Source organism: Hevea brasiliensis, chromosome 18 (assembly GCF_030052815.1).
Source record: "Hevea brasiliensis isolate MT/VB/25A 57/8 chromosome 18, ASM3005281v1, whole genome shotgun sequence".
Taxonomy (NCBI): Eukaryota; Viridiplantae; Streptophyta; class Magnoliopsida; order Malpighiales; family Euphorbiaceae; genus Hevea; species Hevea brasiliensis.
The window spans coordinates 37,088,145-37,142,590 of record NC_079510.1 but is presented as its reverse complement, the minus strand read 5'-3'; the positions used below and the strand labels follow the sequence as shown (position 1 = coordinate 37,142,590).

The following is a 54,446-nucleotide window of genomic DNA, read 5'->3' as shown; positions in this document are numbered from 1 at the left end:
AATTGCTGTGTACATTCTTAATCAAGTTCCTAGTAAATCAGTGCCTAAGACTCCCTATGAGTTAATTTTTGGTAAGAAGCCCAGTTTGAAACATTTTCATGTATGGGGTTGTAAGGCAGAGGTAAGGCCATATAACCCTTAGATCAGAAAGCTAGATGCTAAATCTGTTAGTTGTTTCTTTATTGGCTATTGTACAAGTTCTAGAGGTAGTAGATTTTACTGTCCAACTCATTCTACTAGAATGATTGAATCATATCGTGCTGTTTATTTTGAGGATGAGATGGATAGTGGGAGTCAAATACCTCGTGTTGTCAATCTTAGAGATGAGACTGTTGTCTTTCCTGTGCCTTTGCTGCCTTCCTCAGTAGATTTTAATCCTCCTGAGGGCAATGATGAAGTCCAGAATCCTGTTGATGTCAATTTAGAACCACCAGTTGTAGATGCTAAGGGGCTTAATGCAGTTGATGAAGTTGTACCTTTGAGGAGATCTCAAAGGATTTATAGACCTGTAATATCAAATGATTATATGGTCTATTTACAGGAACACGAGTTTGATGGTGATGATATTTCTGATCCTATTTCTTATCAGGAGGCTATATGTGGTCCTAATTATTCAGAATCGATGAGAGCCATGCAGGATGAACTATCTTCTATATATCATAATCAAGTCTGGGATCTTGTTGAATTACCAGATGATTGTAAAGCTATAGGTTGTAAATGGGTCTTTAAGACCAAACGTGGAGTCAAAGGTGAAATAGAAAGGTATAAAGTCAGACTAGTAGCAAAAAATTATAATCATAGGGAAAGTATAGATTATACAGAAACTTTTTCCCCAGTGTCCACTAAAGATGCCTTTCGTGTGGTTATGGCTGTAGTTGCTCATTATGACTTAAAACTTCACCAAATGGATGTTAAAACAGCTTTCTTAAATAGAGACTTGTATGAAGATGTGTATATGGTTCAACCTAATGGTTTCATAGAAGCTGGTAAAGAACACTTAGTGTGCAAGTTGAAAAGATCCATTTACGGGTTGAAATAGGCTTCTAGACAATGGTATCTGAAGTTTGATCAAGTTTTGACTTCTCTTGGTTTTGAGGAGAATGCTTCAAATCAATGCATCTTTCAGAAGGTAAGTGGGAGCCATTTCATTATTCTAGTATTGTATGTTAATGACATTCTTCTTGCCAGTAATAGCATGAATCTCTTGAACGAGACAAAATGCATGCTTTCTAGTCACTTTGATATGAAAGATCTTGGTGAGGCCACATATGTTCTGGTATTCAAATTCACCATAACAGGTCTCGAGGCATATTGGATTTGTCTCAAGGAACTTATATTGATCGAGTTCTTAAGAGATTTAATATGCACAATTGCTTATCTTTTATTGCACCTGTTCTTTCAGGTGAGAAACTCTCTAAAGCTCAGTGTCCTCAGGATGACAAAGAAAGGATTGAAATGAAAAAAATTCCATATAGTTCTGTAGTTGGGAGCTTGATGTATGCTCAAGTATGCACTCGTCCTAATATAGCATTTGCTATTAGTGTCCTTGGTAGATACTTGAGTAATCCTGGATGGAGTCACTAGAAAGCTGCAGAGAAAATTATGAGATATTTGCAGGGTACTAAGAATTATATGTTGACTTACAAAAGATCTAGCAGTCTGGAAGTCATTGGGTACTCTAATTCAGACTTTACAGGCTGTGTAGATGATAGAAAAATTTACTTCTGGTTACATCTTCATGATGTCTGGAGGAGCTGTTTCTTGGAAAAGTGCCAAACAGACACTTACCGCTACCTCCACTATGGAAGCAGATTATGTTACTTGTTATGAGGCCACTTGTCAAGTTATTTGGTTAAAGAAATTGATTTCTGGTATGCTTGTTGTTGAGAGCATCTCAAGGCCCTTGAACATTTATTGCGACAATGCTACTACTGTTTGCTTCTCTCAAAATCACAGGAATTCTAGTCGAACTAAACATTTTGATGTCAAATTCCTGTTTGTTCAAGAGAAGATTCATGAATCATAGACTCGGATTGAATATATTACTACGGACCGAATGATTGCGGATCCGTTAACCAAAGCTTTACCTATTAGTGTTTTTCAAAAGTATGTTGCGTATATGGGTGTAGTGAAAACTTTTGATTATGCTTTGATTTAGTGGGAGTCTGTTTTATGTTACATTTGGGTTAGCATTTGTATGGAATGCTTAGACCATTGTTTTTGGACATATCTTGTCACATATTCCATTTAAATTCAGTTTTTGTTTTTTGAGATTTTGTTGGCACATATATATAATATTGTTTTCCCTATCGAATTCAATGTTATTTTGTTTGCCATTACATTAACTGGATTTTATAGGTTAAATTGCTTAGTTGTTATTGGATATTGTTTTGTATTTTATTAATCTGTACTTTTAGTTTAATAAATTGATTACTGCTATCCAAGTGGGAGATTGTTGGATTATTTATTTATATCTAGATGTGGATTAGCATTAATCAATTGTTAGGCTTATTGACAGATTAAATAATGATATCAAATAATAAGTTTAGTAATTGACAATATCCAAATGGATTGGATCATATGATTGGGCAAGCCTATAATGGGTCAGGCTGTCCATAAGTCCACTAAGGAAGAGGCCCCCAACTCTTAGTCCTATATATATATATATATATATATATATATATATATTCTGATAACCCCATTTAACATCAGATAGAATTCATATAGAATTTGAAGGCTGTGGATATTGAGAGTTGTGAACCTACCCTTTCGCTTCCGTTCTTCATTGTTCATAGAAAATCATGGATACAAGCGTATTTCCAGGTACACATATTCTCTAATCATGTAATCTATAACGATTTAATTTATATATAATTTATTTCTAACAAGGGAGTGATTGAAAGCTTACTAAGATGGAAATTATGATTGAAGAAAGGCGCCATGGAGATGAATTAGGATTTTTAACCCAGGAGATAGCATTAATTGACTCTGAATCAAGACAAATCCTGTCAATGTTAAGGGCAATCTCAGGTTTGGAAGCTAATAAGTGATCTTGCAATTGCTTTTAATTCTGCAGCATTACTTTCATTAATACCCACCAGACAGACGAAGATGCAAAGAAAATGGCCTTGAGAGTCTCGCAACAGCCCGCCAATAGCGCTAATGCCAAGCTTAATTAATTCTTACATTTGATACAGAGAGACCAAAGATCACATTTTTTAATCAACAAGTAAACTTATTCTTTTGCTATGTCAAAATCAAGGGTGAAAATAAAGGAGTACAGAAATCTACACAGATTTTAAAATATGTATCATTTTCATTTTTTTCTCATCATTTTCATTGTCAATTTTTTTCCTTTTCTTATTATATCTTTATTTTAAATATTATTATTTTAAAATATTCTAAATAAATATTCACACTTATTATTATTATTATTATTTTTATTATTATTATTATTTCTAAAATATTTTTTAACATAATAATATCTCAACTTCATAAACTTATTATCATTATTTTTATATTTATATTTATTGTTATTATTAATAATAATACTACTTTAAATTCAATATCTATTTTAAAAAAAATGGGACCAAAGACAATATATCTTAAAGCATATATTTATATGTCAACATTGATGTCTACATCAAACGCATACAAGTCATATTATTGAATTCATCAATTGCATGAATTAAATGGTTATATTTTTATAAAATTCAAGTGTTAAATTGGTGTAATTAAAGGTGGAGGTGTTAAGTAACTTTTCAAGCAAAGGTCAATGACTAAAAGATACTTTCAATCTTATTTATAGATAAATTAAGTGAGGTTGTTTTGTAAGGAAGTTATTGAGTGCACTCAAAGCACTAAATTTTAATGTTTCTTGCACATACATAAAATGTGAGTCTTTTCATAAATTATAAAAAGTATGTCTCACATCCATGTGAGTGAAGGAGCACATGCTCATATATTCTCTAATTTGCCTATTTTATGTTGCTAAAGGAAGAGTTTCCACCCATCATGGGTGGTTACTGTGCATACACATCTCAACTTTTAACCCTCTGTTTGAATGGGATAAGGGAAGAGTAATTAATGGAATGGTAAGGGAGAGTAAAAAGGTTACAATAAAAAAAAATGTTTGGAAGGGGTGAATTAAAGGAAATGTAAAAAGATAATGTTCTTTATAATTGGAAAGAGGTGAAAGAATGGTTTATTTGACAGATGTAAGAAATAAAATAATTTACAGCTCTTACCTTTCCCTCTTTAAGAAAAATTGAGATTTAATTGAGGGGTAAGGGATAGGGTGACAACATGTAGAGTATCAGCGAAAATCACTATACTCGAACCCGAACTAATTATTATTTTCATTACTCGAACTCATACTAAACCCAATTAAATTTTATCTTAAATTATCTGAACCCATCTCAAATTTGATTATATACTATTCGAATCTATCTCAATAAGGGTTCAGTCCGGTCAAACACTAAAAAATACCTGATCCATTGTCATTCCTAGCTAGTGGAGAGAATAAGACTTACCCTTATCCTCTAACAACTCTTTTTTTTTTTCAAACTGGAGTATGTAAGTTATTTTTCCCTATCTTTATTCATCCTCCTTCACCTACACCCCAAATATAGTGTGAAGGGAAATTATAACCTACACATGAAGAAATAAAGTTCCTTTGGAAAGTTATTGGGCCATATAATAAAAGGATCGCTGTTTTTTGTTTTACACACTCGAAGAAAAGGAGATTGAAAGTATTGTAACGACTAGTGGATAAAGTCGAGGCATGCAGCTATTTTAAGTTATTGGCAGCCATTGGTTAAAACAGTGCGTAGAGCAAAAGTGATGCGGTGCGTATAAAGCTAAGCACCAGACCTGAGAACACAACAATGGTGAAGAATGATATGGCGGAAATGTCAATTACAGCCATTAAGATAGTGTTGGATTTTTTATTTAAAATTTAAAATATATATATATATATATATAATAATTAAAAAAAAAATCTTTTTGATCTAGTAAAGTTTGCTACCTATTTTTTGGAAACTAATTTTTAATGTTACTTTCTTGCTACTTTTAAGAATTAGTGGCCTAATGTTTCTTATTAGTGGATTAAAACTGGAGATTTTTTAATTGTTTAAAAACATATTTTTTTTCAGTTCATGAACCACCCATTATCGTCGCATACTCTCCACTAAATCCCATCTAACTTTTAACCTTATTTTCTTCTATCTCCCACGAATTGATTGTTATATATTCGTTTTATATTTGTTTATTTATTACATCTTCTAGCAATCTTTTTTTTTTTACTCTACCGGAGGAAGCAATTTTTCTATCTGATGTTTTTGGGTATATCGATCAATAAATTCTGAGCATTGAGAATAATCGGTTCGGGGAACTCTTAACTATACACAAGAGCTCCAACGGATTGAAGTATCTTGCGAGAGGGACGTGGTTGATTGATTACTCGGTGAAAAAGGACCGTTTCCTCTCAAAGGGTAGCGCCAAAATTCAGCATGCTTCAATCCACAAATTCATATGCTACTCTAATCCTTTTTCTCTTAATTTTATATTGTTATCATTTGAATTTTATTGTTTATTTATGGTCCATATTTACTGTTTTTTATTTAATTGATTGTTGATTTGGTATTAATTTTCTAGAATATTTGAGAGGAAAACATTCGTGCTTGATTGTTGAAATGGATGTGTTGAAATCTTTGTCTAGCAAACCAAAAAAATTTACTGGACAAAATTTCCTTTGTTGGCAACAACAAATGAAAATTTGGCTTACTAAATTAGGATTGTTTTCTGTGATTTTGACTGGATTTAAGGATAGAGAGTCTTCCTTTCCCACTGAAAAAACTGTTGTAATTGTTTCATCCACTAGTCAGTCTACTACTGCTAAGGATGATTTAACTGATAAAGATATTTTATGTCATAGAAAAATCTTAAGTGTCTTATCTGATAATATTTATCGTATTTTCTATCATACCAAAACTACTTTTGAATTGTGGGAAGCTTTAGATTATAAATATGGCATTGAAGAAAAGGGTTTGAAAAGATGTTCAATTGAAAAATGGCTTGATTTTCAAATGGTTGATGGAAAAAGTGTTTCTGACCAAATTCATGATTTTGAAAACATTATTTTTGACATGAAAATAAAAGATGTTTCAATTGATGATTCTATTTAGGTTACATCTCTTATTAAAAAATTACCACCTTCATGGTCCGATTTTGCTAGAAGTTTGAAACTGAAACATAAAAATTTTTCTTTTGATGAATTGCTTGTCTTCTTGAGAATTGAAGATAGGCATCGTCTTACATAGCCCCAAAACCAAAAAATTTAATTTCAAGCCAAGGTACATGTTGTTAAAAATTTTCACAAATCGAAATCTAAGAATTTTAAGAAGGTTGCATCTAAAAAGAATTTTAATGGGAGTGAGGCTCAAGTCTTAGGAGAAGGCCAAATAAAACTGGAATTGTCTTCTGGAAACTTTCTTATATTAGATGGAGTCTTTCATGTTCCTTCTATTAGGAAAAAAATTAATTAGTGCATCTTTGTTAGATCAGCATGGTTTTAAACTTGTTCTTGGTTCCAATAAAGTTGTTATTAGTAAACATGGTAATTTTATTGCTAAAGGTTATTTGGTTGATGGACTTTATAAGTTGAATGTAATGCCTTCTTCTATTAATGCAATTTCTTTTACCTCTGTTACTAATGTTGAATGTGATACTTTTTGGCATGGTAGACTTGGACATGTAAATTTTGATACTATGAAAAGAATGATGAGTTTGGATTTAATTACAAAACATGAAATTAATAAAAAAAATAAATGTCAAATTTGTGTTCAACCAAAACAACCTAGGAAACCTTTTAAATCTGTGGAAAGGGAAAGATGCTTGTTAGAATTGATTCATAGTAATATTTGTGATAGTAATAATGTTTTGACCTATGGTGGTAAGAGATATTTTGTTACATTTATTGATGATTTTTTCAAATCTTGCTATGTGTATTTAATTAATTCTAAAAGTGAATTATTTGATAAATTTAAAGTTTATAAAGCAGAAGTTGAAAATCAACTAGAAAAGAAAATAAAAATTTTACGTTCTGATAGAGGTGGTGAGTATTCTTCTAATGAAATGAATGATTTTTGTGAATTGCATGATATTATCCATCAAGTTACTACTCCATACTCACCTCAATCTAATGGAATAGCAGAAAGAAAAAATAGGACCTTAATGGATATGTTTAATGCCATGTTGCTTAGTTCTGGTTTACCTAATAATTTATGGAGTGAGGCTTTGTATTCTGCATGCCTTATTTTAAATAGAATTCCTTATAAAAAGTCTAGTAAAACACCATATGAATTATGGAATAACAAAAAAACCCTCTTGAAATATTTCAAAGTGTGGGGGTGTTTAGCTAATGTTAATATTCCTAGTACTAAGAAAAGAAAAATAGGTCCTAAAACTATTGATTGTGCTATTGTTGGATATTCTTTGAATAGTAATTCATATCATTTTCTATTATTACATTCTAATATTTCTGAAATTTCTAATAATATTATTATGGAATCCAAAGATGCATGTTTCTTTGAAAATATATTTCCTATGAAAAATGTGTTATCTAGACCTGTTAACGAGGGTCCTTCTAGTTCTAATCATAATAATGTGAGTTCATATGAACCTAGAAGAAGTAAGAGCAGTAGAAAAACTAAAGTTTTTTATACTAATTTTTTCACCTTCTTGCTTGAAGATGAACCTAAAACATATAATGATGCTATGATTTCTGTTGATACTCCATTTTTGAAAGAAGTAATTGAGGGTGAGATGGATTCTCTTACTTCTAATAAAACTTGGGTTTTATCTGATCTTCCACCTGGTTGCAAAACAATAGGGTGTAAATGGGTTTTTAGGAAAAAATTAAAGATTGATGGTTCCATAGAAAATTTAAAGCTAGGTTAGTTGTTAAAGGTTTTAAACAAGAAGAAGGAGTAGATTTCTTTGACACTTGTGCATCTGTTTCTAAAATTACTACTATTAGGCTTTTGATTGCTTTAGCTTCTATCCATAAGCTAGATATTCATCAAATGGATGTGAAGACAACTTTTTTAAATGGTGAATTAGAAGAAGAAATTTACATGGATCAACCAAAAGGTTTTGTAGTACCAGGACAAGAGAGAAAAGTGTGTAAGCTTGTAAAATCCTTGTATGTTTTGAAACAAGCCCCTAAATAGTGGCATGAAAAATTTGATAAGATTATGTTATCTGATGATTTTAATATTACTATTGTTGATAAATGTGTTTACTGTAAGAAATTTGGTGATGCTTATGTTATTCTTTGTTTGTATGTGGATGATATTTTAACTTTTGGTAGTAATATCCATGTTATCAATACAACCAAATATTTTTTATCTAGTAATTTTGATATGAAGGATCTAGGTCAAGTTGATGTAATTTTAGGTATTAAATTATTGAGAAATGGTAACAACATTGCTTTAACTCAATCTCACTATATTGAAAAAATATTGAAAATGTTTGATTATGCTAATGTGTCACCTGTATCTAGTCCTTTTGATCCAGCAGTTAAATTGAGAAAAAATACTGGAGAAAGTGTTTCACAATATAAATACTCTCAAATAATATGAGCATTATTGCATTTAGCTAATCATACCAGGCCTGATATTGCATAAGCAGTTGGTAGATTAGGTAGATATACTCATAATTCAGACTCTTTACATTGGCATACATTGGAAAGAGTATTTAAATATCTTAAAGGAACAATTGATTATGCTATTCATTATTGTGGTTTTCCTGCAGTAATGGAAGGTTATAGTGATACCAATTGGATTTCTGATTCAGAAGAAACTAAATCAACTAGTGGTTATATTTTTACCATTAGCGGTGGTGCAGTCTCATGGAAGTCTGCAAAACAAAAAATAATTTCTCGCTCTACTATGGAAGCAGAATTAGTGGCTTTAGATGCTACTAATACTGAAGCAGAGTGGCTTCAGAATTTTATGAATGACTTGCCTTTCATTGTTAAACTTTTACCTCCAATTTCAATACATTGTGACAGTCAAGCTACTATATCTAGGGCTAAAAGTAAAAATTTTAATGAAAAAAGAAGGCACCTAATGGTTAGACATAAATCTATACGTCATTTGATTTCTCATGGTGTGATTTCTTTAGACTTTGTCAAGTCTGAAAGTAATATTGCGGATCCGCTCACTAAAGGACTGGCAAGCCAGCAAATTCTTCAAACATTGAGGAGAATGGGATTGAAGCCTATAAAGTAGTTGCCACTGTGGACACCCATCTTTAGAGGTATGGTGATCCCATGAATAAAGTTCAATGGGTAAAAACGAAACTGTATGGTAACAAAGGAGAGCACATAATATTTTTATTATTGTAGAAAAATTCCGAGTTCCATTCCGATGGTGTAGTGCTCTCTACTGTGATATTTAGGAAGAATTAAATTCTAAATGAACCCAATGGCATATTTTTTTTACGGGGTAATGATCACAGATTGCTCTTGGAGGGTTCACCTAGTGAGTGTGGTGGTAGGGTCGCCACTGTGAAAATTTGGGCAATTTTCTAAAGACACTCATGAAATAGATACGTGTGCATGACTGTAAAGCGCAACACTGATAGAACCTAGATGATTTCTTATACTGTGTGTGTGGTGAATTTTAATCTGGTTCAAAAAGGATTAGTTCAAAATATTTATATTACTATATTCTTTCATATTAAAACTCACTAACACTAAGTGTAGGTTCAAACTCTGAAAATACCTAACGTCTATTACACAGTATTATATGCTCAGAATTTAATTAAATTTTAAATCATGAGGGGGAATGTTGGATTTTTGATTTAAAATTTAAAATATATATATATATATATAATAATTAAAAAAAATCTTTTTGGCCCAGTAAAGTTTGTTCCCTATTTTTTGGGAACTAATTTTTAATGTTACTTGCTTGCTACTTTTAAGGATTAGTGGCCTAATATATCTGATTAGTGGATTAAAACTGAAGATTTTTTGGTCGTTAAAAAACACATATATTTTCCAGTTCATGAACTACCCATTATCGTTGCATACTCTCCACTAAATCCTATTTGACTTTTAATCTTGTTTTCTTCTATCTCCCACGAATTGATTGTTATATATTCGTTTTATATTTATTTATTTATTACATCTTTCAGCAATCTTTATTTTTTACTCTACCGGATGAAGCAATTTTTCTGTCTGATGTTTTTGGGTATATTGACCAATAAATTTTGAGCATTGAGAATAATTAATTCGGGGAACTCTTAACTGCACACAAGAGCTCTAACGGATTGAAGTATCTTGCGAGAGAGACATGGTTGATTGATTACTCGGTGCAGACGGACCGTTTCCTTTCAAAGGGTAGCGCTAAAATTCAATATGCTTTAATCCACAAATTCACAGGCTACTCTAATCCTTTTTCTCTTGATTTTAAATTGTTATCATTTGAATTTTATTGTTTGTTTATAGTCCATATTTACTGTTTTTTATTTAATTAATTATTGATTTGGTATTATTTTTCTACAGATAGTTCTAGATATCTTCGTCCCTCATGTACCTTACATGTATATATAAAGACACAATGTAATAGATTAGATTGATTGATTCAGTTCAATGAAAAGTATTCTTTTCTCTAAAGTTTTACAGTTTTTATGTTCATCTTTCTTGATTTCTTCGGAGCTTAATGCCATTTTAGTTTTGCTTTTTAAACCGCAAACACAGTGAAAGATGAGTGCACATAGTGCAAGTGTGTGCATGTGCTACGGGTTGGACAAAAATGATACAATATCATTTAGTTTCGTATGTGAGCAGTTTATTGGATAGTAAACGTACAACGATTGGAAATTTAAAACGATACGAATGTATATGATGTCATTTACATGTAAAATAGGTGAGACGAAGGACGAAGTCAAAAAATTCAGTCAATGAATAAAAAAAATTTAATTTACCCAATTTAAAAAAAAAATATGTACGATGATGATAAACTTACAATATAATAATGCATATAAATTTTTAATATAAAATAACAATTAAGTAGAATAATTATTAATCTATTAAATATAAAATAAAATACTAAAATAATATAAAATTAAATGATTCTTTTACTTGTGAGTCTTCCTTCTTGTAGAAAATCAGTTTGTATTATCATTGTTTGTAATTTTTTACAAACGGATTTTAAATTTGTTTGGATTTACAAAATCAGTTTGTATTATCAATCCGTTTATAATTGTTAAGGAAAGTAAAAATATAATAAATTTTCAGTCCGTTTATAAATCTGTTTGTATTTAAAAAAAATAGTTAAAATATTGTAAATATTAATAATTTATCATAAAAATAATTTACAATAAATATATTGTTAAAAAAAATACTACACTAATGTTATTAAAAATAATTTACCTATAGAAATTGTAAATAATAATAATTTATCATAAATATATTATAATAAAATTACTATAAACTAATGTTATAAAAACTTGTAGAAAAAATAATATAATTTTATAAAATCACAATAATATTTTTCAAGAAGCAAATTATATTAGTTGAAAATATTAAAAATATACTATTTTATAACTAAAACAATATTATTAATAATAAGAAAAAGAAATTAATAAATAAGAGAAAAAATAATGAAAGAACAAGAAAATGAGAAAAAGATAAGAAAAAAAGTTATATCACTGTAAATTGTTTATTTAATTTATCATATAATAGCTAATTAGGCAATCTGAATTGGCTAATCGATTATATGCTCCGCCTTCTCTTTCACTCTTTCTTTCATGAATGTAGTGTAGCGTATAATCTATCTATGCAGATATAGTAAGCTAAGTTTTCCTTAAAAGCTGTTATATGGCACTTTCAAATGAGAGTTTTTCTTATTAATTATTAATTTTTTTTCTTTTAATATTATTATATTAATGTTTTATTTTTTTTAATTAATTTGTTATTTAGAAAATAATAAATTACATTTAGTATCCACTGATTTTTAACCTATTGCCATTTTTTTATAACATAAGGCCATTGAATAATCAAACTTTGAATACCAAATTAATGGTATAACTTTTTTTATTGTTAAAATTATTTAGTCATTGAATTAAATTTATTTTCTATTTTGTTCATCATTTTACCTATAAATAGTAAGCATTTTGTGCCATTTGAGAAGTACCACATTTTCTTCTATCTTTAAATGCTTTCAAATTATTCTTTTGTTTGCTCTATTTTTCATAATTTTTATTCAAATTTTATTGGTCTTAATTTTCAAAATTTATTTACATTTCTGTTGATTTATGATTTTTTTTTTATAATATTAGAAAGAGACTATTAAATTAAAAAAATAAAATTAAGTAGCACCTTCTATATAAAAAAAAAATAATGAATAATAGTAGCACGCAAATGTAAAGTTTTCAATGTTGATTTTATATATGTTTCTTTTATTTTTATTTTTAGTTTTTCATTTATCTATATACATATATATATATATATATATATATATATATATATATATATATATATATATATATATATATATATATATATATAAAAGTAATGATATATTTTAATTATATATATGTTAATTAATTTATTTTTCTTATAAAATGAATTAAAAAAGTGATAAAAAAATGCAATTTTATTAAAAATTTAAACTGGATATATAAAGATTAAAAATAAAGTATTAAGTGAGAATATTACAGGTTACATGCTTTAAATTTTAATAATCAAATTATATAAAAAATATTAAAAATAATTTTAATAAAAAATAAAATATAAAAAATTAAATTAAATATAAAAAAAATAATTTCTATCAAATTTGTACATATCACAAATATTTAACTATTTATTAACATAAAAAAGCTAATAAAATAAATGCCTATATGATGAAAAAAAAAATGGCACCACATCATTGGGAAGCCAAGGTTCCAACGGGCTTCATGGTGCGCGCAACATTTCAATAGATATACACAGTTTTATCTTTATTTTACAGAGAAGATATTATTACTCAGGCTCTATTTATTTAACGAAATATTTTTTTTATATTCTTTAAATATTTTTAAAAAATTCTCTTTTTAAAAAAAGCAAATTATTTTTTTAATTTTGATAATTTTATTAAAATTTAAAAACAAAAAATATATATATATATAATATATATATATTATTAATTTAATTATAACAAAAAAAAACATTTTTCATATACAAATTATCGTTTACAAAATAAATAAAGTTTCAAATTCATAATCTCTCAATCATAAATGAACTAACTTTACCGTTATATTAAAGCTATCGTCATTCAACAAAGAAATTTAATTATTGAAAAATAAATAATGGGGGATAAGATCTTCCACAAATATTTAATTATTTTGGTGGAGTAATTGGCAGCCTACTGACTTGGTCCCTTTTTCCTTAAGATCACTAGTGTCATATGCGTGGGAAGAGCTCATGCACTACAAGAAAAAAGAAAATTAGCAACGAAAATTCGGTTTCAAAACATTGAAAATTGATTTTTAATTTTAATTAGAAATCGATTTGAAACTAAAATAGTCAGTTTATAATTCATAGGTTTCTAAATAAATTAAAAACAGAATATGATATCCATTTCTAATTTTGAAACCAATTTAAAACAGATATTTTTGTTCTAAAATTAGATACCGAATAACTTTAGTTTTTAAATATGTTTTAAATTAGTAACTAAAATATATAAATTTCTAATAATCTAAAACGAATTTCCATTTCAAATCAGTTTCTAATCAGAACAAAAATAAAACGCTTTTTAAATCTAAAATATATTCGGTTTCTAAATAGAAACGAAATTTTTATTTCAAATCCGTTTCGAAAGAAATAGGAGTTCTACAAAAATCAAAAGTTTACGTAGATGATGTTTTCTCAGCAATCAAACAAATCCTACACACTTTTGTTAAATTTGTAGAGAAAATTTTTGAGGAGATTTTTTTGGCAATATGAGAATGGAAACGAGTTAACCTCTGTCTTTTTTAGGAGAGAGACAGAAAGAGAAAAAGAGAATGAGAGTTAGAATAGAATGAAGGGAGAGATAAATTTTTTTTTAATACGTACGCATAGTTTTTATAATATAAGAATGAACATTACAATTAATTTAGTTATTATTTATAATATTTTTATATTTATTTACATTTTTTATAATTTTAAATAATTTATTGATATAAAAAATAAATAATATAATCTAAATAAAAAATAAAATTAAATAAGCTAGCTGCTAGATAAGAAATAGTTTTAAAAAAGAAATACTATAATTTTTTGTTAGGGATGGCAACGGATAAGTTACCCGCGAAAATCACCTTACCTGAATTCGAACCCGATTAACATTATCAAAATCCAAACTCATCCCAAACCCGTTTAAAATTTATTTTCAATTAACCGAATCCGTCCTAAACCCGATTATTATTACTTTAAAAAAAACTCCAACCTGTTTAATTTTATATATTTTAATTAATATTTTATATAAAAAAATCATTTTAATTAATAATTTATATTTTAAAATTTTAATAATTTCATAAAATATTTAAATTCCATTTTATATAAAATAAAATATATGCAAATTTATAAATATTATTATAAAAATATATATTTTATATTTAATTAAGTATTTTTGTAAATGGGTTCAGGTAACGGATACCCAATATGAAAAATCAGAACTCGTCACGGGTATTATTTTTTAAATTCGAACCCGTCCCAAATCTGATTATATAATACCCAAACCAGTCTTATTAGGGTTCGATCGGATCGGATACCTGTAAAAATCCGACTCGTTGCCATCCCTATTTTTGATAGGTATATTAAATAGGTTTATTAAGATATTTGACTATCCATTAGTTATCAACTATATTTAAGAATTAAACCAAACATATTCTTGATGACTTTTTAAGTTTAATTAAATTCTTACACAATCATAACTGAATTTTAATTTTTTAGAATGAATTTTTAAATTAAAAATAATTGAATTCTTTTATTAGAATTGGTAAAAAAATAAATCGATTGAATTAAATTTTTATAAAATAATAGTTTTCAAAAATTTAATTGAATTTTTTTTTTCTTAGACAAGGGCTTAATAGACGGAGCAAAGGCGGGCAATAACAGGAAAAAGAAATCGGAAGCAATTACTACTGAGAATTTGAGATGAGCACAGCAGCATTCAGAAAAGAAAAGGTTAAATTTGCTACCCAGTCTATTGCCATGAGAAACAGAATTGATTTCATTGAATAATATATAACGTAGAGTTGCATCAGCAACCAAAAAGAGAGTCTGCAGTCTCACGACGAAAGTTTTCCTTCCAGCCAAACAAATTCCTGATTTGACTTATGCAACATATCTGCCAGAATATGAACAAACTATAACTGTTACTGATTTTAAAATTTTCAATGCATATTTATATTTAATGGAGATTTTTTTTAATCAAAAGGCAAGTACGCATGGCTTAATCCTCTATAAAAATAAATATATGCTTTAGAAGCACGTTGTAATACATTCCAAGATTTGCTTATGCAAAATTAATAATAACAATAACCACAATTTTAGCACATATATAATTAATAATCAATATATGAGAGGATGTGAATGTATGTTATTGGGTGATGCCGGATGAAAGGAGAGACAAAGAGAGCTCTCTCACCCTCCACCCACCTCTCTGACATTAGGTGGAAAAGAGACAGAGAGAACGGTGGGAAGAGATAAGACAAGAGGAGAGTGCGGGAGAGGAGGGTGGGGGAGAGCTGGATGGAGACTCTCTCCCACCTATAAGAGTAGGAGAAATTATTAGCCTAAGAGTGGCCCTCCACCCACATCTCTCCCCGCTCACCCAGCCTCACCAATAATATAAAGATACGGAGATTTGAAATCTTGACTTGGCTGGTTGTCTTTAAAATAAGCGTTAACTTAAAATTTTAAGACGACAAATATCATTAATACAGCAGGAACCAGAGGAAAATAACAAGGAATGCAGAGCAGAAAGCAGAAGTCTTGCATAGATAGGTAATGGCAATTTTTTTTTTACCAAAAGGCAAGTACACATGGCTTAATCCTGTATATAAATATATGTTTCAGAAGCATGTTGTAGCATATACGTACCAAGAGTTGCTTATACAAAACACAGTAAGAGTAGTGTACCTTGGAAATGGAAATGGCCATACTTGGATATTCAGAAATGCTAATGGCAATTCTACCATTTCTCTCTACTGTTACACTTATCCTTTGGCTATGGCGGTGGAATGGGAACTCTCTACTTATCAACTGGCCTGTAGTAGGGATGGTTCCACAGCTTTCTTGGAACTCATATCGTCTCCATGATTTTTTCACTTGTATACTCCAGCAAAGTCAGGGCACATTTCTATTCAAAGGACATTGGTTTGGTGACAAGGATTTTGTGTTCACTAGCGATTCTATGAACATCCATCACATCCTGAGCAAGAATTTTGCCAACTACCACAAGGACGAGGATTTCAGGGAGATTTTTGAACCTATGGGAGATGGGATTTTCATTTCTGACTCCGATAAGTGGAGAAATCTAAGGAGAATATTTCATTCTGTACTTAAAAGCAGGAGGTTCGAGCTTGCTGCAAAGAGTACTATGGAGCAGAAGATCTTGAATGGCCTATTCCCGATTCTAAAGAATGCTTCCATGCTAGCAAGTGAGGTTGATATGCAAGATGTGCTTAAGCGATTCATGTTTGATAATATATGCTTATTGGTTTTAGGCTTGGATCCGAATTCCCTTTCTCCAGAATTCCCTCATATTCCTTGTGCGAAGGCCTATGATGACATGTCGGAGGCTGCAATTTACAGGCACACCTTGCCAGGAAGCATTTGGAAGTTGCAAAGGTGGCTGCAGATTGGGAAAGAGAAGAAGGTTAAGAAAGCCTTGGACATCTTTGATGATTTTGCAGAGCAATGCATTACAAGAAAGCGACAGCAATTAGGACAAAGCAGCAGAAATCAGGAGGGACTAGAGGATTTCGACTTATTAACATACTTTTTGGTGAAAGATGATGATAGAAAGATCATCAAGGAGGAGAAGATGCCATTTGCACTAAATCAAACAAATTTCTAAGAGACACTGCCTCTAATCTCTTGGCGGCTGGAAGAGACACTGTAGCTGCTGGACTTGCTTGGTTTTTCTGGCTAGTTGCAACACACCCATTTGTAGAGAAAAAGATTTTGGAAGAGATGAAAGCAAATTTAAGAGAAGGAACTGGTGCTAAGTGGAAGATTTTCAGCAATGAAGAGGTAAGCAAACTAGTTTATCTCCATGCTGTTATATGCGAGACACTTCAACTGTATCCACCTGCACCTTTTGAGCACAAAGCTTCTGTTGGACCCGACATCCTTCCTAGCGGCCATCAAATGCCTGGAAATATGAAGATCATATATTCTTTATATTCAATGGGAAGGATGGAAGATATATGGGGTAAAGATTTCTTAGAATTCAAGCCAGAGAGATGGATATCAGGGAGTGGTGAAATCAAGCATGTACCGTCTTACAAGTTCATAACGTTCAATTCCGGACCCAGGACCTGTTTAGGTAAGGACTTGACGTTTCTGTTGACCCCACAAGCTCAAAGGAGCATAGATTTTGATGATACCAAAACTCAACTAGAATCAAACTAACATTGTTTTAAGTATTGTGTATCTCAAAGAAGAAGGACAAAAGGATTTTATGATGGATTGGTCCTTATGAAGAAAAGATGACATTCTAAGGATAACACAAGACGAAGCAAAAGAGATAAAAGAAGAAAATGTTACCTTCCAAGGCTGCATTGAAAATCAGATTTGAAGGTACATCTAGTATAGAAGTTAGTTTTATTTCTTAGGATTTCTTGTGAAAAGAATTGAGGAGTAAAAGTCAATGATGCTTATTTTTAATCCCTCAAAAGATTTTCTTTTTAAACATCATTATTACTGGCCTAAAAAATATTTAACTATGATTTGGTGTGAAGTTTTATAGTTTTGAAAGTTATGCAGAAAAGCTTTCCTGGTATGCTAACTGGTTTGCTACTTATTTTAGTATGCTAACTGGTTTGCTATTTTCTCAAGTACGCTAACTGTTTCAACTCTGCACAACATCGCAGAAAACGACAAAATAACGGCTATTTTCTTGAAATTCGTATCTGTAACGTTCAAATGGGTTCTGCAACGGTAAAAAACGTTCCAAAGCTATAAATACACCTTCCTTTGGCCATTTTGCACTTAATGAAAGTCCCTCTACTGTTCAAAATCTTTAAAGCTTTCATTCAAAGTGCTCAAAGTGATTTATTGCTCATCATTGGCTTATTTACTCAACTCTTCTTTATAGTTGCTGTTGTAATTGAGTGAGAGTGAGTTTTTTTTTAACACATTATTATCATTTGTGAGAGGTCATTCAAGCACCTATTGAAGCTTGGTTGTGATAAGTGTTTGGGATAACACTTGGTAGAAGTGTGAAGCTACTTGTAAAAGCTTTGTTGAGAAGATTTGTAAAGGGCTTTGTCTCTTGCCTTGAAAAGAGAAGAATAGTGGAGTGAAGACTCAAAGTGTGATCTTTGAGAGAGTGGATGTAGGCTAGTTAAAGCCGAACCACTATAAAAATTCCAGTGTTCATTTTCTCAACCCTTGCTCTTTACATTTTTGCAATTTAGCTTTATAAATGATATGCTTTTGCTGATATGAAAATTGATATCATATGCTGTTGATCTTGCTGCTATCTGAGAAAAATAGTTTACTGCAAAATCTGCTGATATCTGATATATTCTGTTGGTTATCACATTTGTCTTTGTCGGATAGGATATCCGATATCTTTATTCTAGTTCTTTGTGATAAAAGCGTATTGGTTCTTGATATATTTACTGAATGCTTATATAGTCTGTTATATCAGTATACTGATTGCATACAGCTTAACCTTGAGTCAACTTGTCAATAGAGCTATATTGTTCATTTTTCACATTAGATAATTTAGTTGAACCTAGCTGCAATTTTCAAAGGTTTTGAGCAAGAACCGAAAATTGTTTTTAAAGTCCAATTCACCCCCCTCTTGGACATATTTTGGGACATCAATTTGGTATCAGAGCTTGTCTCTCTTGCTTGAGGATTAAACCCCTTAGAGTGATCCACACACATGGCTAGTTCATCTAGAAATTCTGCTGGTATACCTGCCCCCTTAGCTGAAGGTTATTCCATCACTAGACCACCACTTTTTAATGGCACAAATTACTCCTTTTGGAAAACTAGAATGAGAAACTTCATACAATCTGTTGACATTGATGCTTGGAGAATAGTTAAAGATGGTCCTTATATTCCTTATAAAACCAGTGAAGGAACTGTACAAATTCCTAAAGCTGAAGTTGAATTTGATGATAATGATTGGAAGAAAATTTCTACAAATGCTAAGGCTATTAATATTCTTCATTGTGCTCTTGATATTAATGAGTATAACCGTGTTTCAGGATGTCAAACTGCAAAAGAAATATGGGACAAACTAGAAGTCACATATGAAGGAACTGATGTGGTAAAAGAGTCAAAGGCAAACCTCCTCATCCGAGATTATGAATTATTTGAGATGAAATCTGGTGAAACCATTGCTGAAATGAGTACCAGATTCACTGACCTTGTAAATCTACTTAAAGCTCTTGGAAAGAGATTTGAAGAACAAGAACTTGTAAAGAAAATTCTGAGGTCTCTTCCAAAGACGTGGGAAGCAAAAACTCTTTATTCAAGACACCAAGGATTTGGAAAATACACCTATGATGAGCTGATTGGTTCTCTCATTGCACATGAGATGATTTATAAGAAAGATGAGAATGAAGGTGATCAAAAGAAAAAGAAAGGGATAGCTTTCATATCCGAAAAAGTAGATGAGAAAAAGAAAAATATTGCTCTTAAAGCTGGTTCAAGTGATGATTCAAGTGCTTCAAGTGATGATGATGAAGACATGGCTATGATAGTCAAAAGATTCAAAAGAGCATTTAGAAAAGGTGGAAGCAAATACAAGAAGTTCACAAAGAAATATGCTCCAAAGACTCCAAATCATTCAAGTGAAATAGTTTGTTATGAGTGTAACAAACCAGGCCACATTAAGCCAAAATGTCCTACTTTGAAGAAGAAAAATAAGTTCGAAAGGACAAAAGCAAAAGGCAATGGCAGCAACTTGAGTGTGGTGATTCTTCATCAAATGATGAAACAAGTGACAAAGAGGCTGCAAATACTTGTATGATTGCAATTGAAGAAATAGGTGAAATCTCACACATCGAAGATAGTGAAAATGAGGTAAATCTTGAACTTTCTATTGTTGATGAATTAGAACTTGCATTTGTGAAGAAATATGATAAGTATAGAACTTTTATAAAGAAATGCAAAATGTTAGTTCAAGAAAATTGTGCTTTAAGATCAGAAAATATTTCATTGAGTATGGTTTCAAAGGAAAATGAATTTTATAAATCTCAAATGAAATTATTTAAGGAAGTTAATGATGAGCTTCAAAGATCAAAAGAAGTATGTGAACAACTTCTTGAGAAAAAGCAGAATTCTTGAAGAAAAGTTGAATCTTTGACAAGAGATTTATCTAAATTTACAAAAGGAAAAGAAACACTTGATATACTTCTTGGGAATCAAAGATTTACAAATGAAAAATCTGGAATTGGATATGATGGATTTATGAAGTATGGAAAATACAAACATTTTTTTGTTAAAGCTACATCCTTTTCTCAACCAAGTATTACATGCTTTTATTGCAATCACAATGGTCATATGATTAATGCTTGTCCTATTAGGAAAGGAACCTTTAAGGCAAAGAAAGTATGGGTGCCTAAAGGAACCCTACCTAATGTTACTAACATTCAAGGACCCAAAGTTGCTTGGGTACCTAAGAGCGATTAAGCGATTTCAGTGCGCCTAAGGAGTATGCTGGAAACAGAACATTGGTACATTGATAGTGGCTGCTCTAGGCACATGACAGGAAATAAAGGCAAGTTTTCCTCTCTTACCTTGAAAGAAGAAGGTTATGTGAAATTTGGTGATAAAAGTAAAGCTAAAATTGTTGGATGTGGAACTATTGGTAAAAATCCTTGCATTGAGAATGTTGCATTAGTTCAAGGATTAAAGTATAATCTTTTAAGTGTTAGTCAACTATGTGATAATGGTTTTAAAGTGGTTTTTACTTCTACACATTGTGAGATTCATGGAAATAATGTTATGTTTGCTGGTGCTAGAATAGATAATATTTACCTACTTGATTTAACAAGTCTTGAAGAAAATTGTGAAACATGCTTTATGACTTCACATGATAGTGCATGGTTATGGCATAGAAAATTAGGACATGCTAGCATGAGTACTCTTGCTAAACTTTCTAGAAAGAACCTTGTTAGAGGACTTCCAAAGTTAAGATTTGAAAAAGAATTTCAATGCAAAGCTTGTGCACTTGGTAAGCATACAAAATCATCTTTTAAATCAAAAAATGTTGTAACTACGTCTAGACCATTGGAATTGTTGCATCTTGATCTTTTTGGCCCAATCACACCTAGAAGTCTAGGAGGCAAGGCATATGCATTTGTAATTGTTGATGATTTTTCAAGATTCACATGGACTTTCTTTCTTGCTCATAAAGATGAAACCTTTGATATATTTGAAGCCTTTTGCAAAAGAACTCAAAATGAAAAAGGATATTGCATTACATCTTTGAGGAGTGATCATGGAAAAGAATTTGAGAATAATTTGTTTGAAAATTTCTGCTCTCAAAATGGTATTTATCATACATTTTCAGCTCCTAGAACTCCACAACAAAATGGAGTTGTTGAAAGGAAAAATAGATCTTTGCAAGAAATGGCAAGAACAATGCTGAATGAAAACAGTTTACCAAAATATTTTTAGGTCAGAAATACAAAGATGCTACATTTTAAACAGAGTTTCCATTAGAGCTATTTTAAAGAAAACTCCTTATGAACTTTGGAAAGGAAGAAAACCCAATATTGCATATTTTCATGTCTTTGGTTGCAAATGTTACATTTTGAATAACAAAGACAGCAATCTCAAGAAATTTGATGCTAAATCTTGTGAAGGAATATTTCTAGGGTATTCAACAAATAGCAAAGCATATAGGATCTTCAATAGAAAAACATTGACCATGGAAGAATCAATGCATATACTTTTTGATGATGCTAACACTTCCTTGCAAAGGAGAAATTCTTGTGATGATGAATTTGAGCAGATTCTAAATTCAAAGAATTCAAATAATGATGAGCTTGAATCAAAAGAACAAGTGGAGGATGATCAAAATGACAAAGAAGATGAACTCCCTTGCTCCACAAATGTTGAAATTCAAGATGACTCCCAACCAAATGTGGAAGAACTACAAATTGAGGAACCTCAACATCAAGATATTCCACAAGAATGGAGGTATCATAGAAATCATTCCAAAGATGACATTCTTGATAGTCCATCACAAAGAATGATGACAAGAGCTCAACTTAGAAGATACTTTGGTAATGTTGCTTTTGTTTCTCAATTTGAACCCAAAACATATGATGATGCTCAAAATGATGAAAATTGGCTTTTTGCTATGCAAGAGGAATTAAATCAATTTGAAAGAAACAAAGTTTGGACACTTGTTCCTAAACCTAAAAAGCATACTGTTATTGGAACTAAATGGGTATTTAGGAATAAGATGGATGAAAAAGGACATGTAGTTAGAAATAAAGCTAGACTAGTAGCTCAAGGATACAACCAAGAGGAAGGTATTGATTTTGATGAAACCTTTGCTCCGGTTGCTAGAATTGAAGCTATTAGAATGTTATGTGCATTTGCATGTTTTAAGAATTTCATGCTTTATCAAATGGATGTTAAAAGTGCATTTTTAAATGGATATATTGATGAAGAAGTTTATGTAGCTCAACCTCCTGGTTTTGAAGACCCTCACTTTCCAAATCATGTTTATAAGCTTACTAAAGCTCTCTATGGTTTAAAGCAAGCTCCTAGAGCATGGTATGAGAGACTTAGTAAATTCTTGCTTCAAAATGATTTTAAAAGAGGAAAAGTGGATACTACTCTTTTCATTAAGAAAATGGGAAAAGACATGCTTATTGTGCAAATTTATGTAGATGATATTATTTTTGGTGCTACTAACCATTCTCTTTGTAAGAAATTTTCCAACATGATGAAAAGTGAATTTGAAATGGGTATGATGGGTGAACTTACTTTCTTTCTTGGATTGCAAATTAAGCAAATGAAAGATGGAATTTTTATAAATCAGTCCAAGTATATAAAGGATATGCTAAAGAAGTTCAAAATGGAGGATATGAAGAGTGTTGGAACTCCCATGAGCTCAACAATTAAATTGGAGAAAGATGAAAAAGGTAAAGAGGTAGATAACAAATTTTATAGAGGTATGATTGGTTCTTTACTCTACTTGACAGCATCTAGACCAGATATTCATTTTAGTGTATGTTTATGTGCAAGATTTCAGTCATGTCCAAAAGAATCTCATTTTGTAGCAGTTAAGAGAATTTTTAAATACCTTATTGGCACTCATAATATTGGCTTGTGGTATCCAAAATGTGAATCATTTGATCTTATTGGTTATAGTGATTCAAATTTTGCTGGTAGTAGATTGGATAGAAAAAGCACTTCTGGAACTTGTCAATTTCTAGGTCATGCATTAGTTTCATGGCACAGTAAAAAGCAAACTTCTGTTGCACTTTCTACTGCAGGTTGAATATATTGCGGTGGAAGTTGTGTTGCATGATTTTGTGGATGAAACAACAGCTTGAAGACTTTGAAATTAAATTTGATCACATTCCCATAAGATGTGACAATACTAGTGCTATAAACCTATCAAAAAATCCTGTTCAACACTCTAGAAGCAAGCATATTGAAATTAGACATCATTTCATTAGGGATCATGTTCAAAATGGTGATATTCAAATCGAATTTGTCCCTTCTGAAAAACAGCTTGCTGACATTTTCACAAAGCCACTTAGTGAGGAAACTTTTTGCAAAATAAGAAGAGAACTTGGTATGATTGATGCTTTTGATTAAATTTTGATGTATTCTCATGTTTCCATATGAAAATGAAGTGATATATGTTGATTTGCAGTGTTGAAAATGCATTCTGATATTTTTGGTGTAATTTGAAAAATTCTGGATTATATCAGATATGAACAGTAATCTGCAGAATTTGCTCTCAGTGGCATACTAATCCGTTTGCTAATTTTCTTGTTTGCTAAACGCTTTACCACTGCTCCTACTTTTTCGCTGGCAAACTGGGAATCAGGTCTGATTGCTCTAAAACTCTAAAAATTTTTTTCTCGAGCGCCTATTCTGCATGTTTAAAGCTCATTTTACTTAAATACCCCTCTACTTAAAGTATTGCATCATTATGTATTTAAGGGCAAAATGGACTTTTTAACACTTTGATTTGCGCGGGATTTAATTTTTTTTTCTGAACCATCAGTCTTCTCACCGTCTCTCCTCTGCTACACGCTACCTATTCCCTGCAAAACCTACAGTTGTGTCCTTTCAAGTTTTAAAATTCAAAACCCTTCTTTCCGTCGCCTCGTTTCCCAGAACCCGAACGGCTTCGTTTTTCTTTTCACCTGCTAACCCGTTTCGGTCGCACCACTTCAAGCGTTCGTCTCCCTTCATCGTTCGTAAATACTTCCGAAAACCTTTGACAGTGAATCGATTAAATCGATTATTTACAGAAAGAAAATCCCCAAAGTTTTTCGTTTCCGTTAAATCTGCCGAAAGAAATCATTTGGCTTTGGTTATTTTTCTTTGACGATTCGCACTCTCTGTTTCAGTATATTTCAGGTATAAAGTCTAAACCTTTAATGGAATCGTGTTCCATATTCGTCTATGCCTGTGTGTTCTGCCTTCGTAATAGGTTGATATTTTGATTTGCTCTTGTCTGTTTACTCTGCTTTTTGTAATATGCTGATAATTTTTTTTATTGCTCTCAGTCGTTTGTTCTGTTCTAGCGCTCTGTTGTTAATTTTTGGGCATTAACGTTTCGTAAAATATGATACATAATATTAACTCGACAGCTATGGATTTATAAGAACTCTAATATTTTTTTGCTGTCTGTTCTATTTTGTCATTGCGCTCTGTTGTGAAAAATGAATGTTGATATGCTTAAATTGATTATATATATATATATATATTGGCTGCTCACATCACTTATTTTACAATCTCAGTTCTCTCTGTCATTTCGGCCTAATTTATTTCTAAGATTGGTTATGGCACGAGACAAAGGAAAAGGGAAAGCCAAAATCACCACATACTCATCATCAAACTCAACTGACGCAAGTATCCCTGCGTCACCACCTCCACAAAAGGATGCTCCTCTGGTAATTGGTAAGCCAAAAGAAACATCAAAGAAAAGAACCAGTGAGCCAGTCCCAGAAAAAGGATCTAAAAAGAAGAAGACTTCAAAAGCTCCAGTTGTACATATGGAGAGGGCTATTCATGAGCCAAGGTATATTCACTGGCCTGCTTTTGTTGGAGTTTCCATTCCTTTGCAATCTTTATTTGAGTATCAAAAATGGGATAAACTGTGTTCTGATACTGAAGGAGTGTATGTGGACTTAGTGCAAGAATTCTATAAAAATTTGAGGGTTGATGATTCTGAAAAAGATGAGTCCTTTAAGGTGAAAATGAAAGGGACAATTTATGAAGTGACAGTAGCTAGATTAGCTAAAGCCCTAGGAATTCCAAATAGTGGAAACAAAATCTGCTCCCACAAAGATGTTTTTGCTGTTGGTGGGTTTAACAAAAGGGATTTTGAGGGTGAAGTGTTTAAAGGAGAAGTGAAGGATAAGACAAGCATTACTCATGCTCATCAACACATTAAAATTCTGCATAGTTTTATTATTTATGTGTTGAATCCTAGAACCGGCAGTCCCAATTATTTGAGTACCCTTGACCTCTGCATAATTTGGCATATAGTGAACCAAATTGAGTTTAATCTTGCCTATTTTATGCTGAAACAAATCATGAAATGGAAGCCACCTTATAAGCTACCCTATGCTCACCTTCTAAATGGTCTATTTAGAGACTTTGGGATACCTTTGGAATCTGAGAAACTTAGAACCAATATGATCCCAATCACTAGCTTGCAAAAGGATGATGATGGTAGAAAGCTTAGATTTGAGCAAGGTGCTAGCTCCAAAGATAGTGCAAGTGGCACTTTAAATGTTGAAGGTATTTTGGAGGAAGTAAACAATTTGAGAGAATTTGTTGAAATGGAACTTGGAGAGCTACAAAAATTTAGAAGTTTTCAAACTATTCTTATGAATGCTCTAGACTCCAAGGTTGATGGATCTTTGATGCTAATGTACAAGATTGTTGAAGAGTTGTTTAAAATCAAAGTCCATTTGGGTATTTCAACCACTGAGGCTGGAGAAACCAGTAAGGTTGCTACTGGTTCTGTTCCTCTAGCTGAGAAAGTGAAAGAAAAGGAGAAAGAGAAAGAAAAAGAGGAAGAAGAAGAAACAGATGAGGAAGAGGAAGAAGAAACAGAAGAAGAAGAGAAAGAAACAGATGAAGAAGAAGAGAAAGAGGAAGAAAAGGAGGAAGAGGAAGAAGCTGAAGCAGAAAAAGATGAAGATGAATCTGATGATGAGAATGGTACTGGAGGCAGCAAAGAAGGTAGTGGGAAAGATATGAGTGACTCAGAGTCTGAAGCAGAACCTGAGACACCTGCTCCTGCAAAAGGAAAGAGCAAAACAGCTCAACAGGAACAGAAAAGCAAACAAAAAGAGGAAACTGGTAAACCCACTGGCAAAAAGACTAAAACTGGCAAAAAGTGCGGTGAGTGCGGTACTCTTGAGTTAGCGGTGGGCCTATTGTTCCTTTGACACCGGAACTGAATTGGCTGCAATTCTTCAAACTTTGAGTGACAAACTGTCAAGCCCAAAAGCTGAAAATGGGTGCTCCAAAACCAATCGGAAGAAGTTCTAGGTGAAAGGATGAACTGAATTTTAATTGAATTTTGTCTAATGATCATTCATTAGTTTGCTACTTAGTCTGCTACTTTTGGTTTTTCTGAACTTTTAATTAGTTTGCTATATCAGTTACTATTTTATCTGTTTATTCATCGCACTTAAATCGAATTCACACATGCATGATTTCTCCCATATTCTTTTGATCTTGACAAAAGGGGAGAAAAGTAATGAATGCTAATCTTGATACTTGATATAGTTTGTGATTAATGGTGCATGATATAGTTTGTGAATAGTATATTGTTGATATAATTTTATGGTGTGCATATTGTTGATATCACTTGTGAATGATATATACAATTTGTGATTAGTGTGTATATTGTGCATATTTAGTTAGTATCTTTAGTCACACTTGACTCCTTAAGAAAATGCTTATGGATGTTTTATTGAAATTATTAAGGGGGAGTTATTTGTGATTAATTGTTGATATAAGCACATACATAGGGGGAGTTATTCTCACATACACATTCATACACATACTCACACTTATTGACATTTACTTGGTGATTCAATTGAGTTTTGTCATCATCAAAAAGGGGGAGATTGTTGACCCCACAAGCTCAAAGGAGCATAGATTTTGATGATACCAAAACTCAACTAGAATCAAACTAACATTGTTTTAAGTGTTGTGTATCTCAAAGAAGAAGGACAAAAGGATTTTATGATGGATTGGTCCTTATGAAGAAAAGATGACATTCTAAGGATAACACAAGACGAAGCAAAAGAGATAAAAGAAGAAAAGGTTACCTTCCAAGGCTGCATTGAAAATCAGATTTGAAGGTACATCTAGTATAGAAGTTAGTTTTATTTCTTAGGATTTCTTGTGAAAAGAATTGAGGAGTAAAAGTCAATGATGCTTATTTTTAATCCCTCAAAAGATTTTCTTTTTAAACATCATTATTACTGGCCTAAAAAATATTTAACTATGATTTGGTGTGAAGTTTTATAGTTTTGAAAGTTATGCAGAAAAGCTTTCCTGGTATGCTAACTGGTTTGCTACTTATTTTAGTATGCTAACTGGTTTGCTATTTTCTCAAGTACGCTAACTGTTTCAACTCTGCACAACATCGCAGAAAACGACAAAATAACGGCTATTTTCTTGAAATTCGTATCTGTAACGTTCAAATGGGTTCTGCAACGGTAAAAAACGTTCCAAAGCTATAAATACACCTTCCTTTGGCCATTTTGCACTTAATGAAAGTCCCTCTACTGTTCAAAATCTTTAAAGCTTTCATTCAAAGTGCTCAAAGTGATTTATTGCTCATCATTGGCTTATTTACTCAACTCTTCTTTATAGTTGCTGTTGTAATTGAGTGAGAGTGAGTTTTTTTTTAACACATTATTATCATTTGTGAGAGGTCATTCAAGCACCTATTGAAGCTTGGTTGTGATAAGTGTTTGGGATAACACTTGGTAGAAGTGTGAAGCTACTTGTAAAAGCTTTGTTGAGAAGATTTGTAAAGGGCTTTGTCTCTTGCCTTGAAAAGAGAAGAATAGTGGAGTGAAGACTCAAAGTGTGATCTTTGAGAGAGTGGATGTAGGCTAGTTAAAGCCGAACCACTATAAAAATTCCAGTGTTCATTTTCTCAACCCTTGCTCTTTACATTTTTGCAATTTAGCTTTATAAATGATATGCTTTTGCGATATGAAAATTGATATCATATCTTTGTTGATCTTCCGCTATCCGAGAAAAATAGTTTCTTGCAAAATCTGTGATATCCGATATATTCGCTGGTTATCTGTTGTCTTTGTCGGATAGGATATCCGGTATCTTTATTCTAGTTCTTTGTGATAAAAACGTATTCGGTTCTTGATATATTTACTGAATGCTTATATAGTCTGTTATATCAGTATACTGATTGCATACAGCTTAACCTTGAGTCAACTTGTCAATAGAGCTATATTGTTCATTTTTCACATTAGATAATTTAGTTGAACCTAGCTGCAATTTTCAAAGGTTTTGAGCAAGAACCGAAAATTGTTTTTAAAGTCCAATTCACCCCCCTCTTGGACATATTTTGGGACATCAGTTTCTGCAAATGAAAACGGTTGCTTCTACTGTTTTATGGAATTTCTCTCTTCAAGTGGTTGAAAACCATCCTATTAGTCCAAGTGTTTCTATGGTACTTTTTATTAAAAAGGGTTTGAAGGTTAAGGTTTTTGAAAGATTTGGGTCTTCAAATGGAGGAAATGATGGAAATCTCATGTGACAATTTTCTCCAGAATCTATCTGCAGCTTGCATGTAAACCAGTACCAAAAATTCATATGTAAGAGCTAGTTTTTAGTTAGCTAATAAGGAGAGGCCAAATGTTTGTGGGCTAGCTACACATCGTGGATTTCCATCCCCCTTTCATGCATAAAAGTCAGTTTTCGTTGATTTTTATATATGATTCGCTGGTTCTGCCATATAAAATGTTTCTTGATTGGCTAACATGCTCTTAATTTTTATTTTTTTTGGCATATAAATCGTTCTGCTATATAATTAGACAAGCTCTTAGATGTGTTTCATTTATTTTTTTATTTTTTTTTCTTGTTCTAGTGATAAATTTCATACGCATGCAGTAGAAGAATGACTGATCGTCAGGTGTATTCTGAGCTTTATATTCTCCATAATTTTGGGAATAAAAAGCAATTTAGAGGGCCAATTAACTAATGATTCTGATGATTAAAAAATCATAATTTGGGCTGAGATAAAATTCTATAATTGATGATTGAAAAATAAAATTCCTTAAAATATATACTAGTGATGTGGCCATGAAGTTCTGGGTCACTGAATGATTGATAATGGATTTTCAAATTGTCTGAAAACAAAAGGGTGAGGTCAGTGACTTTTTGACAGTCAATCCGATACTCAAGTCAATAAGTATCTTTAAAAAGATGATGATATAGTAATATATATAATATTTATATGATATTAAGAGACAATCTGACATGACTCTTGAGATTCTTTTGATCAATCTGAACTCTTTACTTACTGTATATATCAGGATTCTCAAAGTGAATCACCTAAATGTACTTATATAATAACATTTGTCCAATAATCACATCATTCCAAGCTCATATCTGCAGCACCAATCTCACAACTAGTCTCTTAATCGAAGATGTTGAGAATAAGTTTCTTCTGTTGATTCAACAACCTGATCTCTTTAAAATCGAAAATGATCACCTAATTTGATGATAAGATTCATATTATTATTGAGATAGAACCTTAGGCTGAACTATATCAACTAAACACAAGGAGTAAGTAAAACAAGAAAATTACGCTCAAGTATAGAGCTTTTCATTAAGCATCCGGAAATGATGACCCCCTGATAATCTTGCTTGCATGTCCACATGTAAAACAGTATCAGTTTAATAATAATAATAATAATTCTCAATTTCATTCATTTCAAATATGTATATGTATGTAATTACAGAATGAGTTTGGCTCCTTTGAAGAAGCAGGACTTTCGGGTTGAGCTTCCTTTTCTCTATGAATTTGGGTGTCGTTGTTGTTAGATGGAAGATGCAGCTCGCACCTCTATTTTATTCAGGACTTGTCAGGGGTCTTGGAATTCCCTCCCAACAAAGAATTTCTGATTCAACTACTCTGTAAAACAATTATTTGTCTCCAGAAGGAAAGATTCTGAAGCTATCAACCTAATGGATAAGCTCATTAAATTCGTTGCCAAGACTCCGAGGCTAGATAGCAAAAATCAGAACACTAAACTTAATTCTACTATGTTATCAACAAAAATTGGCCTGTTACATGGATGATTAGATCGGATTGCTCTCCAAGAAGTGCATTGAAGAGCTAGATATTGGCGTTTGCTTTATCTCTGCAGAAGACATCCAGTTCGTAGAACAGCGGCTACGGGTTGGTAGAGAAGCAAAGGAAACAATCATCCAGGTGAATTCTTTTATACACTCGGGTTTATGCACTCATTTAATAAAAAATTGACATGTAATCTAAAATCACGACGGACTTGTCTAAAACCAAGGTGGAATTTGAGATTCTAATTTCTGATTGGTTGGATGTATAAATTAATTTATATAGCAGATGTAGGTAATAAATTTCTAATGGTGGTGCAGCTAAAGGATCCTAATATTAATTATAATTTTATTAATAATATATTATTTATAATTGTTACTTTTATGATTTTATAATAATATTTAACTTATTATTATTCTCTTATTAATATTAAATCATAATTATAATTTTTTATAAATAAAAAAGATTATAAATATATTTTTATTAATATTTTATTAATTAATAAATAATATAAATTTATCTATAAAAAAAAAAGAAAGGTGTTTTAGTGAAAATAAAGAAGAGCTGAATGTCCTGGTGTGACTCTGGTTAAGGTCTGTAAGTGACTCAGACGTATTCAAGGGCTAGTCATTCAGGATCCCCATATCAGATGTAGAGCGTGCATATGTGTAAGTTATATAGGAAAAAGAATTTTATTAAAATTGGCATGGTTTAATAACAGTCCATTCTTATCAATTTTGTATGTATTTATATATAGATAAAAAAAATAATAATATAAATATATATTATTAATTCAGTTATAAATGATAATTGTTCGAATATTTTTAATTTTAAATAATTTAAGTTTAATTTAATTAATATTTTTAAAGTCGATTAATAATTTAATAAGTTAAAAGCAGTTCGATTCGGTTCAATTAATTAAATGCTCCCCCTACTTTGTTGATTCCGAACTTTCTCTAGGATCTAAAAGCTGCCGTGCTTGAGTGGGATTGGGGGATCGTCAGCTGGAGGAGCAGTCCCAACTTAAGATTCAATTTCAATTGAAAACAGCTCTTCTTGGTTTTTTTTTTTTTTTTTAAATTGTTTTTATATTGTCTTTTGGTCATGGAAAATTTCAATTTGAATTGAATTTCTTAACCTTTTGAATGTTTGATTTTTAATTTTTTCCTTTCTGAGAGATTATTGCTGTTTGTTTTTCAGAAAATAAATAGAAAAGATGAAAATTTTAATTTTTTTAATTTTTTTTCTATTTTTTTAATTATCCAACTAAACATAATTTGTTGACATTGTCAGAGACAGACACATATTAAAATATTGAGAGCTAAAATTTAAATAGTTATATAATTATGGTAATTAATAAAAATTTATAAATTACTCTTTTATTAAATAATAATCAACATTAGTTGTTTTATTTTATAAGTCATACATTTATTAATTTTAAATAATCATGAAAAATTTAGTAAAGAATATCCATACTACACCCAAATCGGCGAATCCACCGATGTACTTAACTTAGGATTTAAAATGTTAATTAAAAAAATATAACACAAAAACATTAGAATACAAAATAGAAAATAAGAAGTTTAGAGGCTCCTTTCAAAATGTGATACTAACTAGTAACAAAGTCGTCCCTAGTAAAGCATGAGCGGAGACACATTAAAACTCTTCAAGAAAAAAGATTTACTAAACAAAAAATTTTATTTAATTCTTACATTTGATAAAGAGAGACCGAAAATTACATACTTTAATCAACAAGTAAACTTATTCTATAGCTATGCCAAAATCAAGGGAGCAGATAAAGGAGTACAGAATCCACACAGATTTTAAAATATGTATTTTTTTTTCTCATATTTTTCATTGTCCTTTTTTTTTCTTATTATATCTTTATTTTTATTATTTTTTATTTTAAAATATTCTAAATAGATATTCACACTTTACATATTCACACTTTACATTATTATTATTATTATTTTTATTATTATTATTATTATTTCTAAAATATTTTTTAACATAGTAATATCTCAACTTTCATAAATTTATTATCATTATCATTATTTTTTATATTTATATTTATTGTTATTATTAATAACAATACTATTCTAAATTCAATATCTATTTAAAAAAATGGGATCAAAGACAATATATATATATATATATATATATATATATATATATATATATATATATATATATATATATATATATTTACTGAATTCATCAATTGCATGAATTAAATAATTATATTTTTATAAAATTTAAGTGTTAAATTAGATGCAACTAAAGGTGGGGTGTTAAGTAACTTTTCAAATAAAGGTCAATGGCCAAAAGATACTTTCAATCTTATTTATAGATAAATCAAGCGAGGTTATTTTGTAAGGATATTATTGAGTGCACTCAAAGCACTAAATTTTAATGTTTCTTGCACTCACATAAATGTGAGTCTTTTCATAAATTATAAAAAGTATGTCTCACATCTATGTGAGTGAAGGAGCACTTGCTCCGTATATTCTCTACTTTGCCTATTTTATGTTGCTAAAGGAAGAAATTCCACCCATTATGGGTGGTTACTATGCATGCACATCTCGACTTTTAACCCTCTGATTGAATGGGATGAGGGAATAGTAATTAATGAAAAGGTAAGGGATGAAGAGTAGTTAGTTCGAACCTAAATTAATTATTATTTTTATTATCCGAACTTATGTCAAATTTGATTAAAATTTATCCTAAATTATCTAAACTCATTTCAAATCTGATTATATACTATCCGAATCTGTCTCAATAAGGGTGCAATCAGGTCAAATACTAAAAAATACTCGACCTATTACCATTTCTAATTAGCAGAGAGGATAATACTTATCCTTATCCTTTATCAACTCATTTTTTTCAAACCGGGAGTATATAAGTTATTTATCCCTATCTTTATTCATCCTCCTTCACCTACACCCAAAATATAGTGTGAAGGGAAATTACAACCCTGCACATGAACAAATAAAGTTCCTTTGGAAAGTTATTGGGCCATATGATAAAAGGATCACCGTTTTTTGTTATACACGCCCGAAGAAAAGGAGATTAAAAGTATTGTAACGGCTAACGGATAAAGTCGAGGCAAGCAGCTATTTTAAGTTATTGGCAGCCATCGGTTAAAACAGTGCGTAGAGCAAAAGTGATGCGGTGCGTATAAAGCTAAGCACAAAAAGGATCAAAGGTATGGAGATTAAACGATGTGTATAGACTAGACCTGAGCACACAACAATGGTGAAGAATGATATGGCAGGAAAGTCAATTACAGTTGTCAGGATAGTTCTAGATATCTTTCGTTCCTTATGTACTTTACATGTGTATATAGAGACGCAATGTAATAGATTAAACTGATTTATTCAGTTCAATGAAAAGTATTCCTTTCTCTAAAATTTTACAGTTTTTCTGTTCATCTTTCATGATTTCTTCAGAGTTTAATGCCATTTTAGAGTTTTGCTTTTTAAAGAATAAACACAGAGAAACATGAGTGCACATAGTGCATGTGTGTGGTTAGAAAAAAATGATACAAGATCATTTAGTTTCGCATGTGAAACCAGTTTATTGTATAGTAAATATACACCGACTAGAAATTTAAAACGATGCGAATGTATATGATGTTATTTGCATGTAAAATAGATGAGACCAAGGATGAAGCTAAGAAATTCAGTCAATAGATTAAAAAATTTTAATTTACTCAATTTAAAGAAAATTAAATTATGTACAATGATAAACTATCTATTTTGAGAAAAAAACATCTAAAGCTATCTAAAACTAATGCACCCTGTGGAGTGAAATGCAACATCGTCATAATTTTCATATTATAATAACAAAAATGCAATTTGGAGCACTCACACACCCAACACTGTCAAACAATACATATATAGGAGCTGATCCCCTATGCAGCCCTCTTAATCCAACTTCTGCCAATGAGTGTCTCTCAAGCCGGACTTTCGCTTAATAAACCAAATGCGCGGTCCCAGCGAGTGTCTCTCAAGCCGTGTCTACCCCGAAGGACTGGGTCCCAACAAGTGTCTCTCAAGCCGTGTCTACCCGTCTTATCCATATCCAATACCATACCACATGCACGCCACACACACATACTGCTCCAAATTACCGCAAACAACATCTATGGCACTTTAACAATTATGAATGCAATATAAAATGTGCCTACTATTTAACTACATAGATACATATTTATAAGTGATGCATGGGCTGTCATGACCCAGGGATGGGGTTGGGACATGCTTGTTCAACCAGCTACGCACTGGGGTGGAAACTTCGTGTCCCACATCGGAAACGGGAAGAAAAGATTTGGGCCATATATGTGGGAGCCTTCCTCACCTGGTCAGCGCGCTTTTGGGAATGAAATCTCCCAAGGGACAAATCCGTGAGGCCCATGGGCCAAAGCGGACAATACTAACTGGAGAAGGATCGGGCTGTTACAATTTGGTATCGAGCCGACTCCTCTAGTACGGTGTGTGGTGTGAGGACGCACCGTGAAGTGGTGGGCTTGTCATGACCAGGATGGGGTTGGGACATGCTTGTTCAACCAGCTACGCACCGGGTGGAAACTTCGTGTCCCACATCGGAAACGGGAAGAAAAGATTTGGGCCATATATGTGGGAGCCTTCCTCACCTGGTCAGCGCGCTTTTGGGAATGAAACCTCCTAAGGGACAAATCCGTGAGGCCCATGGGCCAAAGCGGACAATACTAACTGGAGAAGGATCGGGCTGTTACATGGGCATGCTTGAACATATAATAATATCAAAATTACAATTAAAATTAATATTTTACTCACAGACTTAACCGAAGTCACTGTGGTGGCTGGGCGGAGGAGGAAGGTTGTCCCGGCTCACCTAACAATTTTATTACAATTATTTAATACATTTGACTCAATACAAACTAAGAAAAGACCAGAGATGTCCTAAGTCATGCCGAAAATCCAGCAGAGTCTCCTCCATACCTAAGAACTACCCAACCTGCAAAATGGTTCAAATAACACTTCTAAACTCAACCCATATCTCATCATCATTATATGGCCCCTCCTGGGCCCTCCAAACCAAGCAATAATCACAACATCAGACAACTCAATTATAAGACTTCAAAACTAATATTTTTCAAAAACTATCCAAACTAACTTTAAAAATTCTATAAACCTGCCCTGCGGTTTTTAATAATATTATAAGGCTATTGCAAAAGAAATTATAATTTTTTGATCATCCACGAATATTTTATGAATTTTATTCTAAATCGGTATTAACCGAAAATGAGCAACTTGGAGTTCGGGTTTACCTATGCCAATTCTGACACCTAGGACGTGTCCAGAACGTCTGAAAATGCTAGGATTGACTGTAATATTGACCACGTTCTGAGATGGGCTGCCGGGCTGCCGGATCTGGCTAAAAATGCAGTCTCAGTGTCGATGAGCTATCCTCGATCCGATTGCACCTAAATTAATTCCAAATTTTGTTAATAATTATCATAAAATTATTTTTAAATTTTGGAAATAAAAAAAGTTCAAAAATCTCACCAAGAGATATGGACTGTCCGATTATCGCTTTTTTCAAACGGTGTCCGATCGGAGTGGGACCAGTCCTATCTCAAAGATCTCGTCATCCTGAGTCCATCAGTGATCTCAGATTTCCGATCGGACAGTAGGATCGCCAGAAAAGTGGCCGGAAAGCCACTGCCATCACTTTCTCTCTCCTCTTTCTCTCTCTTTGAAACTCATCGAAAACCTCCATGGAATGGAGCGCCGCCGGTCGGGATGGGTAGCCCGTGGTCCCAGGAGTCGAGCGTCACCCCTCCCATGCCAGTAGGCCATCGGAAACGGCTGAAAATGGCTTTGGAAGTCCTCGCCATTGCTCTCTTCCGTCACCGTTTCCTGTCCACTGGTGGTCGCCCAGTCATGCTGAAGCCGCTAGGGTGGTCACCGGCAGCGGACGTCTTGTCAGCAAGAAGAAAAAGGGGAGGGAGGAGGAGAGGGAGTCGGGGAGAAAGGAGAGTGAGGGGGGGGGGGGGGGGGGAGGTGTCCTGGGTAGCATTTTTAGGTCTCTTTTTTTTTTTTAACTTCTAATTACACTATCAGTCCCTCAACCTCTTAGAGGTTTATGATTAGGTCCAAAATTATTTTATTTATAAATTTAAAATTTTTGGGTTGTTACATTGATGGTGGATCGAGTTTCAGTCTATGGAAGATTAAAATTAAATCTTTCCTGATCCTATAAGGTCTATGGAAGGCAATCGAGGATAACTTTCCAAAAGGTACAAAAAAAGGTAGAGAAGGTTGATTTGAAGGAGAGAGCCTTGAGTGCGATTTTAATGAGCATAACTGATAATGTCCTACACAAGATTGCTGGTGAAAGCTCAGTGTCTACCGCATGAAAGAAATTAAAGGAGTTATACTCTGCCAAATAGCTGACCAACTGCCTGTATCTGAAGAAAAGGCTTTATAATCTGAGAATGAGTGAAGGTATGCCTATTAAAGAACATCTGGATGAATTTAATTCAATCATTATGGACCTAAAGAATATTGATATTGAGATTGATAGTGAGGATCAGGCCCCTTATTGTGTTATGTTCTTTGCCACCCTCCTATGAGACTTTTATTGATACTCTGTTGCTTGGGAAAGATAGTATTTCACTAGACGATGTTAGTAATTCTCTAAAATCAAAGGAGTTGAAAAAGAATTTTCTAGATGATAGAGAAAGATTTGAGGGGGAAGGTTTGGTGAGCAAGGGAAGAACACATTCAAGGGAGGGTTCTTCCAGTAGGAAGAAATCTAAGGCTAGATTTAAGTCAAGAATGAAAAAGTGCGGGGAGTAAGGTCACTACAGGAGAGACTGTCCCAAGTTAAAAAATAAAAACGAAAAGCAACCAGAAAGTTCTGCAAATGTGATTAACAGTTTTATCGATTCTGATGGTGATAACAGTGCTAGAGAAATTTTATCCATGAGTTTAGATCATGGACAAAATTCTTGGATTCTTGATACTGGTGCTACTTATAACATGTGTCCGCATAGAAACTAGTTTGCCACTTACAAACAAATGAGTGGCAAGGTGTTTCTGGGCAATGATCATACATTATTTGTGGAAGGAATTGGTAATATCAGATTGAGGATGTTTGATGGCATTTTCAGAACTATAGAGTATTGGCATGTTCCAAGACTAAAGAGGAACCTAATTTCTCTTGGGACACTTGACTCTCATGGATTTAGATACCACGCAGAGAATAGAGTTCTCAAAGTGTGTAAGAGCTCTATGGTACTCATGAAGAGCAGTTTAGTTTCAGGATTATATTTTCTTCAGGGCAGTACAGTTTTAGGGGAAGCTATAGTAGCATCCGAAAGCAATAATCAGAATCAGACTCGATTGTGGCATCTGCGTCTTGGTCATATGAGTGAAAGAGGATTATCTATGTTAAGCAAGTGAGATTTATTGAACGGGCAGAAAATAGAATCTGTGAACTTTTGTGAACACTGTGTGTTTGGCAAACAGACTAGGGTGAGTTCGATAAAAAGGCAGTGCATAAGACTAGAGGAATGGTGGATTATATCCACTCAGATCTATGGGGTCCTAACAGAATCCCTTCCAAGAGCAGTGCCAGGTACTTCATGACTTTGATTGATTATTACTCTTGCATGGTGTGGGTGTATTTTCTGAAAACAAAAGATGAGGCATTTTCAACCTTTGTAAAATGGAAGACGATGATTAAGAAACAGACAGAAAAGAAGGTCAAACGTCTTAGAACTTATAACAGGTTGGAATTTCGTAATCGTGAGTTCAATGCATTCTATAGCAATAAAGGTATAGTGAGACATCGCACTTGTGCAAGAACACCACAACAGAATAGTATTGTTGAACGCATGAACAGAACACTTTGTGATTGGTGACAAAGCATGAAGCATACTCTCACATTCAGGATTGGGAAAGGATTTCTGGGCTGAAGCAATTAATACATCCTATTTCTTGGTTAATAGATCTCCATCTACAACTATTGAGTGCAAAACTCTTTTTGAGATATGGTCCAGTTCACCTGCTGATTACTCTCAGCTGACAGTATTTGGTTGCCCTGCTTATACTCATATGAGGGATGGTAAGCTTGAGTCGAGGGCAAGAAATGCACATTTCTAGGGTATGCATCTAGAGTGAAAGCCTACAGGTTGTGGTGAAATGATCTAAAGTCTTCAAGATTAATTATCAGCAAGGATGTGACATTTAATGAGTCTGCTTCATTGGATAGTCAGAGGGAGAAGTCAATAGCAGAATCAGATCACGGTGTCAGAGAACAAGTGGAGCTTGATATTGATACTTCAACAGTTTAGTCCAGTGATTCAGAGGATGAGGTACAAGATCCTGATTAACAAGAGGATGCACCTGAGCAATAGCAACAGGAACCATATAGCATTGCAACTGGTAGAGAGAGAAGACAAATTAGACCATCGCAGAGATATGCATATGCAGATCTAGTTGCGTTTGCCTTGTCAGTTACTGAGATAGTTGATGTGCATGAACCTAGCAATTATAAAGAAGCTATTTCTTGTCCAGATGCAAATCAATGGGTTGGTGCTATGAGTGAAGAAATTGAATCTCTTTACAAGAATCAGACTTGGGAGCTTGTAACATTGCCTAAGAGATAGAAAGTGGTAGGCTGCAAATGGGTGTTCAAGAAAAAAGAAGGCACTCCAGGGGTTGAAGCATCTCAATATAAGACATGGTTGGCAGCAAAAGGCTTTACTCAGAGGGAAGGGATTTACTTTAATGAAGTGTTTTCTCTAGTTGTGAAGCACAATTCTATCAGAGTCTTACTTACTATGGTTGCTCTTTATGATCTAGAGTTTGAGCAACTAGATGTGAAGATAACATTTTTGCATGGTGAGTTGAAAGAGCAATATTTTATATGAGTCAGCCTGAGGGATTTGTCATTCCAGGTATGGAAAACCATGTTTGCTTACTTAAGAAATCTTTATATGGTTTGAAACAATCTCCTAGGAAGTGGTGCAAAAGATTTGATACATTCATGGTTCGTAATGGCTTTATTCGTAGTTCATATGATAGTTGTGTGTATCATAAGAAGCTTTCAAATGATTCCTTTGTTTATTTACTATTGTATGTGGATGACATGCTTATTGCTGCTAAAAACATGTCACAAATTAACATTCTAAAAAAACGGTTGAGTGATAAGTTTGAGATGAAGGATTTGGGTGCTGCAAAGAAGATATTGGGAATGGAAATTACCAAGGATAGAAGTGTTGGGAAGCTTTTCTTGTCTCAATAGGCATATGTTAAGAAAGTGTTTAAGCGTTTCAACATGAATAATGCTAAGTCTATGACTATTCCGTTTGCTGCCCATTTTAAGTTATCTGTAGACATGTCACAAAAAACAGATGAGGAGATGGAGCATGTGTCCAGTATTCCTTATTTAAGTGCTGTTGGTAGCATCATATATGCTATGGTTTGCACTCAACCTGATATTTCACATGCAGTTAGTATTGTGAGTAGATACATGGCGTGTCCTGGAAAAGAGCATTAGCAGGCAGTGAAATGGATTCTAAGGTATTTGAAGGGTACTACAGATGTTGGTCTGATATTTGACAAGGCTAAGATGAGTGATTCAGTTATTGGCTATGTGGATTCAGTTTTACAGGGGACTTAGACAAGAGGAGATCTTTGACGGGCTATTTGTTTATTCTCACTGAAAGTGCTATCAGTTAGAAGGCAACATTGCAAGCTACAGTTGCTTTATCTACCACAGAGGCTGAATATATGGCTTTAGCAGAGGCTGTAAAGGAAGCTTTATGGTTACAGGTTTGGTGGGTGATCTTGGGTTGATACAGAATAAGTCAACAGCATTTTGTGACAGTCAGAGTGCAATACATCTCACAAAGAATCAGATATACCATGAGCGAACTAAGCACATTAATGTTAGATAGCACTTCATTTGGGACATTGTATCTCAGGGGACTATAGTTATGCAGAAAGTTTCTATACATGATAATCCAGTAGATATGATGACCAAGGGAGTTTCAGTCAGTAAGTTTAGGCATTGCGTAGACTTGATTGGTGTTTGTAGTGCTCAGTAGTGCTCTTGTGAGGGCATATGGCAAGACAGAGTGCTTCTAGTTATTTTGTTGATGATGGAGGGAATTCAAGTCAAGGGGAAGAATTGTTATTTTTTTTTTGTGACTTGAAATTTGGATATGTTTTCATGAATCCGAATTATGACCCAATCAGAAAGTTTCACGCTGCGACCCGATTGGAATAAAAAGTGAGATCTGTAGTGGTAACGGAGGGCATGGACCAATATAAATATTGTAATATTCTACCCTTTGAGGTAGAGTTATGAAATATTCAGGAAACACACTGAGGTTAGGGTTTGAGAGCTTTGAGTGATTGTATCTTGCTCTTTTCATCATAGTGGAACTTTTTTCTTATGTCTTGCTCGTGGAAGTAGACCTTACAGTTAAATCATGTTAAATCATATGTTATTCTTCTTCTCTTTTCTATACTGTGTGATTATGTGTGTGCCTTAGATTTGCGTGCCTGACATAACAAAAATAAATTAAAACTGAAGAAACCTGATAGATGAAGTGCAGAAAATGTGAATAAGAAAAGAAGAATCCAATTTCTCGGTCCAAAAATGGAAGTGTCAGTTCCCCTTTTCTTTCTTCCCTTCTTTTTCTTCTTTCTTCTTGCTACAAAAATGAGGTAAGAGTCCTTTTTATATCCTCTGACAAAGCCCTAAAAATGGTGTGTGTGAGGTCATTGTTCATGTGAGAAAATTCCTCCTTCTACCAATTAATGAAGAAGCGCACAGGCTATGCACTAAGTTATGCAGGATCTTGTGCACATTTGGCAGGTTCCAAAGGCTTCCCATGAAGGTGCACAAGCTATGCAGGTTGGCTGTACAAGTTTCGACATGTTTGGAGACCTTCCGTGAAGGTGCACAGGGTAGGCATGAAGGTGCACAAGCTGTGTAGTCCCTTGCACAAATTTCGGCAAGTCCAAAATTACTTCTATTTCTGTATAAAAGCTACACAAGCTGTGCAGTAAGTTATGCAAATTTCAGCAATTTTTAAATTCTTCAATTTTTAAGCTTCATTTTGGCACTTTTAGACCTGGAAATCATTCCTTACTTACACAATTACTTTTTAGTTCCTCAAAAATACCATTTTATCTACAAAACAAAAGCATAATAATAAATTTGTTTAAAAATTAACAATTATGAAAAATTAACTAAATAACTAATAAAATTAACTAAAAATGATTAAAAAAATTAATAAAATAACTATGAAATTTAATCTAAATGATTATATAAATACATGTATCATCAAACAAATAAGGTTTGTCTATAATTAAAATACACTTGAATAATTAATTCTCAATTATTCAATAGATCTAGAATAATAGAATATGAATTATAAAATAAAAAATAAATTTTACCTCATAAAATTAAATTTGTCTATTAGTTTTGTTGACAAAAAATAGAAATAAAAAAAAATACAAAGTCAATCAATATAGAATGAGAAAAAAAATGAAAAGATGTGAGAGGGAAAAAGATTGCGATTATGTGAATATGTGAAGGAGGGTAGATGATAGTTATAGAAAAAAGAGTTGGTGAAAAAAAAAAAAAGAAGTAGATAGATTGTTATTTTTTTTAAGTTTTACTATTTATTTTAAAAGATTAAAATATAAGTATATAGGATGAAGTGTTCAACAAGTCTAAATAAATAAAATAATTATTAAGATTTTAGTGAAATAAAAGAAAATATTTTATTGAGGTCATGTGGATAATTTAATACAATAAAATATAAGGAAATTTTATTTTTTAAAATTGATTGGGTTAATTGACCTTATTCACACTACAAGATTTTTCCAGATTACAAGTGGATTTTTCCGTTTGTAATATAGAAAAATCCGTTTGTAAATTTATTTACAAATGGAACAAAATCAGTTTGTATAATCATTGTTTGTAATTTTTTACATATTAATTTTAAATTATTGTTTATAATATTAAAAAGACACCATTAAATTTTAAAAAAAAAATCAAATAGCACCGATTATAAAAAAAAAATAAATAATAGTAACATGTAAATATAAAATTTTTAATATTGATTTTATATATATATATATATATTATGAATAATGATATATTTTAATTATATATATATTAACTAATTTATTTTTCATAAAAAATGAATTATAAAAAGTGATAAAAAAATATAATTTTATTGAAAATCTAAACTGAACATATAAAGGTTAAAAATAAAGTATTAAGTGACAATATTATAGTTGTATCTTATAAATTTTAATAATTAAATTATATAAAAAATATTAAAAATAAATTTAATAAAAAATAAATTATGAAAAATTAAATTAAATATAAAAAATAATTTTTATCAAATTAATGCATATCACAAATATTTAACTAGTTGTTTATAGAAAGCTAAGAAAATAATTGCCTATATGATGAAAAAAAAAAAATCCATGGCACCACATCATGGTGCACCCGTCATTGAAAAGCCAACGTTCCAGCAGGCTTCATGGCGCACACAACGTGTCAATAGCTGTACACAGTTTTATCTTTATTTTACAGAGAAGATATTTATTACTCAGGCTCTATTTATTTAATGAAATATTTTTTATATTTTTTAAGTATTTAAAAAAATATTTTCTCTTTCTAAAAAAATAAATATTTTTTTTTAATTTTAATAATTTTTTTAAAATTTAAAAATATTAATATATATATAAATATATATTATTAATTTAATATTATAATAAAATAATAAAAAATATTTTTATATATATACAAATTATTTTCTACAAAACAAATAAATTTTCAAACTTATAATCTCTCGATTATAAATGAAATAACTTTACCATTGCATTAAAGCTGTCGTCATTCAACTAAGAAATTTAATTATTGAAAAGTAAATAATCTGGGGATAAGATCTTCCACCATTGTTTTGGGGAAGTAATTGGTAGTTTACTAACCAGTAGGGGGATATTTTTTAGTTCAAATTGAATAAATTAAATCGAATTATTTTAATTTAATTATTTAATTTAATTTTTAAAATAATTCAATTTGATTCGATTTTATATTATAAAAATTTCAGTTATTTCGATTCGATTCTATTTTGAAAAAAAAAATTAATTAAACTGAACCAAACTAAATAATTTTATTGATTTTTGAATTGATCTATTTTTATGAGAAATTTATGAATTATATATAATTTTTTATTTATAAATTGTTTAATTTCATTGATTAATGTTTATTAGATTCAAATCAAAATCAAAATTAAACCAAATAATTTGAAAATCAACTTTAAATTAAAAAATCAATCAAAAATCAAAACCAATCGATTTGAATCAAATCAAATCGAAATAAAGTGGTTCGATTTGATTTGATTTTTCATTAATTTCGATTCGATTCTATTTCTAAAATATGTAATTCAATTTTTATGACTTAATTCAATTCAGTTTGATTCCATTCAGTTTGAATCAAATGCTTACCCCTGCTATTGACATAGTTCCTTTTTCCTTAAGATCACTAGTGTCATATGAGTGGGAAGAACTCATGCATGGGCATTTCAAAAGAAATAGGAGTCTTACAAAAATCAAAAGTTCACGTAGATGATGTTTTCTCTGTAATCAAACAAATCCTAAACACTTTTGTTAAATTTGTGGAGAAAAAATGTTGAGGAGAATTTTTTGGGAATATGAGAATGGAAACTGAGTTAGCCTCCGTCTTTTTTAGGAGAGAGACAGAAAGGAAAAGAGGATGAGAGACAGAATAGAAATGAGGAGAGATAATTTTTTTTTTTTAAATACACACATATTTTTTATTATATAAGAATGAACATTACAATTAATTTAATTATTATTTATAATATTTTTATATTTATTTAATATTTTTATAATTTTAAATAATTTATTGATATAAAAAATAAATAATATAATTTAAATAAAAAATAAAATTAAATAAGCTAGTTGTTAGATTAGAAATAATTTTAAAAATAGAATTAATGTAAACTGCAGCTTTTGATAGGTATATTAAATAGGTTTATTAAGATATTTGAATGTCCATTAATTATCAACTGTGTCTAAAAATTAAATCAAATATATTTTTTATGACTTTTTAAGTTTAATTAATTTATCACACAATTATAATTGAATTCTATTTTTTAGAATGAATTTTTAAATTAAAAATAATTGAATTCTTTTATTAGAATTGGTAAAAAAATAAATCAATTGAATTAAATTTTTATAAAATAATAGTTTTCAAAAATTTAATTGAATTTTTTTTCCTTAGAAAAGGGTTTAATAGCCGGAGTTAAGGAGGGCAATAACAGGAAAAGGAAATCGGAAGCAATTACCATTGAGAATTTAAGATGAGCACAGCAGCATTCAGAAAAGAAAAGGCTACCCAATCTATTGCCATGAGAAACAGAATTGATTTCATTGAATGATATATAATGTAGAGCTGCATCAGCAACTAAAAAGAGAGTCTGCAGTCTCACGACGAAAGTTTTCCTTCCAGCCAAACAAATTCCTGATTTGACTTATGCAACATATCTGCCAGAATATGAACAAACTATAACTGTTGCTAATTTTAAAATTTTCAATGCATATTTATATTTAATGGTGATTTTTTTTTTAATCAAAAGGCAAGTAGGCATAGCTTAATCCCTTAGAAAAATAAATATATGTTTTAGAAGGCCGTTGTAATACATACCAAGATTTGCTTATACACAATTAATAATAACAATAACCACAATTTTAGCACACATATAATTAATAATCAATATATGAGAGGATGTGCATGTATATTATTGGGTGATGCCGGATGAAAGGAGAGACAAAGAGAGCTCCCTCACCCTCCACCCAGCCATCTGACACTAGGTGGACAAGAGACAGAGAGAGGATGGTGGGGGAGAGATGGGTGGGAGAGAGGTCCCCCATCTAGAGAGGTGGATGGAGACTCTATCCCACCCTCATGGGTGGGGGAGTGGCCCTCCACCCACATCTCTCTCCTAATGGCAATTTTTTTTTTACCATAAGGCAAGTACGCATGGCTTAATCCTGTATATAAATATATTTTTTAGAAGCATGTTGTAACATATATACACCAAGAGTTGCTTATGCAAAATATAGTAAGAGTGCAACTTGGAAAATGGAAGTGGCCATACTTGGGCATTCAGAGATGCTAGTAGCACTTCTAGCATTTCTCTCTATTGTTACACTTATCCTTTGGATATGGTGGTGGAATGGGAACTCTCTACTTATAAACTGGCCGGTAGTAGGGATGGTTCCACAGCTTTCTTGGAACGTATCTCGTATGCATGATTATCTCACTTATATTCTCCAGCAAAGTCAGGGCACATTTCTGTTCAAAGGACATTGGTTCGGTGACAAGGATTTTGTGTTCACTAGCGATTCTATGAACATCCACCATATCTTGAGCAAGAATTTCGCCAACTACCACAGAGGCGAGGATTTCAGGCAAATTTTTGAACCTATGGGAGACGGCATTTTCAGTTCTGACTCCGATAATTGGAAAACTATAAGGACACTATTTCATTCTGTACTTAAAAGTGGGAGATTCGAGCTTGCTGCAAAGAGTACTATGGTGCAGAAGATCTTGAAAGGCCTATTCCCTGTTCTAGAGAATGCTTCCATACTAGCAAATGAGGTAGACATACAAGATGTGCTTAAGCGATTCATGTTTGATAACATCTGCTTGTTGGTTTTAGGTTTCGATCCGAATTCCCTTTCCCTGGAATTCCCTCAAATTCCTTGTGCGAAGGCCTATGATGACATGTCGGAGGCTGCAATTTACAGGCACACCTTGCCAGGAAGCATTTGGAAGTTGCAAAGATGGTTGCAGATTGGGAAAGAGAAGAAGCTTAGGAAAGCTTGGGACATCTTTGATGATTTTGCAGAGCAATGCATTACAAGAAGGCGACAACAATTAGGCCAAAGCAGCAGAAATCAGAAGGAGCGAGAGGATTTCGACTTATTAACATACTTTATGCTTAAAGATGATGATTGTGAAGATCATCAACGAGGAGAAGATGTCATAATCCGTACTAAATCAAACAAATTTCTTAGAGACACTGCCTTTAATCTCTTGGCAGCTGGAAGAGACACTATAGCTGCTGGACTTGTCTGGCTTTTCTGGCTAGTTGGAACACACCCATTTGTAGAGAAGAAGATTTTGGAAGAGATGAAAGCAAATCTAAGAGCAGGAACTGGTGGTAAGTGGAAGATTTTCAGTATTGAAGAGGTACGCAAACTAGTTTATCTCCATGCTGTTGTATGCGAGACACTTAGACTGTATCCACCTGCACCTTTAGTGCACAAAGCTTCCATTGGACCAGACATTCTTCCTAGCGGCCATCCAATCCGTGGAAATATGAAGATCATATATTCTTTATATGCAATGGGAAGGATGGAAGACATATGGGGTAAAGATTTCTTAGAATTCAAGCCAGAGAGATGGATTTCAAAGAGAGGTGGAATCAAGCATGTACCGTCTTACAAGTTCATAACATTCAATGCAGGACCCAGGACTTGTTTAGGTAAGGACTTGGCTTTTTTGCAAATGAAAACGGTTGCTGCTGCTGTTTTATGGAATTTCTCTCTTCAAGTGGTTGAAAACCATCCTATTGAGCCAAGTGTTTCTGTGTTACTTTATATGAAAAAGGGTCTGAAGGTTAAAGTTTTTGAAAGATTTGCTTCCTCAATTGAAGAAAAATGAGGGAAATCTCATGTGACAATTTTCTCCAGAATCTATGAGCTTGCATGTAAGCTATTAAATATGAACTTTGCATACTCAACTCAATTCAACTCAACTTAACTAAGCCTTTATCCCAAAAATTTGGAATCGACTATATGGATTCGCTTTTTCCACTCTGAACAATTTTGGGTTAAATCTACGAGTAGCTCTTATTGATGACTTTTATTTATTGGTATACATGCAAAGTTCATATCATTAGATATGAACTTTGCATGTATACCAATAAATAAAAGTCACCAATAAGAGCTACTCGTAGATTTCTTCTAATAAAAATTCAACTTGCTGTACTTCAGACTCTTGGAAATATCTCCAAATATCTTTAATAGCCGGTGGTTAGGTCTTTAATTGATAGTGATGGTCCATGGATTGCAGTGGAGAGGGTTAATTGGCAGTTAGGTCTTTAATTGATAATGATGGTATTTATAGGGTAGTTTAAATGGCTTTGATGCTTTCTTGAAATCCAACGGTTGAGATTGCTTTGTTTTTTTTTTTTTTGTTCCTTTTGGTAGCGTGGAGGTTTATAGGAGCAGTTTGATAAAATTGCTCTTTTCATTTGTTGAATTTAACTATTTATATGAGTCTTTGGCATTACAATTGTAAACTTGTTTTTTTTCGTACCGTTTAAATAATATAATTTCATTTAACAAAATTTATTAATGAATAAATTTTTCAATTTTTTCCTTGAGAATTGACAGTTATTTGTTTCAAACGTTAGCATGGTTCCGATTAGAGATGATAATTGGTAGAGTTTTTATGAATGCTCGATTCAATAAAATCATAATGTGATGAGTTTACGTAGTATATAATCGGGTTTAGAATGTGTTTGAATTTTAAATTTAATACTCGTGACGAGTTTAAGTTTTTCATATTTTTATTTTATTATATATAAAATAAAATTGAAATATTTTATAGAATTATTAAATTTTAAATATAAAAATCATTAACAAAACTAATTTTTATGCAGATTTTTAATTAAAATATATAAAATTAAATGGATTTAGGTATTTTTTGGATAATAATAATCGGATTTGGGATGAATTCGGATAATTGAAAATAAATGATAAATTCAGATTTAATCAAGTTTGAGATAAATTTAAATTTCAAAAAATTAATCGGATTTAAGTTAGAATTTCGAATATAGTGTTTTTCGCGGATATCTTACTCTCGTTGCTATCCCTAGTTCTAGCCAGTGCTTTTACAAATTAAGGAGCTGCACATATTAAAATGCTTGGTATAAAAATTATCATTTACAAAATTATATAAATTGTTTGTGTTGTGCACTGCGAAAAGCGTATAAACTACAAAGAAATAAAACAACCACACAAAACATCAATATTTACGTGGTTCACCCTCTCAACATAGAACTACATCTACGGGCATGCCATCTTCTACTATCAACAATAATAAATCATTATTATAGGCTCATAGCTATACTACCCATAAACCCAATTACACCCAAGAGAATCCATACAAAATCAAACTGGTCATAGTAAATATATTAGTTAGTATCTCTCAATCTCCTCTAGACATAACCCAATATATTTACTATTACAATATTACACCACAAAGGGTGCTTTCAACTATATAGGCAAGAGCTATCTCACAAATGGACAAGAATCCCTTGCTCTTGAATTCTATGTTCTTACTCCACTTTAGGCTGAAGCCTCTCTCCACTGCAATGGACAAGTGCCCCTCACCAATGGGCAGAGCTAAATCCTTAGCAATTGGCAAAGCGTGACAGCATCACTCCATGTGCTTTAAGTCATTCTCTTCAATGGGCAAAAGCTAAATAACCTTTTTCCATCATTCTCCTATTTATAGTGTTAATTCACTCTATCCTTATCTGATTAGGAGTCCCACTCAATTTAGGAATAACACTAAAATAAGAGTTCGACTCATTATAGGTAATATTTCTTCCACTTAAATTAGGAAAAGATCTCTCTTCAAATCCCATTAGGATTTTGAGTCATAATTCTAACAATTTGTTTAGTCCGCATTTTGAGAATTAGCTACATTATCGGTCTTTTTTTACAGGAATATTAGAGACTGTTGCAGCAATCGAAAATTTTTATGAAATTTTAAAAATATAATCATTTATATACAACGGTTATAGAAATAATATCCAAAAGAATATGTATATGTCTAATTCTTTTAACAAAAATATCATCAATTATTAACTTTGGTACAATTATATCCTACTGTCTACTCCACCATTAATTCTAATGAATTTTGCCATATCAACATAGAAAAATGTCCAAAAAAATATTTAACTTTGTTTTTTCTTTTTTTTTTTAAATCATACCATAAACTATTTTTTTAACAATTATAACTTCACTATAATTAAATCTCACTGATAGTGTAACAGCCCTATCCTTCTCCAGTTAGTATTGTCCGCTTTGTCCGTTCTGGATCGAAGCCCTCACGGTTTTAAAACGCGTCACTAGGAGTTACGAACCATCAACTTATAAATCCAGCATCTCTCTCGTGTTTTGTCGATGTGGGATTTGCCTAGGGTGTTACAATCTACCCCCCTTATGGGACTTAGCGTCCTCACTGAGGTTTGCCCCACCATCGCTCAAGGTTGCACGCGGAGCGGCTCTGATACCACAAATGTAATGGCCCGGCCCACTAGTGATATTGTCCACTCTGGACCGAAACCCTCACGGTTTTAAAACCCGTCACTAGGAGTTACGAACCATCAACTTATAAATCCAGCATCTCTCCCATGTTTTGTCGATGTGGGATTTGCGCCCGGCCCACTAGTGATATTGTCCGCTCTGGACCGAAGCCCTCACGATTTTAAAACGCGTCACTAGGGGTTACGAACCACCAACTTATAAACTCAGCATCTCTCCCGTGTTTTGTCGATATGGGATTTGCCTAGGGTGTTACAATCCACCCCCCTTATGGGACTCAGCGTCCTCACTGAGGTTTGCCCCACCATCGTTCAAGGTTGCACGCGGAGCGGCTCTGATACCACAAATGTAATGGCCCGGCCACTAGTGATATTGTCCGCTCTGGACCGAAGCCCTCACGGTTTTAAAACGCGTCACTAGGGGTTACGAACCACTAACTTATAAACCAGCATCTCTCCCGTGTTTTGTCGATGTGGGATTTGCCTAGGGTGTTACAGATAGTTACTCCATTCAATGCTAACAAAGATTCATTAGTTACCCCATTCAATGATAATAAAAATGCTAGGTTAGCACTTTTATTCCTTAAATTGAAATTAATTGATTCTAATTTACAATAAAAAAAGAAAAAAAAAAAAAGAAAAACTCATTTCCAACAAAACGATACCACTTCTACCAAGAATACAGATGTTCATCTTCTACTTCCCCACTTATCAGCCACTAGCTCTCCTCAACCTCTACACACAATCTCCTACACCCATTCACTCCACCATTACTAATTAGCGCATTTAATCCTCTCCTTTCACATTAAAGCGTACAACAAATCTCTCAACCATTTTTTATCACCTTAACATGCCATCAGATTCACTCCACCATCACTGATTACCCAATCCAATTCTGCTTTTATGACGACCTAACCTTACTCCCCATCAACATTCTCTCTTAACAACTCAACCAAAACTATATTGAAAGTTGAAAAATAGAACCCGTTAATTCATCAATTAGGATTTATTTTATTGTAAATTTAGTTCAATTTGTTTTAATTTAGGGATCAAAAGTGTTGATCTAACATTTCTATTAGCTTTTGATAGGGCAATTAACAGTGAGATTCAATTGTAGTGAATTTTAAATTTTAGCTTACATTTGTCAAAAAAATTAGGGTACAATTATTAAAAACAAAGGTAAAATTTGAGATTTTTTAGATATTTTCGCCATTAAAATTAACAGTGGAATAGAGAGTAGGGTATAATTATAAATAAGTTAAAAGTTGATGGTTTTTTTTTATATAAAAAAAAGAGTTTATGTTACAATTATAAAAAAGAAAAAAGAAAAACCTGAAAGTTTAAGATTTTTTAACGTTATCCCACAGTTTTATTGTTTTGCTAAAAGCACAATTTTAATAGGACCATTGACCATATGAGTCCCATATGAATCCTATAATCAACAATCAAAATATATCCATTACACATACAATAGCACATCGAATAAATTTTGATGAACTTGTAAATGGACTATAATACTTTTAATAGTTGTTAGTTTTGTTGAACTAATTATATTCAGGGATATTGAAAACATATTCATGAGTAGTAACATTATTACTATGCTCACAATATAGTGTTCATGAAAATTCTGATTATGTTAAACACTTTTATGATTATGAACTCACTTATCGCGGGACTAGTCATAAAATTATTTTGTTAGTTTGTTTAAAAATTTATCCCATAGACTTCAAGAGCTATTTGGATTATATTAATAGTAGATATACCTATCGTTACAACATTATTAATATATATATATATATATATATACATACATACATACATACATATATATATTTGATGAGTTCAATGAGTTTTCTTGATTTTATTGTAATCCGGGACCCTTAGGTGGGATTATAATAAATAACAGTTTTGTTCATAACTGCTTTCTTAGCTAGATCTAAAAGGAAAATTTAGTTTTGTGATTATGTTATATACATAATTCATGTTTCCTCTATTGTTTGATTCTAGCTGCTGTTTCTATGCAATTATCTATTGTAAAAACTCTGAATGGCTCTAATTTTGATGACTGGAAAGAGTCTCTAAGCATGTACCTAGCAATAGCCCAATTGGATTTAGCCTTAAGGGTTGATGCACCTGCTGAACTTATTGATGAATCCACTATTGCTGAGAAGACTTATCATGAAAAGTGACAAAATTCTAATAGGGTCTGCTTAATGGTGATAAAGTATACTATAGATAAGTCCATAAGACAAGATATTCCTGATAAAGATACTGCTAAGAAATTCCTGCAGGCTGTTGCTGAAAAGTTTAAAAAGTTTGACAAGGCTCAAAAGAGTCATTATCTTTCTTTGCTGGGGCACACCCAATATGATGGTGTCAGTGGTGTACGGGAACACATCATGACACTTATAAGTTATTTCAATAAGCTCAAGTCTTTTGATCTTGATTTGGGAGAAAGTTTTCTGGTCTGGCGTATTCTTGAATCTCTTCCATCCCAATTCAAAATTCTCAAGACTTCTTACAACTCCCAAGAAGGGGAGTGGACAGTTGATTAGTTGATAGCCATTGTGTGCCAAGAAGAGGAATCTATGAGGAAAGGGAATACTCCATCTGTTAATTATGTTTTTAAAGGGTCTAGTATCAAGACTAATGAGAAATTTCAGAAGGAAAAGAAACCTAAAGCTAAATTTAAAAACAAGAATGGTGGTAAGCATGATCATAATTTAACAGTTAAGAAGAAGCCCTTCAAAGGCAAATGCAACTATTGCAAGAAGCTTGGCCATAAGTTAGAGGACTATTTTAAGCTTAAGAAGAAGCATGAGAAGGAAGGTAATAGTCTAGAACTGTAACACCCTAGGCAAATCCCACATCGACAAAACACGGTAGAGATGCTGGGTTTATAAGTTAGTAGTTCGTAACCCCTAGTGACACGTTTTAAAACCGTGAGGGCTTCGGTCCAGAGCGGACAATATCACTAGTGGGCCGGGCCATTTCATTTGTGGTATCAGAGCCGCTCCGCGTGCAACCTTGAACGATGGTGGGGCAAACCTCAGCAAGGATGCTGAGTCCCATAAGGGGGGTGGATTGTAACACCCTAGGCAAATCCCACATCGACAAAACACGGGAGACATGCTGGGTTTATAAGTTAGTGGTTCGTAACCCCTAGTGACGCGTTTTAAAACCGTGAGGGTTTCGGTCCAGAGCGGACAATATCACTAGTGGGCCGAGATGTAACGGCCCGGCCCACTAGTGATATTGTCCGCTCTGAGGCCGAAGCCCTCACTGGCCTGGCCCACTAGTGATATTGTCCGCTCTGGACTAAAGTCCTCACGGTTTTAAAACGCGTCACTAGGGGTTACGAACCAACAACTTATAAACCCAGCATCTCTCCCGTGTTTTGTCGATGTGGGATTTGCCTAGGGTGTTACAATCCACCCCCCTTATGGGACTCAGCGTCCTCGCTGAGGTTTGCCTCACCATCGTTCAAGGTTGCACGCGGAGCGGCTCTGATACCACAAATGTAATGGCCCAGCCCACTAGTGATATTGTCCGCTCTGGGCCGAAGCCCTCACGGTTTTAAAATGCGTCACTAGGGGTTACGAACCACCAACTTGTAAACCCAGCATCTCTCCCGTGTTTTGTCGATATGGGATTTGCCTAGGGTGTTACAAGAACTTGCCCCTCTAGCTCTAGTATGTTTTGAATCAAATGTTGTTGATGTTCCTTCAAATTCTTGGTGGTTGGATTCTGGTGCTACCATTCATGTTTCAAATTCCTTGCAGGGGTTCAAAAACGTGAGGAAGCCAAGTGAAAAAGAGAAGACTGTTTTAGGAGTAAATGGAGTTACAGTAGTAGAACTCATAGGGACTGTTTCTTTGAATTTATCTTCTGGGCATGTGTTGGAATTAAATGATATTGTTTATGTTCCTTCTTCAGGGAGAAATTTAATTTCCAGTTCTATTATAGATAAGTGTGGTTATGTGTTTCTTCAGGGCAATGGAAAAATTGTAATTTATTTTAAATATGATATTATTAGTTCTGTTGTTTTATGCAATGGTTTATACACGTTGGATTTAAATTCAGTTCCCTTTCAATCTATTGATGTTCCTATCAATGTTGTTATTGGGCACAAACGTCAAAGAGTTAATGAGAACTCTTCAATGTTATGGCATAGACATTTGGATCATATTTCTAGGGAAAGATTAGAAAGGATGGTC

At 32.4% G+C, this 54,446-nt stretch overlaps 2 protein-coding genes across 2 annotated transcripts; both read left to right on the top strand.

The window, feature by feature from the left end:
- Positions 1–16,178: 16,178 nt before the first annotated feature.
- Positions 16,179–17,111, top strand: LOC131175864 (alkane hydroxylase MAH1-like). The gene has a single exon (XM_058140542.1). The coding sequence runs from the start codon at positions 16,179–16,181 to the stop codon at positions 17,109–17,111; it is 933 nt and encodes a 310-aa protein (XP_057996525.1).
- A 28,826-nt stretch (positions 17,112–45,937) lies between these two features.
- On the top strand, positions 45,938–47,639 carry LOC131175984 (alkane hydroxylase MAH1-like). The gene has a single exon (XM_058140918.1). It carries the CDS (start codon positions 45,969–45,971, stop codon positions 47,553–47,555), a length of 1,587 nt encoding a protein of 528 aa, XP_057996901.1. The 5' UTR covers positions 45,938–45,968; the 3' UTR covers positions 47,556–47,639.
- Positions 47,640–54,446: the final 6,807 nt, after the last annotated feature.

Excerpts from the sequence above, each read along its gene's own strand:
- LOC131175864 (XM_058140542.1), top strand. The coding sequence starts at position 16,179 with ATGGAAATGGCCATACTTGGATATTCAGAAATGCTAATGGCAATTCTA.
- LOC131175984 (XM_058140918.1), top strand. The coding sequence starts at position 45,969 with ATGGAAGTGGCCATACTTGGGCATTCAGAGATGCTAGTAGCACTTCTA.